General features: G+C 49.9%; 9 protein-coding genes across 19 annotated transcripts in view; 6 read left to right on the top strand and 3 right to left on the bottom strand.

The window, feature by feature from the left end:
- Positions 1-2,753, top strand: part of LOC112873110 (growth-regulating factor 4-like) — a 3,554-nt gene extending 801 nt beyond the window's left edge. The window contains exons 3-5 of the mRNA XM_025936135.1: positions 409-826; positions 1,955-2,379; positions 2,493-2,753. Of these exons, the coding sequence (XP_025791920.1) occupies positions 409-826; positions 1,955-2,379; positions 2,493-2,500 (851 nt within the window). The 3' untranslated portion in view covers positions 2,501-2,753. The remainder of the gene's footprint in view (positions 1-408; positions 827-1,954; positions 2,380-2,492) is intronic.
- An 11,464-nt stretch (positions 2,754-14,217) lies between these two features.
- Positions 14,218-20,383, top strand: LOC112883710 (protein Brevis radix-like 2). The gene is made up of 7 exons (XM_025948984.1): positions 14,218-14,582; positions 15,006-15,134; positions 16,576-16,754; positions 18,665-19,128; positions 19,219-19,363; positions 19,450-19,880; positions 20,011-20,383. Exons 3-7 carry the CDS (start codon positions 16,650-16,652, stop codon positions 20,087-20,089), a joined length of 1,224 nt encoding a protein of 407 aa, XP_025804769.1. The 5' UTR covers positions 14,218-14,582; positions 15,006-15,134; positions 16,576-16,649; the 3' UTR covers positions 20,090-20,383.
- Positions 20,384-20,548: 165 nt separating this feature from the next.
- LOC112883664 (cyclin-dependent kinase F-4) lies at positions 20,549-26,947 on the bottom strand. 4 transcript variants are annotated; one of them, XM_025948979.1, is made up of 18 exons: positions 26,520-26,947; positions 25,196-25,445; positions 24,888-25,050; positions 24,653-24,778; positions 24,463-24,541; positions 24,300-24,368; positions 24,132-24,221; positions 23,913-24,051; positions 23,308-23,410; positions 23,153-23,205; positions 22,992-23,058; positions 22,651-22,759; positions 22,022-22,087; positions 21,867-21,935; positions 21,715-21,775; positions 21,518-21,634; positions 21,310-21,420; positions 20,549-21,216 (listed from the first exon to the last, which is right to left on the bottom strand). In XM_025948979.1, exons 4-18 carry the CDS (start codon positions 24,658-24,660, stop codon positions 20,984-20,986), a joined length of 1,374 nt encoding a protein of 457 aa, XP_025804764.1. In that variant the 5' UTR covers positions 24,661-24,778; positions 24,888-25,050; positions 25,196-25,445; positions 26,520-26,947; the 3' UTR covers positions 20,549-20,983. The 4 variants fall into 4 exon arrangements, with proteins under 4 accessions (XP_025804764.1, XP_025804768.1, XP_025804767.1 ...); XM_025948983.1 differs by having other exon boundaries at positions 25,196-25,435; XM_025948982.1 differs by having other exon boundaries at positions 26,525-26,947.
- A 1,866-nt stretch (positions 26,948-28,813) lies between these two features.
- On the top strand, positions 28,814-32,457 carry LOC112883635 (polyamine transporter PUT1). 3 transcript variants are annotated; one of them, XR_003226903.1, is made up of 3 exons: positions 28,814-29,114; positions 30,644-32,252; positions 32,289-32,457. XR_003226903.1 is itself a non-coding variant. In XM_025948976.1 (2 exons), the coding sequence occupies exons 1-2, from the start codon at positions 29,010-29,012 to the stop codon at positions 32,138-32,140; spliced, it is 1,602 nt and encodes a 533-aa protein (XP_025804761.1). In that variant the 5' UTR covers positions 28,814-29,009; the 3' UTR covers positions 32,141-32,457. The 3 variants fall into 3 exon arrangements, 2 of the variants coding, with proteins under 2 accessions (XP_025804761.1, XP_025804763.1); XM_025948976.1 differs by having other exon boundaries at positions 30,644-32,457; XM_025948978.1 differs by lacking the exon at positions 28,814-29,114 and adding an exon at positions 29,130-30,531 and having other exon boundaries at positions 30,644-32,457.
- A 601-nt stretch (positions 32,458-33,058) lies between these two features.
- Positions 33,059-34,851, top strand: LOC112878726 (ubiquinol oxidase 1c, mitochondrial-like). Its single transcript, XM_025942936.1, has 4 exons — positions 33,059-33,596; positions 33,689-33,817; positions 33,923-34,411; positions 34,550-34,851. Exons 1-4 carry the CDS (start codon positions 33,186-33,188, stop codon positions 34,607-34,609), a joined length of 1,089 nt encoding a protein of 362 aa, XP_025798721.1. The 5' UTR covers positions 33,059-33,185; the 3' UTR covers positions 34,610-34,851.
- Positions 34,852-38,685: 3,834 nt separating this feature from the next.
- Positions 38,686-41,508, bottom strand: LOC112887056 (myb family transcription factor PHL11-like). Its single transcript, XM_025953140.1, has 6 exons — positions 41,124-41,508; positions 40,693-40,769; positions 40,506-40,563; positions 40,323-40,398; positions 39,401-39,470; positions 38,686-39,313 (listed from the first exon to the last, which is right to left on the bottom strand). Exons 1-6 carry the CDS (start codon positions 41,272-41,274, stop codon positions 38,918-38,920), a joined length of 828 nt encoding a protein of 275 aa, XP_025808925.1. The 5' UTR covers positions 41,275-41,508; the 3' UTR covers positions 38,686-38,917.
- Positions 41,509-44,375: 2,867 nt separating this feature from the next.
- LOC112887021 (cell division cycle 20.2, cofactor of APC complex-like) lies at positions 44,376-55,108 on the bottom strand. Of its 6 annotated transcripts, none has more exons than XM_025953103.1 (9): positions 54,918-55,108; positions 54,621-54,830; positions 46,789-47,756; positions 46,406-46,684; positions 46,028-46,297; positions 45,293-45,883; positions 44,968-45,198; positions 44,784-44,857; positions 44,376-44,691 (listed from the first exon to the last, which is right to left on the bottom strand). In XM_025953103.1, the coding sequence occupies exons 3-7, from the start codon at positions 46,924-46,926 to the stop codon at positions 45,055-45,057; spliced, it is 1,422 nt and encodes a 473-aa protein (XP_025808888.1). In that variant the 5' UTR covers positions 46,927-47,756; positions 54,621-54,830; positions 54,918-55,108; the 3' UTR covers positions 44,376-44,691; positions 44,784-44,857; positions 44,968-45,054. The 6 variants fall into 6 exon arrangements, with proteins under 6 accessions (XP_025808888.1, XP_025808881.1, XP_025808907.1 ...); XM_025953096.1 differs by having other exon boundaries at positions 54,621-54,775; XM_025953122.1 differs by having other exon boundaries at positions 44,376-44,684; positions 54,621-54,775.
- On the top strand, positions 50,773-54,614 carry LOC112887011 (transcription factor EAT1-like). The gene is made up of 4 exons (XM_025953086.1): positions 50,773-51,420; positions 52,139-53,075; positions 53,495-53,914; positions 54,018-54,614. The coding sequence occupies exons 2-4, from the start codon at positions 52,167-52,169 to the stop codon at positions 54,111-54,113; spliced, it is 1,425 nt and encodes a 474-aa protein (XP_025808871.1). The 5' UTR covers positions 50,773-51,420; positions 52,139-52,166; the 3' UTR covers positions 54,114-54,614.
- A 1,759-nt stretch (positions 55,109-56,867) lies between the features above and the next one.
- Positions 56,868-63,414, top strand: LOC112886458 (uncharacterized protein At1g51745). Its single transcript, XM_025952364.1, has 4 exons — positions 56,868-57,572; positions 59,218-59,447; positions 59,560-60,237; positions 61,397-63,414. The coding sequence occupies exons 1-4, from the start codon at positions 57,358-57,360 to the stop codon at positions 62,749-62,751; spliced, it is 2,478 nt and encodes an 825-aa protein (XP_025808149.1). The 5' UTR covers positions 56,868-57,357; the 3' UTR covers positions 62,752-63,414.
- Positions 63,415-66,312: the final 2,898 nt, after the last annotated feature.

The following is a 66,312-nucleotide window of genomic DNA, read 5'->3' as shown; positions in this document are numbered from 1 at the left end:
CATGATTTTGTGCTATTTGATTGGATACTGCACCTGATGGTGGATGAAATAGAGGTTCATTTCGTCAGCACCATTGTGGCTGATGAGTACTGATGCTTTAGAAACCAGCTCCGTCTTTTGCCATTTCTCTGTTCTCCTTCTGCATGATCAATAATGGTGAGGTCGCGAGCAAGCAAATCCATTGAATGCAGCGGCAGCTGCTCCACTGCTCGCCATTTCTGTCCATTCCTAATAATGGGAAGCTTTGCCTTGCAGCTGCCTCGGTACTGTCCTGTACCAAATGCCAATCCATTTGGATACTGCAGAAACTCAGATGCGCACATAGAGGCAGATAAAAAGCGAGCGCGTAAATGATGCTTAAATATAACCGATAACAGCGTCTGATTTGCTCGGTTTTGCTGCGTGCAGTTGGGTACGGATCGTACTTCGGCAAGAAGCTGGATCCGGAGCCGGGCCGGTGCCGGCGTACGGACGGCAAGAAGTGGCGATGCTCCAAGGAGGCCGCCCCGGACTCCAAGTACTGCGAGCGTCACATGCACCGCGGCCGCAACCGTTCAAGAAAGCCTGTGGAAACGCAGCTCGTGCCCCCGTCCCAGCCGCCGGCCACCGCGGCCGCCTCCCCCGCGGCGCCCCTGGCCGCCGCCGCCAACGGCAGCAGCTTCCAGAACCAGTCCCTTTACCCGGCCATCGCTGGCAGCACTGGTGGAGTCGGCGGAGCCAGCAACATGTCCAGCCCGTTCTCCTCGCCGTTGGGGTCGTCTCCGCTGCACATGGACAATGCTGCCAGCTACGCAGCTCTTGGTTGTGGAACGGCCAAGGATCTCAGGTGACTTGTTCATTGCTTTCTTTTCTTTCTTCTCCAATGCCATCCTGTTTCTGAACAGTGCTATCCTTTTAACTGATTGGCGTCAGATGGTCACGCAGATAACTGTTTACCTGTGATCATTCAATCACTGGCTTGCATTTCGACTTGCATCACTGGCAATCAAAACCAGTAGTGCGTGCTCAGTACTTTACTGCTGCCACGCGCAATAAGCATGACCTGCCGGGACTTTACTCACTGCAAGAAATTACGTTAGTGTTCAGGCTCTGGTAGTCTGGTTCGTTGCCTGGCGATGCTTTCTGGGTTCAGTTCGAAGACCCTGAAGGCTGAAGCCCAGGGCAGTGTCCATTTCGCTACGAGATATTTGTGCTCAGGTCAGGTGGGAGTGCAGTGCCCAGCCTTCTTGGCTTTGGCACAGACCAAGCCTAGAACACGTACTGCCCATAAAGAGGAAGCTTGCTTGTGTTCAGTGGTCGCAGTGCTAGTGCCTGCTGCTTGCTGATGCTGGCCTCCCCTGACCATTACTACAACTCTTTATTGTTGCAGAATCAAGTCGTTTCTCTTGCAAGTCTTTTAGGGCGCAGCATATAATAAATTTTGTCCTTGTAACTACTGGAAGGGCAGCGTCTCTTTTTGCCCATATAAATGCTTTCTTTCCACCAATACAAATTGTGGGTTCAACTGTACCCATGTTCTATGTATATGATCATCTGCTCTTACTTTTCTGCTACCTGTATACTATTGAGCTGTTGGTAATAAGCTTTATTTCCTGATAGCATTAGTTACTGAAAATAATGCTTATCTTAGTAACAACAAACTTTTCATCAGTAAACAATAGTTTTGTCATGAATTTTACAAACCAGTCATGATAGCTTCTTTGGTACTGTTTGGTCGTCATGCAAGTGTAAATGAAACAGTTAGTTGACAGGCAAATTTAATTTGATTTTAGATGCTGTGGTTGTGTTTCTAATTCCATGTACTGATTTTGATCTGAATCCTTGCATTGGCTATCTGTTCTTTCTAGAAAACTTAATTTGCTTGTTCATTAGAAAAAATCAATAAGCGAAATTCAGGTAGTTTTACTTGTATCCCTACTAATTTGGGGTGCTCACCCTACTTTCTTAAATTCAGGTACAATGCTTATGGAATAAGGTCATTGGCAGACGAGCACAATCAGCTCATTGCAGAAGCCATTGACTCGTCAATGGAGAACCAGTGGCGCCTCCCGCCGTCCCAAAACTCCTCGTTCCCCCTCTCGAGCTACCCCCAGCTCGGGGCGCTGAGCGACCTGGGTCCGAACACGGTCAGCTCGCTCTCGAAGATGGACAGGCAGCCACTCTCCTTCCTAGGCAGCGACTTCGGGGGCGTCGACTCCGGGAAGCAGGAGAACCAGACGCTGCGGCCCTTCTTCGACGAGTGGCCCAAGGCGAGGGACTCCTGGCCGGGCCTCTCCAACGACAACACTAACCTCGCCTCGTTCCCGGCGACCCAGCTGTCGATCTCCATCCCCATGGCGTCCTCGGACTTCTCCGTGGCCAGCTCCCAGTCGCCGAACGGTAAGCTCTCTCGCTCCATAGAAACTAACCGCTGTTCTCATGTCGTTTCCTTGTGAGAGTAATTCAGCTCGATCACTGACTGTTTCGAATAACACCATGCCTGATCTCTGCAGATGATTAATGGTGGTCGTGGGTTGGACTGATCGTACCGGTGTCCCTGAGCCAAGCATTGGATTTGTTGCCTTCAGATTTTCTCCAGACTCCAGGCCCCTTTGTCTCCTCCCCACCACGCAGTAGCTGCAAAAAAACAATCTATGCTTCTGTATAATTCATGGGTCTTTTTCCGTGTCAGATTTGTACCAAACCAAGCGACCGCACACCGTCCGCCGTCGCCTCATGCGGGTGAACATGAGACCGTTTTCCTTAAGCTCAAAGCTTTTGTGTGCCCCACCACTGATGGGATCCATCTCCTCCTGTATCTGAAGGCTTGCTTTGCATAAACCAACCCAACTGCCAATGAGGCAGTGACACCCTCTTGAGCTGTTCCCCGATCTGCATGGACGGAGCCCTTTTTATCATGCGTGCCCCTACCCAACAGCTAGTGGGAACCAACAGGCTCCTTTTTTATGTCAGTATGTGGAGTGGAGCGGGGCTTGCTTGCAGCTGCAGGTAGTAGCCATTCGTCAGGGAGGCCGGATGAATCGGCCAGCTAGCAGCGCACAACGGGGGCGACCTCGTGGCTCCCTTTTCCCGGAACATGATCCGGCAGCAGGATCCGTCGCATTGTCATCCTGGAGCCCGCGACAAGCAATGGTCGTCACCCCGGTTCCCCACACCATCCCGAGATCCACCCCCAACAATCCGGCGCCTTCCATCGCCCCACCCCGCACCCCCGCATGTTACCGGGGCTCCACCACATCGCCGCCCCTCCTCCTCCATGATTACCTTGCGAGCCTCCAGAGTTTCCAAAATCGGGACTTGGGAGGGCGAACAGCCGCGTCTTCTTCCCCCGGCCGACGGCGCGGGGCCAAGCGCCGTGCCGGACGCCGCGCGCGGGCATGGCGAAGCGAGCGGTTCCTTCCCGTGCTCGGCGGCGCGGTCCGGGGGCGGGGTGGATGCCGGAATCCTGGGATGGTGAAGCGCCGCGTGCCGGACCCAGGGACGTGGTGGCTACCGGCTAGCGATCTGCAAAGGCTGCGGTTAGATTTGGTGGCTTCTTGGACGTGCCATGCGGCCACCTCCTGCCTCATGGTCCTCCTCGCCGGGGAGGAACGCGGCTTGTGGGCGCGTGCGTGCTGGTGCATGTGACCGCGGCGAAAGGACGGAACGCCGGGTGGGTGGGGTGGCGACGAGTTGCCCGGCCGTCCGGATAGGCGGTTTCGGATCTTCCGGCAGGAGCAAATAGCCAAAGCCCCAGGGCGTGACCACACACCGTCCCACTTGCAAGCAGTTGCGGTGGTACACCTGTTGGGTCCAGTTGGGTACTTGCAAAGCGAACCGGAGATCCAGCCACGCCATGGATTCCGACGCCGAGCTGCGAACTCCCATTGACTTGTCTCCTTTGTCATCTCCGTGCAACAAGCGCGTCAAAATCCTACGGGGCGGAGGAAACAGAACAAAAGGCTGATGCTGGGAGTAGTACGCTAGTACCAATTCGGTTGCGATCTCGCGGATCCGCACCTTGTACTTGTGCTTCCGCAGCTATCTCGGCTTGTTGCGTGCGACCACAACGACAAAAAGGGGGGGGGGGGGTGTCCGTACTCTGTTTACCTGATTCGTCGTTTCTTGAGAGACAGGAGGGAAGGAGAGGAAGAAGAAAGGAGGGCAATAAATTCTGAAAAGTCGACCATCTTGTGTTGGCCCAGTGGTCCTTTAATGGATCGAGCTCTGTAGTGGGCGTGTTTGGGCCTTGTACAGACAAGGGCGAATCACCTCAGGTGGAAATCTACCGAGCCAGCTAAGCCTCTTTTAGGGACCGAGCCCACCTGCGTGCTCACCACCTTCTTTGGGCTGCGTAGGAAGAGCCTATATCTGTCGCGTGAGACTGCCGCGGGCAGCCCGAGCCGCGGAAAGTCAGACGAGTCCGCCAAAATACTCTCGTTCGGCGGCCAGCGGCCTCTCGTTTCAGTACTGCATGACAGACTAACAGCAGCTTGCAGTGTCCGATTCTAAAAAAGAAAAGTTCATTTGCAGTCTTGCAGGGTCGCTCAGGCCTCAGGGTCAGGGGCATCATCACGTGTTGTACTTCATCGGCTAACGTTTGAAACATTGTCGATGTCCATCGTACCCTTGATTAGGGTGTGTTCGTTTCGCATCAGAGGGGTCTAAAATACAGATGTATAAATTAGAGGTATAAATATTTTAGAGGTCTAATGTTTAGAGGGGTGTTCGTTACAGCCCTCTAAACCCCTGCCTTGACTCACGACGGCACGGGCGGGGGGAGGAGCAGGGCGGCGCGGGGGGAGGAGCAGGGCGGCGCGGGGGAGGAGCAGGGCGGCGCGCGCGGGGGGAGGAGCAGGGCGGCGCGCGGGGGCGGAGCAGGGCCGCGCGGGGGAGGAGCAGGGCGGCGCGCGGGAGGAGCAGGGCCGCGCGCGGGGGAGGAGCAGGGCGGCGCGGGGGAGGAGCAGGGCGACGCGGGGGGAGCAGGGCCGGCGGCGCGCGGCGGGGGAGCAGGGCCGGCGGCGCGCGGCGGGGAGCAGGGCCGCGCGGGGGAGGAGCAGGGCGGCGCGGGGCGGGGAGGACCGGGGGGCGGCGGGGAGGCGGCGCGGGGCGGGGAGGACCGGGGGCAGGCGGCGCGCGGGGTGGTGGTCAGAGACCGCGAATCCCATTAGAGTGCTCGAAGGCTCTAAAGATTGGAGGCCTCTAAACCAACGATACCAGTCCTATTAGATACCCGTTCGTTGCCAGCTATCTAAAATTTAGATGTTTCGCTCCATTAGATAGCCAAACGAACGCACCCTTAGTTGCTTTCCTTTCCCTACGTGATACAGGAGTACAACTCTGCCTCCATGTGCATGTCAAACTTTTTCTGTATTCTTTCGGTGCGACACAGTGTCGCTCCACTGGTACACCTACGTGACGCACATCAGTTCGGTTTCAGGTGTGCCCTGCGCACACGAGGGCTGAGGACGTTTTATAGAGATGTTTGATTGAGATACTAATTTTTAATCCGGATCATATCGGATATATAGATGCTAATTAGACAAACTAACTATAAAATTAATTGTACGAATGGAGACTAATTTATAAGATGAATCTACCCTACAAAGTCTATTTAATTCATTACTAGCACATTTTACTGTAGCATAATATTGTTAAATCATAGACTAATTAGGTCTAATGGATTCATCTCACGAATTAGCCACCATTTATACTATGAATTTTGTAATTTATCTATATTTAATATTTTTAATTGGTGTTCAAATGACGGGACTAAAGTTTGTTCTGATAAATCCAACGGACCCTAAATACCTTACAGATCCCGGAGTGCCTGATTGTATCGGCGCTCCATCATAACCGATCGGTGCGCAAATATTTTTTCCATATCTCGAGTGTTTATGACAGTATATTTCATGTCACCAAAATTTTATATTTCTTGTCACTGAAATTGCATATTACTTGTCACATTGCCTCTCATAAAAATTCAAAGCGAGTTAGGGGGTGTTTGGAACCACTTGGGATAACAGTTATCCAGCTAAAGTTTTGTTAGCTAGAATTAGCCAGCTAACTATTAGCTGGCTAACTGTTAGCCTAGGGGTGTTTGGAACCTCCAGCTAATAGTCTGAGTAACAGTACTCTTTTACATACTACCCCTATGATATCATATTGTATATTATATTATTAAAGTGTATTCTTTGTCCAAAAATACACCAAATAATTAAAATAAATTATAGAAAATAGCAACACACAAATGTCTCAAAGTATGGTACAAAAATTATTTCAAATAATAAAAATAAATAGGTTTACAATGCTCATCCTCGCATGTTGAACAATGCATTAGCAATGCTATCACGAAAATCATTCATATCTTGTTCTTCGTCACCATTTTGTTGAGACGATGAAACCGACGCCATGGGCATATAATTCTCGTCATTGTCACATCTTTCAAAGTCCGCATCTGCTATGGCACTTTCTCTTATGAAGTTATGTAGGGCCATGCAAGCAATTATTATTTTAGTTTGCTTTACCATTGGAAATGACGGTAGGTGCAACAATATCCTCCATTTCATCTTCAACACACCAAATGAGCGCTCGATGACGTTGCGCAAGGATGAATGACAAAAGTAAACAACTCCTTTTTCCCTCTTGGTCTTAGGCCTTGACGAAACTCCGGTAGGTGATATTTTGTTCCTTTGTATGGTGCAAGATATCCTTTACGATTAGGATATCCGGAGTCAACAAGATAAAATTTTTCTATACATTATAGAACATTAGTAATTATTAAATATACTTGTAAATTAAGGATGTAGTAATTATTAAAAATACTTGTAGTATAACTATGTACTAATTATTTAAAATTTACCTTGAGTAGGATGCGGGAACTTGTCACCATATTTTTGGATGGCATCATTGAAGACTCTCATATCATGAAGAGACCCTGGCCAACCGGCAACTACAAAGGTGAATCGCATATCAAAGTCGCAAATAGCTATCACATTTTGACTTGAGTACCCGTGACGGCCTGTATGTTGGAGCACCTTTGACGCCGGCACAACAACATGTATATGTGTTCCATCTATGGCTCCAATGCAGTTATCAAAATGAGGTGAAAACTGAGGAGCTTGAACTCTAGGATGAACCGTTGTAAATCCTGGATCTCGTGGTTTAATGTAATCAGCTGACATCTTATATACACAATGCAGCACTTCTTCAAATTTCCGACTGATAGTTTCTTTGGACCTCTCAAAGCGACAGCTTGTCTAATAGACTGTGGGGCACCAACAATCCACAAAAACATGGCTAACGCATCTATAGAACTCATATGCCATGTAGACTGTAATCCATATGTGGATAGGAGCAAATCATGAAGTCTATAAAATAACTCTCTATTCATCCTAAACATGTTAAAACACTCTTCAGGATCATTAAGTGACCTCATTACCCAATCATATCCAGTGACTTCAGGCTCCCTATGCGGCCTTTTATTCAAGATGGAGGAGTCATAATACATACCAAAAGCACATATGGCAGCACCATATTGTTCCATCATTTCAAGTTGATGTTGTGCAAACTCAAGTGTTTCATCCTCATCATCACTCCCCAAAATATCAATCTACAGCATAGCAACAATAACATAAGCACAAGTTGACGATCATAGAACATAACAAAGGCACAAGTTTTATGACACATAGGCAAATCATAAGAGATGGTTCATTACGCATAAGCAAATAATAAGAGATAGTTCATGACATACAAGCAAATCGTAAGTTCAAGTTTCATGACACAAGCAAATCATCAAATCCAAATTTATGACACATAATCAAGCAACCCTCCCGTCAACCTCTCAATAAAGCCCGTACTCCTGATAGTTTCGCTTCAACCAAAATAGCCTTCCTTCATTTGTTTCAAAAGTGAAGAATATGTCTCGGTTTTTAGCTTTGATAAATAGTTTGGTGGCCATGTAATGCTCAATGCTTCCTTCCGGTGCACCACAATCAACAACCAACTTCATCGCCTTTTTGATTGACTCCACCCTTACTTCTCCCTACATCACCTTTTTAGTGAAAGCACTGTTAGACTGCATGGTGCCCCATATTCCCTTCATAACCTTCACCATAGGGGTCTTTCCATTCTTCAAATGTCTCGTTGCACCGGTGTTGCTACTGTTGGGTCGCTTCCTGCGGCAGCCTTGATCTCCTTCCACAGGCTCTTCATCCATAGGTTCTTCCTCATCTGTGTCTTGATCTCCATCCTTCTGCTCTCCAGGAATACAAGACGAAGATCCATCAATAGCAGTGTGCTCAAACATCTGTTCAAGGTGTTCCAGATTTTCAGGCGGACCAAGCTTTAGCTTCTTCCACTCAGAATGTCCCTGAAACAAAAGAAAGACATTCAGACAGGCAGCAAAAAAAATAGAACTGTTATATTGCAAAAAATTCAGTATAGACAGTACCTTTGTGTGTTTCTTCCACCACTCTTCATCAGCTACAACAGTCCCATTTGCACGTCCAAGACCTTTTTGCTTGTTACACCACAACCAGAAATTGTATAGACCCTTAAGTTGACCCCACCTATTCTTCAACTGAATTCTATTATGCCTCAAGCCTGTGCTAAGATAGAACTTTTCTGCTATGATCTTGAAGCCTCTACCTGTCATATGTCCATTAACCCTATTACCTTCCCTTATTTGCTCAACACAAAGTTCACAAAATGTAGTATTATTCTGTGCATCAGTCCAATTGGCTTTGTCACGGTGCTCATCCCCCATAGTACTCTAGTTCATGAATTCAAGTCACATATAACACAAATTACGAAAATTAACACAAGCAATGGAACATAAAAACATAACAGTGGATAAAAGGTTTCACCTGAGTACCAAATGGATCAATAGTGTCCTCTTGACTGTCATCAACATTTGGTGGAGAATAAGTGCCTGTCGTTGGAGAAAACCCCATGGAATCCATATTCCCTTCATAACCATCATAAGGCAAGTTGCCCAACGGAGGAGACATGCCACCACGACCACATCCACGGGCACTAGAGGAAGCAATTGCACGCCCACCACCAGCACTTGAACGTCCACCACTAGGTCCACCGCCACGTACAACGCCACGACCAACTCGACCACCCGAGCGTGCAACACCACGAGCACCAGAAGCTACAGCACCACGGGCACCAGAAGCTGCAGCACCACCACCACCAACGGACGATCCAACACCAGCAGCTCGTGGAATACGGAACTGCATGGACCCAACGCCACGATGACCTACACTAGTCGATCCAGTTACATGGACGCCGGTACGACGACCCGCATGACCATAGGCTCCATCAGAGCGAGACTGCAGAAGCTCTTGATAGGATGTCAAATTGGGGAACTCCTCAGCATCAGAGTTGAGGTCCAGTCCATCCTGAAAAAGGTTCTTGTTGATGGAATTGGAGGATGGAGTAACGGGAGTCGCGGTGTCATCGTCGTCAACACCAAAGAAATCCATTGCGGCCCGCGACCAGCGGCGCGGCGGCGGTGGCGGCGGCCTGCGACCTCCGCGCGGCGCAGGAGAGCGTCGGAGGAAGGAGGTGGAGGAGAGTGGTTAACCGGAGCGGAGCAGGAGCTCTCACCTAGAGAAGAAGGCGGAGGAGACCGACGGCACGACGTTGACGGCGTCGGGGAGGTCGCGCAGCCGACGGGAGGAGCTGGGAGGCCGGGGTCGCCGCGCCGCGCCGCCAGCAGGAGGAGTCGATCCGCGACGAGAGAGAGAGGATTGGAGGCAGGTGCGCGTGTGTAAAGGATAAGCGGTAGGAGCGTCTTTTACCAAGTTTTAGCCGCTTTTAGCTAGGTGGAGCTGGCTAACAGGATTATTGTTATTCAGGGGTGTAGCTAAGAGTTAGCTGGGCTGTTTGGAAGCTAAGGGATAATTTTAGCTGGATAACTGGATAATTGTTATCCTTAGTGGTTCCAAACATGCCCTTAGTACTAGAAAACTCTCTCCACATTTTGACTTCTGGCGCATTTTTTTATTTGACTTCATCTCTAAACTCCATTTTCTGTTAGCCGAGTCTGATAAGCCGGTGACAGCACGGACTGGCCACCTTTTTTTTCTGTCATGTAACACATGCAAGCTAGCTGCCGGGCTGTTGCACCCAGACCTCCTCTGACCGAATGCGTTCGCGACAGGCCGCGGTCCACGCACTGCGCTCAGCGTGCAGTGATAGGATAGCTAGAGTTGAGTAGACGTCGCCGTCCTTTGCAGCACGCGTGCGTGGCCGATCACCGGCTCGGACCGAGAGAAAGCGGTCTGCCGCCTGCTGGTCAGCATTCGCAGCAATGCCGATGCGGTGCGGAGTGGAAGTGGATTTCAGCGAAAGCGAGAGGACGAGCGCAGGTGCCTACTACTACTACTATCACACTGCTTTCCGCTTTCTCAGTGGCCAGCAGAGGGGCAGGGGCGATCAGCCATGAGAGCCATGGCCTTGGCATGGTTGTCGTGCTCGTGCATGCGTGTCGAAACCCTCGAAATGGCGCAGCCCGATGCGACGGCCGAGTCAAGCGCCGAGAGGACGGAGCGAACCGTCTAATCGCCCAAAGAGACGCGCCACAATCGCGTGACCTCTCGCCGCTTTTGCTCTCCATTTGGTCGTGCTCTGTGTACGCTGCGCTCCATCACCTCCCCATGATTCCCTGTTCATCCGGCAATCAATTGCCGGCCTGCCCCCTGCAGTGTTTACTGTGAGGCCACAGCACGCAGCACGTTTTCTTTAGGAGGCATGGTACAAGGAAGCAGCCGGAAATTAAAATGTTAAAGAGGATGCGGGTCTTTTATTAGGCTCCGGTGTCCGGTGGGCCGAGTTGGGCCAGGCATTCTCCCGCCGCACAGAGCGCGCTGTCCCGGCCCCGTTCGGCCAGGCAAGGCGGAGCCCGCCACACGGCGACGCCAGGGAAGGAACAGCAACGGCACAGTGACGCAGCGTCCCGTTGCCATCGCGCGCGCGCCGCCCGGCAACGCGGCGACCGCAACACCCCGCAACAGCGCGCGGGGCACTGGCTCCGATCGAGTGGCCTTTTCCCAAAGGCTGCTCGCACGCAGGCAGCCTCGCCGCATCCGCCCGCCACTGTGCCGCCTTTAGTTCGCGCCCGGCGGCCCGTCTTTTGCTCGCCCCGGCCAGCCCGGCCACGGCCGGCCGGCCGCTCTCTTTCCCTGCCCGCCCACTTTCGTGAAACATCTGCTCCTCCGCGCCGTCCTGCTTTTAATCCTCCCACCCCACCTCGCCGCGAAACCTCGATCTGTCCGCAGCGGCGCGGCGGCAGAGGGGGAAGCGGAGCCGGCCGCGCCGTCAGGTCGTTTTCGCCAGGCCCGGCGCCTCTGCGCGCGCGGCGGCGGGTTCGGCTAGCGCTGGAACGTCCAGGCACCGGGGGCCGCGGCGAGATGGGCTACTGTGCTGGTTACTACTAGTGGCGTGGCACAGTGCTCGGTGGCGTTAGGATCTGACCTGCCCGATCCAAACCAAGCCTTCGGGGCCGGCCGGCAGCAACAGACGGCTCGCGATCGTACGTCTCCACGCATCAAAAGAAGTACTGCTGCTAGCCGGTTCTGGTTGGTTCAGCCGAGCTGAACATTCCCTTCTTCAATTGGACCGGCTACATCACGATCCATGCTAGTACTAACCAAGGGCGATCAGAAGGCGTGTCGAGCGGATCTGAACTGCGTTCTTCGAGCCGGTCGTCGTCCTCGTTCTAGGATCGAGTAGCTGCCCGTGGAGGAAACCCAAGGCACAAAAGGATGCACGATCCGTACAGAAGCGACGCGCTCGATGTGCCCCCCTTTGACCGCGCGCCTTGCCTCCGTGTGGGGATGCGTGTGCACGGAAGGGAGCACACACACACACACACACACAGACACGGTTGTAAACAAACAGCATCACGTACCTGCCGTTGCCCCCCTCCCCTGCAGCAAAGTTCGCGCCCGGAGAAAGAAGGCGCCCGCCATCTTGCAGCTCCGAGCTCTCCGCCTCTCCCAGCCGGCTTCGCAGTGGGAATCTCCTTTGCGAGAGATGCGATGCGCCTTGGGATCAGGAAACCGACGCAGCACTGTCGGATCGAGTTGTTGTTGGCCTCCCAGAACAGTGCCAATCTCTGCTGCCGCTACCTCTCTACTAGTAGATGTTTTGAATAGATTCTTGCCTGATTGCCTCCCTGCCGTAGCCGTTTGCATCAGCAATGCACCAGGTCCCTTTTGCTTCTTTTGATCCGCAGAATAACCTAGCGACGACAGCGCGGGGTTGTCGCCTAATGATTGCCTTTTACACCGGTGATTACCGCCGTGCCGGCAAAACATGTGGAGATGGAACGGGAAAGGCATCATGGGCTCATGCCCAAGACGGGGCTGCAACAATGCCGTGTCGCGTGCAGCAGGCACACACACCGACAAGGCTTGCACCAGCAATGCTACTAATCCTTTTGTCCATACAGCCAGCTTGCTGCAGCTGCCCAAGCTAGCCATGTCAATGCCATCCCTAACTCTGCATGGGATTTCTTTTTTTTTAAAAAAAAGGTCAATGTCCGTGTTGGCAAACTCTAGTGTGTTGATCTCATGGTGTCGCAGCACGGAGTAGCGGATAATCTAGAACTCTCAACCACAACGCCGCCCTGTTCTGTTCTGTTCAGGTGATCATGCGACTTGTGTCCATGCTGTGTCTGTCCCCATGGCCATTCGCGGATGCAGCGCCAGCAGCCGGCAGGGGCTAGTGACGACGCCCGTCCCTCGATGCCATGGCAGCCTCTGCCTTTTTCTTCTCGGTGTTCTCAAGAAACTATCATGCAGCCACCGCAAACTCGACCGCTTTTTTTTTTTTTTTTTGCTCTTTAGCTTTAGCGCGCTCGGGGCTAACGTCGCCAACGCTTCTTTCCGCAAAGCCTCTCGAGGGACTATGCAGATCGGACTCAATCGAGTGCGCCATGCCGTATTGCCAAAGGCAGCCGGTTTATTCCCCATCCGAACCTTCAGTGAGAAGGGAACGCTTCGTCGTCGTCCATGACATTTCTAGACCTTGACGTCTTGCAGCAATACAGTTAGAATTAATTTCAAGTTGCCTATTTATTCAAAAAAAAGTTCCAAGTTGCTTATTTATTTAAAAAAAGTTTCGAATTGCTTAAAAAAAGATTTAATTTCAGCCATTCAAACACGCTGAAGTCAAAAGGATTTAATTTCGAGATTTAATTCTGGTTCATCATGCTTGCAGTTTAGCTTTGTACAAATGGTGTGCCCCAACTGCACTGAGCATGAAGCAACTGCAGCAGTATGCACCGATCGAGCATATAGCTTGCTTGTATTTGCACTTTCATTTTGGAGCTCGAGATTCTAGAGCCCAGTTTCCGTTTATGGCAACTGTACTGCTTGTCACATCATCAACTATTCCCCTTTGACGCCAGGGCCACTGTGCCTTGAAACCAACTGACGGGTGACTGACGGCCGATGCTTCCACGCGAACTGTTGGTTCCTCATCATCTGGTGGCCAGTGAGTGGAGCGGCGGCTGCGGAGCAGACAGTGGCCATCGATGCGCTAACGAGTCGCCACCAAACGGAAGACGACCTGACCAGTCGTAAGCGCACGCTGAATCGACCGGTGAGATCACCCCTTCGTACGCTGAAAGGTAGCGGCGCATCATGCCGCCGCGGACGGCGGCGCGATCGGGGACGGGCACGGAAACAGGAGGCGACGCCCGGCGTGCTTTGCCATCTCCGGCCCGGGCACCCCACACGGCGCGCCCCCCATGATGGAACGCCGAGAACGCCACCGCGCGCGCCCTCATGATGCTCGTCCAGAATGATGCGCCCCTACGGCGCCTAGCGTCGTGGCACGCCGGGCCACCGCGGCCACGAGCCCGCCCGGCACGTCGACGGCAGCGGCGGCCGGAGAGCCCGCGGCGGCACGGCGCATCATCTCCGCCCTACCAGGCTACGACGCACCGCTGCGTGCCTGCGTCTGCGTGCAGCGGAGCCGCTCGCAGTGGCGCAGCCTGCAGCTGGTCCCGGGAGGGGTCCGTCCGGTGGAGCCGGCGGGCGCCACGCAAGCATCGAGGCCTCCAGTGCAGTGATCCAGCACCCGGCGGTCCCCCCGGCGGGCGATACGGACGGCCCCGATCGCGTGGGGCCCGCCGCCCCGGGAGGCCCCGCCGTGTATAAATACGCGGGGGGCAGGGCTCGGCCCGCGCGTGCTCTCGCTCGATTTCGGGGACGCGGATCAGACGGCGGGGAGCGAATCCGGGGGCCCGTCCGCCACGGCGGCACCTGCCTCCCCCCTCCACCTCCTCCACCACCACCACGCTCTGCTCCCCTGCGGAGTTCGGTCTCGGAGGAAAAAAACAAGGGGAAGAAATCTCCTCCTCGTGCTCTTCCCGTTTGGCGTCGCGCGCCGCTACCATCCAAAGGCGGCAGCGCGTTTGCTTGCCCCGCCTCTCCTCGTCGTCGCCCCCGGCCGGGGGATCTTGCTGCTGCTCCGCCGCCTACAGGGATCCGCCACCACCTGCTGCTCCGGACATTTCGCCCGTGAGGAGACGGCGGAGGCCAGGGAGGGAGAAGACTCAGAGTCACTGTCACAGAAGCAGCAAGGTAATGGAGACTCACTCTCCTTATTTCCACAACAAGATCTTGTTCTATCAGACCTCGCATTCGGGCTTCGTTTCCGCTTCCCGCTTTTCTTTCTCGTCGATGCATTTCTTTAAAAAAAAAACTCGGCAGTGGCTTATCCCTGCGTTGGCTATTGGCTGTGACATGATGTGGATCATCAAGATCCCCGACCCTTTCTCGGGTCCATCCGGGGGGTCCGTGGCAATCACCATTGTTTCCCGCTGTTGCCTTTTGCTCTGGCGCGGACACCCTTGCCCCGGCAATGAGTGCTCGCTCGCCCGCTCCTTTACCGCGGACCCGATTGCTTCTTAATTCGCGCACCAGGCCGTCGCGGAACGATCCACGACACCAGTTGCGGCCGCCCCCTTGCTCACACAGCCGTTCCCTTCCCCTTCCTCTTCGCAGGTGTTCTTCGGCTCGTCTCGGCGTCAGAGGCTGCAGTGAGCAGGCGCCACGCCACCACTGTTTCTGCGGCGCGGGGAGCATTGGATTGCTGTGGCTGGCGAACTCGAGCCGATGGTCGCTCGCTGACCAGTAAGTTAACTGTGCCTCGCTTTGGCATCATCCGCTGCCATTATTGATTGCTCACTGTGCCTAGCTTCTGCCTTCCCGGCAAAAGTGCTTAGCGGTTGCTAATCTCCGAGTGGCATGTTCCTTGGTGGACATTTGGCTGATACCGAGAGCATGCGTTTGCCAATTCTCCATGTAGTGGGCACCGCTCGTCCGCTCCCACTCACTGAAAAAAACAAATGCCGTGGCCCCTGGGCCTGCCTGAAAGTGCCTATTTATCCGGGCAGTATGCACATCCTCGTTGCTTCTGCTCTTCTTAAGCACCTTCTTCTCAATGGAAACAAAGGGCTTTCAGAGCACGGGGACCCCACGTACCCGTGGTATAGGCTTAGTTGGCTGGCTCCAAGTGCTTGTCAACCTGCTAGGTGCCGCTGCCGCCGGCCACTGTTGGCCATTGCTGCTGTTCATGGTTTCCTGTCCTCCTCCAGCATCTCTTTCTTGTTTCTTCAGTCCGTCCTGCGCTTACCTCAAGGTTTCAGATCGAGTGGCACGCACCGGAGATCCACCAGAACCTTCAGGCCATGAGTGGAGCCAGCATTTTGAACGTGGAAGGTCAGGAAGGACACTCTCTACTCGTGGTCTAGCTCAAGAGCCTACCCGGCGCAGCGGCCAGCTTTGCTGCAAAACTGTCACCGCATGCCTGTGTGCCACGCTTCAATCAATCCGTCTATCCTTCTGCTTTGCCGTAGCCTCTACTCGGCATTGAGCTCCTTTTTTTTTGACGGTTACTCGGCATGGCATTGACTTCGTTTCCAGTCACCTTGCTGGCTTGCTGCATAGTATAGTGCCCCTGCTCACTAGCTCCAGCTAGGGCGAGCTCGGTGGGACAAGCTAACAGGCATGCGTCGCATACTTGCATTGCATTGCATGTCGTAGGCGTAGCTAGCCAGAGACAGTGGCCGGCCCGGCCTGCGACATGCATGGAGCTCTGAACTCTACGGCCCGGGGACGGTCGGGTCGGGGGCTCGGGGCCCCCCCTTGCGCACGCGTGGGCTCTAGCGGCACTGTTGCCGGCCGGCCGTGCAGCTGCTCTTGATGGCGAGTGGTTGAACGCCGGTGGCCGTGGCTTGGCTCCGTCGGAACGGAACGGACGGCGTCACTGGCTTGGAATTGATAGCCTGCCGCCTCCCCGGCCTGCACTCTGCCTAGTACTCCACAAGCAGGCAAGCCCACAAGGCCTCCTGCTAATGGATGCATGTGCCCTTGTTTATGTGCTTCCTGCGTTCTGGAAGCAGTCCGTGTTATCCGATCTGGAAATGTTCGATTGCAGTTCTTGCACGCTCTGGTCTCTGCCTCACTGCGTCATTGAAGTTTCTGTTAGATTTGGTCCTGAGTTCTGAAGATTTGATTGAAGTATCGCTTGCTTGCTTGCTTTGCTGACGAGTTTGCTTTCGCGTACGTACAGCCGCACTGTTCCATTCCGCCGTCAGCTGAGCGCGAGGATCCATCGGCCATCGGCAGGCGGCGAAGGGCTTCAAGATGCTGGCGTGCATCGCGTGCTCGACCAAGGACGGCGGGGATCAGGACGGCCCCCGCGCCGCCACGCCCCACGGCAGGGACGCCGGCAAGTCCCTCACCTCCCAGGTAACCCACCCCACTCCAACCCAACCCACCGCGCTGCACGCTCCCCCATACGTGGATCATGGACATGACGCCGCCGGATACGGCTGCTGGCGGCTGGCCGAGCCGCCGAGGGAGCAGACGAAGAATGGACAGGTAGATTTGGTTGCGCCGCATGGCTTTCCCTCCCGGCCGGCCGTCCAGCCGCCAGTTACCGTCGATCCGTCGTGGATTGAATGCGCTGCCTGCGCAGCTCGTCGCCGTCGGCTCGTCGTCTCTCCCCATAATTTTTCGCACGGCCTGCGTGCGCAGCAGCTGCTGCTTGCTCGCTTGTCCGGCTCGGTTGTCTCCACGCTGTTGACGCGCCAACAGAGGGCCTGAGACAGACGAGCAGCACAGCGGCAGCTTTTCTCCCTGTCACAAAATAATTGGCACGCTGGTACGCGTAGCATTTTTTTCTTGACTTAAAAAATTCCATCTTTTTCTCTCTTCCGTTTCAGCAGCAGTGCAGTACAGTGTTGGTACCTGGTACGGGTACGGCGCGCTTGTAGCGTAGCGGTTTCTTCTTTCTTTCGTGATGGAAAAGAAGTGCAGGGGTGAACCGAGTGACGTTGGTGAAATCACGTTTTCGAAACGTCCGTCCGTTGGTAAAGCTGGTCAAGGCCCGGCGGAATGTGACCGAGTGGGTACATGAGGAGATGTGGCGAAGGCTGCTTTTCTCCGTGCATCGCATGGATCCCCACACCGCCCTCACCCCCAGGCTTTGGAGTTCGGACTCTGTGCGCAGTGTGATGTTCTGATTTGATCTCGGCCACTTTTGTTCCCCCCCATGCCCCTACCTTTTCTTTTCTTTTTTCACTCGCTAGATCCTGACTTTGCTCCCGTTCATCTGTCCTCCTTTTTTTTTACTCCAAAGGTAAAACAATCCTGGTTGCTAGTACTACCCCTAGGTGGTATTCTATTCAGCCATTCTCTTTTCTGATATGCGAAGATGCGATCTTCGGAAGGTGGAGACCGGAAAGACATTCTTTGGTTGATTTAACCTGACCTTTACTCGCTCCTTCCCTCCAGAAGGAATGTTTTGCTCTGTTCCCTCGCGAGCAAAACGAAAAAGAAAAGGAAAGGGCGTTTCTGGCCACGCAAAGGATAAAATGGCACGTTGGGTGTGGTCCAGTCCATGGGCCCTAGGCCCAGGCCGGGCCTGATGTTAGCTGCACTGCACCCTCCTCCTCTCTGCTCGCATCCATGGCACCTCCGGCACCAGGCCTCTTGCATCACTGGGACTCGAGTGTTCCTTCCTTCTTTGTCTTCCCCGCGTGCTTTTGCCTTTGCTGTGCTTTAAGGCAAGGTACGAACGTGTCCGCACACGGCGCACATCAACACATGCACTTGCGGACCGGTCGTCCCCTCTGGGCGTTATTATGGGCAGCACCCAGCTACTTTGCTGGTGCTTTGTTCCTTGCTTCGGACACAAGATGTTCCGGGTTAGGAGTGTGCTTTTGTGCTCTCTCCCCTCTCTCTCTCTGGAGTGATCCGCTAGTAGTAACCTAAAACCTCAAGTGCCTTGATCGTGCCTTGCTAAGCCTAGGTCCTAATCAGGGCGGCGTCTGTCGTTAACCATCCGTTGTTATCATTGGCACATTACTTAAAGACTGAATTCTCGCTTACGCTTGCCTGTCTGTCGAAGCGTCGAGGCGTGATGGTGCTTTCATTCTGGCGTACCGTCCAAAGGAATCGTCTTTGTTAAAAGATTTGTCACTGGATGCTAAGCGCTGAGGCTGCTCGATCCATTGCGTCGTACGGAGCAATAAGCTAATCATCTAACGGAGCGTTAAATTGATTCACACAAAAAATGTATTATGTGCCGTGTGATAATTCTGCGCGGCAGTGGTCATCTGACCAAGGAACTAAGCTTTCCGCGGATGTGCTTTCAGCTCAAGGACATGGTGCTCAAGTTCTCCGGCTCCGGCAGGCAGTACAAGGCCGCGGGGAGCCCCTCGTTCCGGGGCAACCGCTTCCACCGCAGCAGCCGCCTCGCCGCGTACCCGGGCGTCATCGACGACTCGGGCTTCGCGTCGGACTCGGGCTTCGCGTCGGACTCGGGCTACAGTTACATGAGGACGACGGCGGCGGCCGCCGCGAGAGCCGCGCCGCCGCCGCCACCGTGGGAGGCGGCCAAGGTCGTCCGCGGCTTCCCGCAGCACGCCAGGAGCCCTAGCGCGAGCTGGATACCGAGCATCGGGGAGGAGGATGAGGACGACGACGAGGAGGAGGCGGTCGTGCTGGAGGAGGACCGCGTGCCGCGGGAGTGGACGGCGCAGGTGGAGCCCGGCGTGCAGATCACCTTCGTCTCCATCCCCGGCGGCGCCGGCAACGACCTCAAGCGCATCCGCTTCAGGTGCGCTCGTCGCGCGCGCTGAATTCTGTGGCGATCAAGTGCGTGATCAACTAACCGAGTACTGATGTGTGTGTGTGGGTGGGTGCGCAGCCGCGAGATATTCAACAAGTGGGAGGCGCAGCGGTGGTGGGGGGAGAACTACGACCGCGTGGTGGAGCTCTACAACGTGCAGACGTTCAGCCGGCAGCAGGGCGTCTCCACGCCGACGTCCTCCGTCGACGACGCGACCACGCAGGTCCGTGCGGATTCCGCACGCCGCACGTCTTTTGTTTTCGTCACCGACGAGATCACCGTCTGAAACTCTGGCGTCTGTACGTGCAGAGAGATTCGTCGTTCTACTCCCGCGCCGGCTCGACGAGGGAGAGCCCGGTGGTGATCCTGCCGCCGACGGCGGCCGGCCGGGAGCAGCCGGTCGCCCGCGCCACGCCGTGCAGGGCGATGGCGGCGGCGGCGGCGTCGACGGGCCGAGCCCCGTGCAACCCGTCGTCCACGGCCGTGCCGGACCCTTCCGACCACGTGTGGGCGCACCACTTCAACCTGCTCAACTCCGCCCCGCCCCCCGCGCCGGCACCGCCGCACTTCGACCCGTCGCGCGCCACCACGTCGTCCCTGGACGAGGCGGCGTCCGTGTCCGTGAGCAACGCAAGCGACCTGGAGGCCGCGGAGTGGGTGGAACAGGACGAGCCCGGCGTGTGCATCACCATCCGCGAGTTCGCCGACGGCACCCGCGAGCTCCGCCGCGTCCGGTTCAGGCAAGTCAATTGCGCACTAGCTGCTCGATCTGCCGATGCAAAAAAAAAAAAAAACGTGAAACGTCGTAGGCACCACTGCTTGAATGCTTATGCTAACTGAATTCCTGTTCCTGTGCTGTTGTTGCTGCAGCCGGGAGAGGTTCGGCGAGGAGAGGGCCAAGGTGTGGTGGGAGCAGAACAGGGACCGAATACACGCGCAGTACCTGTGACGCGCGAACGTTAGAGTAGGGTTCCGTGATACTGCTGCGGCTAGTGTCTGTTAGCTTTAGTTTTTTACAGGGTAAACAGAGAGGTGAAAGAGGTTGTGTTGGGTGGAGCTTGTGTAAAACATGTTTACTGCTGCTGATCAGAGTTTGTGTGCTGATGACCAATGTAATTTTTTTTAGTTTGATGTACGTACTGATATGGTATTGTGTTGATCTCCTCAGATTATCTGTGCTCACATTTTCCGAGTGCGGGCACAAACCATCCAAAAGAGATCCTGTAATCTGTTCCAGCTTTCAGTCCTTGCAACATACATTTCTCCATGTTGCAGTTACAGCACAAACATCATGTAGCAATGACAAAGGAGGCGATATACAGACGCTCAGAGATTCCCGGGTTTTTGGCAGGTCATGCTGAGTAGTATTTGCCATCATAAAAGCACGGCAGATTGATACTATACTGCGTGCTCACCAAAAACTTGTGCACTGTACATCCAAACCAAATGTTCTCTCCCTTGTGGGGCTCATGGGTTTACAGACTGTTAATGTGCATATAAACAAACAGTTTGTGACAGGATTGGCGCGAGAAACATAGCATGAACAAACCAAATCAAATTAGTAGCACAATCATGCTTATTAAACAAGGGGGCAAGCTTGAGGCAGGCAAAAAGCAGATCAACGGCCCGGAAGAGGGTAGCATCAGCAGACTCCAGCACTCTACAACGGAATTTGCAACCCAATCTACCATGCATGTCGCCTGAATGCAGCGAAATTAGGGAGATGGCACATTCGAGGAACCATCAGCCTGCTGTGCTATCCTCTTCGGCACACTGGTTTTGCGCAGTATACTCTACACCCCTCCTGCAGCTGACCAAATTTTCGATCACTCTATGAACTCATTTAGCTGACCAATTTTCGTGTCAGCCTCTTTGCTGGAGGGATATCATCAGACTTCCCAAGGAAGTCTGACTTGGCATGTCCAGCTTTCAACATCGGGACAGCAGGCTTCACAGTGCTCCGCGTTCTGGATGTCACAGACATATGGGATAGTTTCTCTGTGATTGATGAGACCTTTTGCATTGCTCCGCGGCCAGTTTCAGGCAAACTGCGCGAATGCCTTAGTACAGGGTTCCCTGCAATTTCAAGAGAAGAAAGGATATTTCCACTAATCAAAACCCAATGCCATGCAAGGAATTGGGCAACACAACTCTTTATAGGAGACTTGCCTGGGCTATTCCGAGCCGGTACCCGATTTGTAGTTAGTTTATTGCTGTTATCAGTTGATCTTGTACTCTTCTGTGGCGCCTGACGATCCATGTGAAGTTTTCTTTGTACACCTGTAGGGTTGGAAACAAAATAGACAATCAAAATAAACTCTGCAACGCTGTAATGATGGCATAATCTGCCCGAATAAAAAAAGATAAGGAATATTACCAGTCTTAGATAAACTATTTAATTTTGTGGGTGCACTGCTATGAGATTTCATCGTAGATAGAGTTCCAGTTGAGAATCTTCGAGCAACATTGTTCTCTGAAACTCCTTTTGTTCCAACTAAAACAAATGAACCAAGCACAGATAAAACAAGAGTATCCTAAATGAATTAGCTGCAGAGTAATAGTTTGTTAACTAACCACATGGAGGTGTTTTAGGGAGAACTTTCAGCCGGACAGGAGGTGGAACGTATGTACAACCCTAAAAGTTTGCAACCAGAAAAGTGATTATAATGCTGGGGAGACGAGAACAGCAGCTTGTCAATAACGATGGCGTGGAAGAAAAATAGTACCTGAAAGAAGGTGTGCTGGAGCACTTCTGTGGCCTTTGGTCTCTTGCAAGGATCCCATGAGCATAGTGACTGCAAGACGTGGAAAATAAAATAAAATAATCAAATAAAGCAAGGTTTGAATGGTAGACCATCAAAGATAATATAAGTGAACTCACTGATATGAGGTCAATTGCCTCGCTACTAGCGGATTTCATCACCTCCGACAGTTGATTGCCTTTGATCTGCATGGATAGAAAACACACGCTCAACCTTAAGATTAAACACCAAGCTGTCATTCAATATGTAGTCACCAATGAGGGGGCATAGATAGCGCAATGCATCCTTTGGGGATAACTAGCAATCATGAAAGAGAAAAACATGTACAGCATATCACTTCTAGTATTGGATGGGCATGTTGGTAACAGTAGAATGGCAACAGAATAAAATGGACTAGGAATCAAGAAAAACTTAGCACAAGATAACATATTCTATCAGTTTAGGCTGATTCAAATGATATGTATAAAGTATATTTGTAGCGATAAACAAGTTCCCAAAAGAAAGTATCACCATGAGAATAAGCGTTGTTTTGGACAGTGACACAATCTCTAAAAAAATAATCTTGTCAATAACTTAGTGTAAAATCATTTTTGAACCTAACAAAATTAAATTTTTGGAAAATGTATTCTTTTGGAAATCCTACTTTTACTATTAGATTCATGTACACCTGCTGCTACATCATTCTAGGTTCACACATGTATTTGACTTGAGGCAGTACCAAAGAGGAAAGAATCTAGTGAATATTGACCTGTGGGAACTGATACTTCATGGCTTCTGCAAGAGACAATCCTTGGGGCCAAGATTGCTCATCTGGACTACCGATAACATTGCATATCTTGTGAATCTCATCTGCTTCACTGAATAGTGAAATAAGGTGTAAAACAACCATGAAGAAAAAAGACAATAAAACAGACATTTTTAAATTATTTTAAATGAAATGAGGGGTCACCAAAACCAAGAACAGATAGACAGACAACCTTTAGAGGGCATTCAGTCATTGAGGTGCTAACAACTGGAACGCAGCAAACAAAACGAGCAAACAGATTTGAAACTGACAAGTTTAGCAGCATACATAGTCAATCATATTACCTGGTGCCAGGGAAAAGAGGATGGAGTGTCAACAGCTCAGCCATTATGGCACCCATTGCCCACATATCTATGAGTTGGCAAAGTGAAGAAATGTCAAATTATGAATTGAGTTGGTTCCATGGATAGCCTATCACTAAGCAAACAGTAAGTATTTCTCATACCAACTGCAGAATCGTAAGCAGATGACTGGAGCAAGACTTCCGGCGCTCGATACCTAAGAGATTCAAACAAATGGATCAACAAAACAAGACAGGACTGTTTTCTTTTTATTGATGTGTGCTTGTGTTTCTAGTTTGAAGAGTGCAAAGGTTCTAACCAACGAGTTGAGACATATTCTGTGTAGGGTGGCACTGATGAGACTTCCCTTGCAAGACCAAAGTCTGCTAGCTTTATGACATCTTTGCTAACCAACAAATTCTCTGCACAATCAAGTTATTGGTTTATCAGTACAGTATGATGCATGCATAAGTAAGACCAGGCTGCAGATTTAGATGCAATTGAGCAACAGACTCCCTCAGTACATGAAGGAATCGTTTATGTGTTATGATCTTAACTTCAGCCATAAACAACATTTTTGTATGAGGTGATATTGAACATTGAAAATGATATGGGCAGATTTTTTCTTCAAAAATAATTTTATGAATATATTGCGACCCATGCCTTCGTTCTACTCTTTTTTATTGTCCATGCAACGTGTGTATGTTACGATATGGGGAGTATCTCGACTGACAGAGGATGTGCACATGGAATATGGGAGTTTACTAGACCATTCCACAAATTGCAATATTATTTAGACTAGTATAGTCAAAGTAGTGTTTTGGTAACCGTTTGATGTCAAAAAAAAAATGTCACCAAAGGGAGAAGCTTCTGATAGGCTATAGAAACATCTCAACTGAATAACGACAACACACGAGAACGAACCAGGTTTGAGGTCACGATGAAAGTAGCCCCTCTGATGCATGTAAGCAAGAGCCTGAAAAATCTGAAAGCACCAGTTGCGGACTTCAGACTCTGGGAAAGGTCTGATCCTATCTTTCATAAGTTGGTAGAGATTACACTCCTGAAAAACAAGGATTCAGATTAAAGAAGAGCACAATAATGGGGCAGTTGAATATTTGCTATACATAACATCTTAATTACCATGTATTCCATTATGAAGTATAATATATCATTTTCCCTGATAACCTCCTTGAGCTTCACAATGTTAGGATGATTCATGCGCCGCAAGGACTTTTAAAAAAGGAAATATCAGTTGAAAGAACATAGCATGAAAGGGGCGACAGAAAGTACATCACTGGTCTAAAATACCTTGACTTCACGCAGACTCATACATTCCTCAAAAGAATAATACTTTTTCTTCATTTTCTTAACAGCAACCTACATTAGCGTCAATAAATTCACGAATTATTGTTACTTCATTCAGAGTTCATGGTTAAAATGTTTCGAAAAGGTTAAATGTTCAGATACATACAACTTCGCCATTCTGTTTATTTATAGCACGCCATACACTCCCGAAAGTCCCGTCACCGACTTCCTTAATCAACTTGAATCTGAAGAAGACATGTTATAAGGCAAAAACAACATAAACCAGAGAATCTGTCGAACTAAGACATGTTGCAAGACAAAAGCAACCTAAAATAGCCAGTCAATACAACGGTTACCTATCCATTGTTACAGTATCCCAGCTGCCTTTGCAAGTTTTTCCCTTCAGAATAACCAAATCCAGAGAGATATGAACAGCCAACACAGGCAAGTGTTTGCCCAGTTGTAGCTGAGCAATCTCTTATCTGCAATCAGCAAATAAGATGCACGATTCAGTAAAACTGGCAGTTTTAGCGCAGAGGAAAAAGAAATGAAATCAGTAAGGTTGATATGGTCTGAAAGATAAACAAATACCTCAGGGTGTGGGATTCTGTTTCACTACAAGCCCACTGCAACCATAATATGAAGTTGCAAATGTAGCAAGGATTGAGCCCTGACTTCAAATGGTACACAAAAGACAAAACAAACTAACTAGGGCAGCAACAGGTGTCCGCTGAATGCAGCAAAGATATTAACCCTGCAAATAGAGAAGAGGAAATGAAATTTAGAATAAGTCAAGCAAGTCGCTAGAAAAGAATTTCTTCACATGCCAATGTATGGAGCGAGGCCAAATTACACAATATAAAACACAAAAGAAACAATGAGTAAGGTGGTGGAGTTACATGTAGATGTCTAGCATAGACTGAAATATAACTTCAGGAAAAGATCGCATCAGCCTGCTTGTTGTTGAGCATAGAGGAGCATATAGCCACTATGTGTAGTTCACCAGAGAGGAGAGGTGGGTGTTCCCAGGAGCCCAATCAAGAGTTTCTTTCGAAAAGAACTGCTTGCATTGAAGGAGATATGCCCGGCAGACCACTTTTTCCATGTCTCGGATCAACTTCAAGCTCCCAAATTCACCGCTGGTGCAATCTAGTCAAGTCAGCAGTTTAAATCAGAAAAGTTTACAGTATCTAAAGGCACTATTCTTGCACATATGACAGACAAGAAATATGCAAACGGGAATAAAAGGACTGATATCTAGATTTCCAGTATGTACCACTAACAACCAGTTCAAACAGCGTATACACACATCGAACTTGACAATCACAAGTACCAGTGCACGTCAAAATGTTGCACACTGAATCCACCTTATAATGCCCAAAAATATCAGACACACACAAAAAAAAAGGAACTGTTGGAATTTTATAATAAAAGGCTACGTTTTCTCCTTGTGAAAAATAATGAAGTTATCACGCATCAATCTTGGTAGCAAGTCTATCGCTGACATGGCGACATTCATATGCACATACTGAAGAATGGCCGTGGGAAAACCAAGATAATTGCATTTGCAGGTAAATTCAAGATGAACTAAAGTAATATCAATGTAGAACATGAGAAAAATCTAAATTGGCACATCAGCGTAGCTATACCAAGGCTGCTGTTCTATCAGTTGAAATAACAATTCAGCGTGTCAATCAATGATGATATACTCCGAAAAAGAACATAGAAAGTGATTCTATCAGGCAATTAGCGTCAAGAACAATCCATCAAGCAAAGACAGACAAGCACATTCAACCATCCCGAAACAGGGAAGTGAGAGCATTAGGCTGGAACATGGGGGCAAACAACCTGCATTGACCCTTAATCGCGATTTAAACCTTCTTCGAACCAAAAGCAACATTTTATCGTCCTTGCGGTGATTAAGGGAAAAAAGGAGACTTTTACCATCTTGATGAAGCTAGAAAAGGGGACCTTTCCCGACAAAATACAAATCGACCCAATGAAACAGATCCAAAACACCGTACCACAAATCACAGCATCACGCAAGAGCCTGTCGCCGGCGCGCCGCCCAGATCCGGCGCCTGGTGCACAGATCCGGGGCCAAATCCCGCCGAGCAAGCAAAGCAACGCGGCGCGACGAAGCAAACGCGGAGGCAGGGCGCGCGCAGACAAAAAAGCGCGAGGGGGAGGTGCGTAGGGGCGGACCAGGAATCGATTCCATACCTTACCCTGCGGGCGAGGACAGAGCATAGGGTGGTGGTGTTCGCGCCCCCACGTGGTTGCCGCGTGCCCCGCCTGCCTGCCTCCCTGCTCGCGCAGGCAGCCCGCGCGGCCCGGGGGGAAGGAAGGAAGCTCGCCGCGCCGGCGGCGGCGCCCTGGGGTGTGTGGGACGGGGAGGAAAGATGGGGATGCCGCGGGCCTTCCGGTTTCTACCCGCGTCGCGCCCCGTTACTTTTTATAACCATGGCAGGCCACCGCCAGCACCCCCGCCCGCCAGCCTCCTCTCCTCTCCTCGCGTCGCGTCGCCTCTCGCGCTCCGCCCCCGCCTGTCCGTCTGCCGCTCTCGGCGTCCCACCTCTTTTTCGCCCGCCTTTTAACCGCTCTCAGCTCGTTTTCGGGGACGCGAAAGCGCTCGCCTTTCACCCTCTTCTCCTTTTTTTTTCTTTTTCCTACGGAGACGCCTGCGATTAGCAAGCTGTCGTCAGGGCGATTGCTGGGGGGAAAGGATCAAAGGAGTTGGCATCGATGGCAGCCGGCTAGCTGGCTTGCGATCGCGGCGTAATCCATTGTTAATGACGATTTGGAGCGGGATGATGGGCCACTTATGGCTGGGGTGAACTTTTCCGGCGCGATCGCGACGCCTCTGTCGTTAGCTAGCGATGATGCCCTACCAACTGCGACGATGCGTTCGAAGCAAAACTGTATCCCCTCCGTTGTTAGTTTCAGTTTCAACCGGAGATCAGACGGGCACGTTTGGATAATCATTCCAGTTCATTCCAAAAGCCTCTCGGCACGGAATGATCACGGGCCCTGCTACTTTCTTACCGGTATCTCCACTTGGATCATTCCACGGGGTCCAGCGTCGGATGGTGATGGAGCTCGATGGTCCTGGCCGACCAACCTAGCTACTACTACCTGCCGCCGTTAGGTTTGGCGCTCGCACCTGCTACTGCTAGCCACAGCGCGGAGGGGCCGCCGCTCACGAGCCACCACGCCGTGCCGGCGTCTCCACATTCCGTGCCATCGATAGCACGGCCGGTCCCCGCCGCTGCGTGTAATGGCGGTGGATTGGTCCCGACGCAAGCGAGCAAAGCAAGATGACACAGATCTCTGCCTGCTCCCGGTTGGTGGCCCGTCGCCGTTGCGAGCTCGGCGACGCTGATCCACCCTGGTATATAAGCTGCTCTGTTCCAACGGACAAGTCGGTCCGATTAATTAGCGGAATGTTCAATTATAAACTTGTTTTCTGCTATTATTGGGGAGTCGGTAATCTATTCTCTTCAGATTTTGTATCCTAGCTGGGGAAATCGGGTACAATGATTTCTGCGGTGTTCGATCATGTGAGCACCAGAATTGGTGAGGAGACAAATTATTCAGAATTATGAGTAATGGGTAGCAGCCCAAGCCTGAATCTGAAAATGACAAAATCTTGAACAACTGGAACTGAATCCCAGCTCCCCAATCCCAAAGGAATCGGCCATGCACCCCAAGCCTGAAAAACTGGTGCTACCCAGCTGCCCTGCACTGCACTGCAACCCATCATAGTTCAAGCTTCGTACAGCCTGCATGTCCTCCCAGGTCCCAGCGTGGCATTGGAGATCCTTTGCTTCTCGTCGTCGTCGTCCTCCCTCTGATGCGATGCGACCGAGCGATGCTTTCGGATTGGACGGGGACGGCGCGGATCAGTCCATAGATCCCACTGCCTGCTCACGTGCTAGATCTGGCTACAGTGCCAGGACCCCCCACCCATGCAGGGAGGCAGGGAGCACAGGCAGATGAATGAGGCCTCGCCGTCCGCCCATCCGCACATGGCAAGATGCTCCTGCAAGCTCCAGTCTCGCGCCGCATGTCGTGCTGTGCGCCGTGGGCCGATTGTGGTCAGCAGCCCAGCGCTCAACACGAAGCTGACCTCCCCTGCTCGGAACGAAACCAAACCAACAGACATTTTGTGTGTGCAGGAGCAGGTGCAGCGCAGCACCCCAGACCGGATTTTTCTGCTGAGGCAAATCAAGCGGTAGCGGGGGGAAATGTTTAGAAATGGCACTGGCCATGTGCGTCGCATGGCCGGTTGCTCCCCGAGAAAAGGCGAAGCCTTTTTCCCTAGCAAAGCCATTTTTTTCTTCTTTTTGCCCATTTTTCTATCCATTCCTGTCCCTGCAGACATAATGCGCCATCGTTGCTTTCTCGCCGACGCGTGCTGAAGCTGAACTTTTTGTTTTTTCTCATGTCGAGCAATGCGATGAACCGCACACCTTTTGCGTGTTTGGGGAGAAAATATATCCTTGGTTTGGTGAGGTCCAATCGTGCAAGCCTGTGCTTTCGGCGGCTCCTTGACGCTGGGATCGCAAGGAAAGTAACCTCTCGAAGTCTTGCCTCGCTCCTTCGCTCTGCTCCGCCCCCAATCTCTCTGCCTGCTCAGTACTTATACCTCACGTCCACACCGCACGGCCTCGCTCGCGAGAGGGAGGAGCAGCATCCCAGGGATATCAGGACATGGGCGACGCGCGGTCGGAGGTGCCGCTGGCCGTGCTCCAGGACCGCCCGGGTTCGCCGGCGCCGCCGCCTGCGGACCCTGGCTCCGACATCGGTCAGCAAGAGGTGAGCTGAGCTCCCTCGCCCTCCGGTCTCCACCCTTTCCTATCTTGGTGTTTCTTGCTGTCCTTGTGTTCGCCGCCGCTGATCATCGGGTAAGCTTCTCCGGTAATGCTTGCCGGCAGCCTGGCGCACGTGTAGCTCTTTGCTTCGACTTGGGAGTCCCCGTTCGCCAGCCTGCCTCGCCGCCGGACATTCACATATCCGTTGACCTCTGACTTTATCGTCTCGTCTACCGATTCTTGACTCCTCAGTCCGTCGTCCTGACGCCTCAATGGCCTCATCATCATCAATGATTTGCCATTTTTTAAAGCCCATTGGCCTTCGATTGGGCCCGTAAAGTCAGGCAGCCAAGGCCCATAATATGGTCCAGTTGAGTTAACACGGCCCTACCCCGGCGGGACCAAACATTTTCTTTTTGAATGGGTCGGCATTACTGCCCGGCGGGACCAAACATGGTGGGCTTTTCCGGCAGTGGAGTGGGCGCCCGTTCCGATCTGGCCGCCGTGATTTCCTTACAGGTGCCATCAGCCGCCAATTTTATACATCTTTCGGAAGGTGGGAATGTCATCCACCTTCCAATATTTAAGATCCGTGTCCTTCCTTTGGCCGCCGTCGCTCGTGCCTATCTCCTTTCTCCGTCCCTTCTTCTTCCTCCGGCCTTCGTCGCGCATGCGCCGGCGAGATAGAGGAGGGGGAGCGGCCGGCGGCGAGGTTAGGGTTTTGAGGTTGCCGGGGCACGGAAGCTCCAATGATCGCCGGCTTTAGAAGAGAAGGTCGGGGGAGGAATCGACAGGCGGTGGGTCATGTGTGGGCGGACGGCGGAGCGCCGCCGGCGGGGGTGGTGGTTGCCGGCGGCCGGACCAGGTTCCGGGCGGGGCCGTGGTGTCGGAGAGGTTAGGGAGGGCGGGGATGCGCCGGCAGCGGGTGGACGGAGGGTGTCGTCTCCGCCGAAGACGGACAGGGCGGCGGCGGTGGCGGGCGAACAGTGGAAGGGAGGAGAAGAAGGAAGGAGGGAGGGCGGGCCTCGCTGGTGTCGGGGACAACGCCGGCGAGGCGGCGCGCGGGGTGGAAGAAGATGGCGTCGTGGGCCTAATGGGCTGGAAGATGGATAGCTTCCGGAAGCCATATAGGACCCCCGTCACCGGCCGCAACCCTCAAGTCTGAACACCGCCGCTACTTCGCCCAACGAATTCGTTTCAGGCGAGCAGTCGAAGCAGAGTCCTGGTCACGGGATGCTTGTATGCAGCCTCCCTCTTGGTTACGACTTCGAGTAGTCTGAGAGACACAGGACACATCTCCAATGGCAATGTTTCAATGAGCACGAGAGCAGACATTGGCCCCAACAGCTGCTGTTTCTGGTGGTGGCGGTGAATCGCTGCCTCCGTTTCCAATCTGTTTTCATGTGTCGTGATCATTCGTGGTATGATTTGGTTCGAAATCTGAATATTCTGTCTCCATGTTTGTTGAACTCGAATCCTATTGCAAATCATGCGAGCAATCATCTGACCGATCAATCTGTGTCCAATGTGCAGAAGCTCGCCCCGAACACCGGATCGGCAGCAAGTAGTGCTCCGATGGGCGAATGCAGCACGGAGTACAGGGTCCTCCCCAGCAGCAATGCCGATGCCAACGGCGTGGCGGCGTCGGCGCCGGCGCCGGCGTCGCTCCGCAAGGTCTCCATCGTCCCGCTGGTCTTCCTTATCTTCTACGAGGTCTCCGGCGGGCCGTTCGGCATCGAGGACAGCGTGGGCGCGGCGGGGCCGCTCCTCGCCATCGCCGGCTTCCTGGTCCTCCCGGTCATCTGGAGCATCCCGGAGGCGCTGATCACGGCGGAGCTGGGCACCATGTTCCCGGAGAACGGCGGGTACGTCGTGTGGGTCGCCTCGGCGCTCGGACCCTACTGGGGGTTCCAGCAGGGGTGGATGAAGTGGCTGAGCGGCGTCATCGACAACGCGCTGTACCCCGTCCTCTTCCTCGACTACCTCAAGTCCGCCGTGCCTGCGCTGGGCGGTGGCCCGCCGAGGGCGTTTGCGGTCCTGGGACTCACGGCGGTGCTGACGCTGCTCAACTACCGCGGGCTCACCGTCGTCGGCTGGGTAGCCATCTGCCTGGGCGTGTTTTCCGTCCTGCCGTTCTTCGTCATGGGCCTCATCTCGCTCCCCAAGCTCCGGCCGGCGAGGTGGCTGGTGGTGGACCTCCACAACGTGGACTGGAACCTGTACCTCAACACGCTGTTCTGGAACCTCAACTACTGGGACTCGATCAGCACGCTGTCCGGCGAAGTGGACAACCCCGGCAAGACGCTGCCCAAGGCGCTGTTCTACGCGGTCATCTTCGTGGTAGTGAGCTACCTGTACCCGCTCCTCGCCGGCACCGGCGCGGTGCCGCTGGACCGGTCGCAGTGGAGCGACGGCTACTTCGCGGACCTTGCCAAGCTCCTCGGCGGCGCGTGGCTGATGTGGTGGGTGCAGGCGGCGGCGGCGATGTCGAACATGGGCATGTTCGTGGCCGAGATGAGCAGCGACTCGTACCAGCTGCTGGGCATGGCGGAGCGGGGCATGCTGCCGGCCTTCTTCGCGCGGCGGTCGCGGCACGGGACGCCGCTGGTGGGCATCCTCTTCTCGGCGTCGGGCGTGCTGCTGCTCTCCTCCATGAGCTTCCAGGAGATCGTGGCCGCCGAGAACTTCCTCTACTGCTTCGGCATGCTGCTGGAGTTCATCGCCTTCGTGCTGCTGCGCGTGCGGCGGCCCGACGCGCCCCGGCCGTACCGCATCCCGCTCGGCACCGCCGGGTGCGTAGCGATGCTGGTGCCGCCCACGGCGCTGATCGTGGTGGTGCTCGCGCTGTCGACGCTCAAGGTGGCGCTCGTGAGCCTCGGCGCCGTGGCCGTCGGCCTCGTGCTGCAGCCGCTGCTGAGGCTCGTGGAGAAGAAGGGGTGGCTCAGGTTCGCCGTGAACTCGGACCTCCCTGACATCGGCGTGGGGCACGCGCACGCACCCGCCGCGGCAGACGAGACGCTGGCGCCGTAGCCCCGTGGGTGGGCTGTGTCAAACCAGCTTAGATTTGGGCTTCGCTTCACAGCGCGCGGTGGGCTCAGATCTCAAACGATAGCCCACGGAGGCCCGCGTCCCCTGATTTTGCCACTATTGCTGGCCGTGGAGGACTTTTGAGTCGTAACACGCTGGAGGCTTGTTGACATTGGTCGTGTAGGATGACACAGTAGCGTGTTCTGGCAGTTTTTGAAAAGCATTGTGTTCTGTATCCATTTCAGTTCATGAGCTAGTTGAGGGAACTTCGGTGGCAAGTGGCATCAAACGGATTTCGATCTGAATGTTTTTGCAGTGTATCTAGTCTCTGCTGCGCATTCCTACTACAGTCTTCAAAATTTCGGTCAAAAAAACAACAAACCATCCAAGACAACACAAAGTACACAACCAAAGCCTACCTCAAGGAACCAACCAAACCAGCACGTTAAGCTTGCACGTGCTTGAAGATCAGCAACCTCAAATGGTGCCCGATTTGTGCCTGGAAACACGCCTAACTGTCTGTTTGGAGAATATAAAGTTAAGTGCTAAATTTTAGCACGTATTAGCACTCATATATATATGCTAAAGTTTTTGAATCTTGATTAAAATTTAATCCATCTTATTAGCACTTCCGTTTAGATATATTAGTACTAAAATATAGCACTTTCACACGCGTCAGAACTTGGATGCCTAAATCTTTGGAGCCACAGCCGCCTCCGGACCTCGTTTTCTGTATCAGGTTAGCAGCCATCATGATTTGACATCCATGTCTCCACTCTGCTTGTTGCTGCCTCCTGAACAGTGACTTCAGTTTATTCTCGAGAAGCAGCCTCCGACTAGCATGACAGGTGGGCCCAGCCTGGAGTTGCCCTTGCACCCACCGGCCGTCCGTCGCGTGAAGAAGCGAAAACAAATTGGGGACGCCTGCCGCAACCGCGATCGACCACGTATCGCTCAGTCACAGCGCCCGACCACAGGAGCAGCGAGGCCAGCGCATTCCAGTCCAGAGAGATCCTCCGTTCGCCCACCGCACCGCTCGCCGGCGAAGATGAGCTCCCGCGCCGCCGGATCCGTCCTCCTGCACCACCTGGGCCCGCGCGTCTTCGGCCCGGTTTCCTCCCCGGCGGCCGCGGCGCCGAGGCCCTTGCTCGCCCTGGCCGGCGGAGGGGAACGGGGAGCCGCCGCAGTGTGGGTGCGGCTTCTGTCCACCGCCGCCGCCGAGGCGAAGGAGGAGGCGGCAGCGTCCAAGGGGAGCGCTGGCAGCACCGTGGCCGCCAAGGCGGAGGCGGCCGCGTCCAAGGGGAACGCTGGCAGCACCGCGGCTGCCAAGGCGGAGGCGGCGGAGGCCGTGAAGGAGGGGGATGGGAAGAAGAGCCCCGTGGTCAACAGCTACTGGGGCATCGAGCCGTCCAAGCTGGTGAACAAGGACGGCGTCGAGTGGAGGTGGTCTTGCTTCAGGGTAAGTCGTAGCTCACCGTTTCCTGCTTAGAGAGCCCGCACCGTCTGCTGATCATGATCTCAATTGGCGTGTCCCGTGTGCTAATTCTGCAGCCATGGGAGACGTACAAGCCGGACACCTCGATCGATCTCACCAGGCACCACGAGCCCAAGGTGCTGCTCGACAAGCTCGCCTACTGGACCGTCAAATCGTTGCGCGCGCCCACTGACATCTTCTTCCAGGTCTCTCCGGAGTTCTTTTCTCTCGCATCGCATCTCCCATCTTCTTGGAGCAGAGCACCCTGCACCCATGTCGACCCCCGATAAAACAGGACTAATTGTGTGCAGAGGAGGTACGGCTGCCGCGCGATGATGCTGGAGACGGTGGCGGCGGTGCCGGGGATGGTGGGCGGCATGCTGCTTCACCTGCGCTCGCTCCGCCGCTTCGAGCACAGCGGGGGCTGGATCCGGACGCTGCTGGAGGAGGCCGAGAACGAGCGCATGCACCTCATGACCTTCATGGAGGTGGCCAAGCCCAGGTGGTACGAGCGCGCGCTCGTCCTCGCCGTGCAGGGCGTCTTCTTCAACGCCTACTTCCTCGGTTACCTCATCTCCCCCAAGTTCGCGCACCGCGTCGTCGGCTACCTCGAGGAGGAGGCCATCCACTCCTACACCGAGTACCTCAAGGACATCGAGGACGGCAAGATCGAGAACGTCCCCGCGCCGGCCATCGCCATCGACTACTGGCAGCTCCCAGCCGATGCCACACTCAAGGATGTCGTCATCATGGTGCGGGCCGACGAGGCACACCACCGCGACGTCAACCATTTTGCCTCGGTATGTCCATTGGAGGATTACCTCGGTCAGATCTTATATGGTTCACACGAATTGTGATGCCTGAATATGGTCAAATCTTGTATGGTTCAAGCGGCATACGGATTGGGATTTCTGAATTCCTTTGCTTCTGATGTGCAGGACGTCCATTACCAGGGGATGGAGCTCAAGGAGACACCTGCGCCGATTGAATATCATTGAAGAAACCGGTTTTGTGACAGTTCTTCATTTTTACATTTTACTAGATGTAGGTAGTTCCACTGCACACACACACACGCACACACTCTCTCTCTGTATGTATGAACTCCTATATTTCCGTTAGTTAATGGAAATGGGGCAGGGCCTCGCGTCGCTAAAAGGTAGTTCCACTTTTAAAAAATTAGAAGTAGGTTGCTAGTAACACTTGACAAATAAATGGAGTCTCCCTGGTTGTTCTTAGATCTTGGACCTTGATACGTGCTTGACTATTCAGCTTACTGAATCTTCTCCTGAAATATACCATCACCTTGAAGCCTGGTGTAAGCTGCCCTTCCTCTCGTCATTTCCAGCATCTTCACATGCACCAGCAAAAGGCTAACATGATAATAGTACAAGTGTAGAACCCAATTTAACATAAATAATGCACGGCAAAATGGTCAGGTGGAGAGCATCCTGACTGAGCCATATAATTAGGACATTGTGCAAAACCAAATGAAAGTTTAATTAGCTCTTTCAACGCAAGAAGTACTTCGGTGATGAAAGAACTAATAATGTCCCTCGTTCTAACCATAGATGAATCCTGCAGATTGACAAGTGTATAGTTCTTGTTACTCCTCTTGCGGGTCAGCATGCATATTTGTCAGAAAAAAAAAACAGAACAATGTGTTTAGTTTTACCAACCTTCAAAATGTAAACACAGTTAAGCTGCTGGATAATTTCAAAGGAATAGCTAAAGTCTCAGTGCAGGATGGTACTTCGGTTCTTTTTTGTCAAGATACTTGGAATGATCAAGTACCCAAATAGGCTTACCCTGAGCTCTATTCCTTTGCCAAGAGCATCAATATCACATTCAAGGAAGCTACTCTCCTGCCTTCATTCTCCCAAAACTTCCACGTACTCTTATCAATTCAGGCCTATCAACAGAATCAGGATTTCATCAACTCTGATAAATGGGTGGCAACATCATGAGGAAACTGATCAATGGAGCTACATCTGGGGCAACACTCTCTTCTCAACCTCAAAAGTCTACAAGGCTCTAATCGGACACAGAAGGACCCACCCTATTTTTGGATGGCTATGGAGAGCCAAATGTCAAATAAAACTTAAGGTTTTCTTCTGGTTACTACTTAAAGATAGAGTTTACAAGAGATCTGCTCAGAAGGAAAAGAATGATACTAGATTCGTCCACTTATGATCTCTGCATTTATAGAGACTTGAAACTGCTGCTCATTTATTTGGGGTCCCTTTCTTCATGGAAATTATTATTCTCATGACTTGGAGCATTTGGACAACTAGGAACGATTGGATCTTCAATGAAACTGACCCCTCGGTGGCCTCTTGTCGAAGAAAGTTTATCTCTGAGTTCAGGCTTGCTCTGCTTAAAGATAAACCTCGTGTGGCGGCCATGGAGTCTTGGATTTCTTCTCTTTAATCTGTTTTCTTATTTTCTTCTGGTCTCCTTAGGGAGCACCTTTCTGTACTGTCTTGCCGGACCTGTTTGGCTTTTCTTTTTAGCATACATAATCAGTAGGGACTTGCCCCTCCTGTTCTCCTAAAAAGAAAAGGTGATAGAGGCATTCAAGCCTGTAGCGTTTGGAGGGAAATTGACAGGGCATCGATGAAACTATCGATTCCAACATGGCATCCAAATTCTTTTCAACAAATTCAGCATCCGGCAGTTTCTTTTCTCGCTTTCCTTCGAGGCTCTGCTCCCCTGAATCCTGAATCTCCAATAAGGATGAACTTGTGATGAACTTTGATCGACCTGCGCGTCAGATGATCTGCACCCGAGGACAAGAAGACACAGGTCGCCGATATACACATCGCAATAATTCGAACGAGGTACTGCACTTGACTCGCCGTCCGTTAGTTGCGTTCGATCTTCGATGATGAACGAGCTGCTTAGCTGCAGACTACACGCGCCACACGACACGACGGCTTGATCGCGGCCGTCGCCATGAATCCATGATGTTCCTGACGCTGGCCTCCGCCCCGGGCGGCCGCACCCGTGCAACGGGTTCTCTCCAGAGAGGATACGTCGATGCGGGAGCCAGCCGGGATGCGGCGGACCAACTGCCAGAAGTGGCGCGGAGCGTATGGCCTGCCTGATATCCTCGCCGGGACGTTCGTCTCTGGCGCCGCCTTTCTGGGCCGCGACCAGCGGCGCAGCAATGGCCGCCGGACAGCCGAAGCCCTTTCTACGCAACACGTTCGGCACGGGAGGATCGCCATGGACGGCGCGTCGCTGCCGCTCGCGAGTTTGACCGAACGCCACGAGCACAAGTCGCGAGGCCGTGGACGAGGACGCGCCCGGCACGGCGGCACCGGCCGCCAAAGTCCAAACCGTCGTGTCTGAGGGCCTCCGGGGCGCTCAGAGAAGGGCTCTCCAGGACGGCGCCATCGAAGCGGGTACGGTGCGGAAGCTCCATGCCTCCGACACCCCGGCGAGGCGCCGCGAGAAGCGCGCGCGGCTACGACCAGGGTGGACGGTAAATCAAATACCGTCCACCTGGGTCGTTGCCGTACGTTGGATCCGATCTCTACAGTCCTGATTTAGAGGGTGTTTGTTTCCCACATAAATTATATAATCTAGCTTACAATCTATAATATGAAACAAACATACTATAGATTACAGCTAGATTATTATAATCCAATAAGCTACTCTTCTCTAGCTTGGATAGATTATATAATCTTGGGGGGAAACAAAGGGCCTTACCAATTCACAGGCCCCGCCTCCGCCTGGAATCGGAAGAGCGCCGTCCAGGAGACCAGGACCTGCGCGGCCGGGAATAGATCGTCTGCAGTCAGGTTCCGTGACGCTCCTCTGCAGTCAGCCGCATCGCACCATCCGCTGCGATCGAGCGGTGATGAGCTCCCACGCGCTTCCCCCTGTCCACGTGATGGGCCACGGCCCAACAGAAGGGCCTGTATGACTGGAAAGAGCTGCGGCTGCTTACTTTTTTAGCGCGAATGCTAGCTTTTTGGCGCGAGGACGAGCTGGGTGAGGCGGCGATCATCTGGTGCCCGTGCTCCTTCACCATCTATTTTTTCTTTTGCGAACGTCCCTTAGCACTCACATCTAGCGAGCAACAGGTCCAGTAATCTGCACTCGCATCTCTTCCCCCGTGTACTTAGATTGCAATGGTGTTCTCATTTAATTGCCTTCCACCTCCCTCATCACTTCCTCTATACTCTTATCAGATAATGGCCTGGTGTTCTAATTTGATTGCCTCCTACCTCCCTTATTAGATTGTGTTGGAATTGATTGAAGGAAACATCAAGTTGCCTCAAACAAAGCGAGATCTGCCTCAAACAAAACAGGAGCCCAGCTGCAAAAGGAAGAAGGCAGCGTAGCTGCGAAGGGGAAGGAGCTCCGTGGTGGTGTGGGCCGTGATGGGCCACTTGACCTGCTGCTATGTGCGGCCTGTGAGATGAGGTCAACGAGATTGTCGCGTGGGAGCTCATCACCGCTCGATCGCAGCGGACGGTGCGATGCGGCTGACTGTAGAGGAGCGTCACGGAGCCTGACTGCAGACGATCTGATTCCCGCGGCCGCGCCTGTAGCTGCCGGCCTGCCGCACGCGCGCCGCCCATCGGCGTTCACCGCACCGGCCGGCCGCCCTCCCTCCGAGCCGCCGCTTCCCTTTTCCTGAACATGGATACGCCGCCGCACGTCCGCCCGCCCGCACGCAAGACCCTTCGCTCGCATCAAAGTAGCTCCCCTGCGGCCCTGCCCCTCGCTTCAAGTTGCCACCACTGAGCTCGGCAGCAAGATGGAGCATCCGCAAGATCGTCGGAGTCTCGCGAGTTCATCGTCAGATCGCTCAACCTGTCGAAGACCCAAGTGGTGCCCAAGAACTGCATGGTTGGTTTTCCCGTTTCTGCTGTTTTTGATCTGAGCCTTGTTTTTACAACTTTTCCCGCCCAGTGACCACTTTCAGTTCAGGGATCTAATGCTCTTTAGAAACTAGTGACCACTTTCAGGTGTAGAACTGTAGATTGGCCTTGTGCAGTTGTGCTTGCCATAAATCTTTTACCTGCTCTCACAAAATGACGACAAAGAAACTAGAGAATTACCCTGCTTGGAAACGCTGCATGACCCTTGCAGCTCTTTCGATTCTAGATACATATGAATTACACAGATCTCGTATAAGATTAGCTCAATTGCTATGCTTATTCGGAGCCTCTTGCCACAAATTTTACATCAGACCAACGCTGTAAACAAGCATCCTCAGGATTGCCGAAAGAATTTCTCACAACACAAGGGGAACTCTTAGATTAAACTATGGCTGTCGTCCTTCTACAGATTTTTCATCTCATGTGCTGATTCATCTTCAAATCCGCCGTAGACCGGTGGTCGTAGCCTCCTCTGATGTTCAGATCCAGCAGCAGCAGTCCTTCATCTGGAGTGCACTTGACATCCTCGCCGTCATGAACTCCATGGTACAGCTGAAAGCCTAGATTGCTCGCTCTGAGGTTGTCCTCGGTCATGGCTTTCGCCAGTTCGCCATTGTTCTGCTCACACGCTTGTGACACGTTGTCCATGAAACCTGAGAGCGCGAGGTTGAAGTCTGTCAGCTGCGACCTGGTTGCCTCCAGGTTCGCAGCTCCTGTTGCGTCGTAGGACAGGTTGTTCTGGGCTTTCTCTAGTATTGTTTGCAGGTATTTGCCTTGGGCCTCGATTCGCATTTGCAGCTTCTTCTGCACCTGCATGTGCAAAACAAAGTAAGAGGCCAGAATTTCGTGTCTGTGACTGCAAAAGTCGTAGTAGGGATGATTGTTTGTTAGTCTCACCTCAAGCTGCTCATGGAGTTTCCTTTGGACTTCAATTTGGTACTTCAGCGCATCCGCAAGTGGCGTTTCTCTGATCCATGTTCAGAAATGGTAAGCCAAACAGAAATAAGACAATGAAAACTGAGATAAAAAAAAAGCTCATAACGGAAACTATTTGGAAAATCGTAACTAGTAATTCAGATTTCAGAGAATGACAGTACGGAATGCAGCTTACTTGGGCAAACTTTAATTATTTGTTTCAAGTAAATGATTAGTCCGGCCCCTGAGTTAGATATTGCTACTTGTATCAGTTTAGTGACAAAGATAAAAAAACGATTCTGAATCCTGATCCGGCATATAATTTGTATAAATTGAGTGACAAAGTCCTCATCCACAATTTTTAGGTTATTTTTTAAAACAATTAACTAGTGTGATGACACCATAAAATTCAGTTATGCAACTTATTAATCAACACCTGAATTGTAGGATTTGATAGACCCCTATAACTTGTCACATCAACGCCCCTTTCCTGTGACTTCATCTGCCCAATCATTGACCGTCCAGTACTATTTGAGTAAGGACGTTGTGTTCAAAAATTAAGGATGATATTTATCTTCTATCATAGCAGACCAAGTATATTTAAACCACTAATATAGTACGATCTATATCCTTTGTTTTCGAGGAAGATAGTACGATCAATAGGCATCTTGTTCCAGGCCCTGCCAGCAACAAATGCTGCCAATTTGTTCTATCCTACTTCATGATCATCATGGCGTTTTGGCAGCGACAGTTTAGTTTGTTGTCCTTGAATTATTGCTGTTCGAGGGAGACGATAGATGCATGTTCTTCAGACATTATGGCGGTGGCAAAAAGCAGGCATGCATGGCACTGATGTGAAAGGAAGCATGCAGGATAGGATGGTGACTGCTCGTCTGCTACTTACCCCGTATTGTTACCGGCCGTAGATGGAATGCTAGGAGGTACTGGAGCGGAGAAATTGATGCCCTGTGCTGCGAATGCTGTGAAAAGAGAAAGAAAAAATGGTAAGATTTCGAGAACAAAGCTTCATCCTTTCTTTTTCATTTTACCAGTTCAGTTTCAGTAGTGGTATTTGCAAGGTGCATACCCCCTCTGCTGGCTTCCAAGCCTGTATCTTTCTTGCTCTGCTTTCCAAGCCTGTATTTCTGCGACAAGAGGGATCGTCGTGAACAAGCACAAATCAGCACCGGACAGAGCGATATAAAGTGGACGACTGGCAGCAGTTACAATTGTTACACATGAAATTGCATAGAAGGGATCGGAGTAGCTGGTACCTGGAGATGACTCTTGAGGTGGTACAAGGTGAGCCCTTTCATTCCCATCAGCCTCAGCACCGACTTGGGCGTCGCTTCTGTCGTCGTCGCACAGCGCAATCAAATGGAAAACGATGTCAGAACCTCCGAAACAGAAGTTGCAATGTGATCACGACTAGGAGCCCTGATCAGCGAATCTGTTAATCAGAAGGGCACCATGCATGACTATCATGCAGTTAGATCAAGTGTTCTTGGCATCTTTGTGCACGCCCGTACTAAGCCAAACAGCCAGCGCGCAGAGCAGATGAATTCGGAGCTGGAGCATGCATGCTGCTGTTTAGCACCACTGTTCCATCTAGCTGATGGGAGGTAAAGCTGTGTTTGTTTGTACTTTGTAGTTTGTACTAGTGCAGGAAGGAAGCAGCAAATGGAGAGGGCATGCGGGTACTCACTGTCGGGCCCGCCGAGCTTGGTGACGGCCTCGACGAAGCGCTCGTGAAGGTCGGGCGTCCACCGCAGCCGCGGCTTGGGGTCCCGCGACAGCACCACGCCGCCCATCGCCGCCGCGCCGCCGTACCCCGCCCTCTCCATCCCCTCGAACATGCTGACCGCGCGGCCTGTCTCTCGGTCTCGGTCTGATCCTCGCTCCCCGCGCCCGCGGCCGGCTTGTCGATTGCGGAGCAGCTGGCTCGCCGCGGCGCGGCAGCGATCCGTACGCCTGCGCTGCAACTAGCTAGCTCGCAGCTCGCGAACACGCGCGTCCGCCCCGGCCGGCTGCTGCTTGCAGCTACCTAGAGGCAGCGGCCGCACGGCGCGGTGTGAATCTGGTGCCGGGGGGGGGGGGGGTGTGGCGGTGGAGCCGGAGTCCGGGGAGGTAGCGTAGGATTGCGGCGAAGCCCGAGGCGGATTCCCGACGGGAATGTGCGAGGAGTGGCGCGTTCGAAGGCTGGGCGGAGAGACAGGGACAGAGAGAGGAATATGTAGATAGGGAGAGAAAGCGAGGAGAGCGCATCGGCATCGCCTCTCCCCATCATCATCGCCATGTACGTACTCGCTAGTCATGTGTGAGCGGAATCTCGGGGAGCCTTGTGCCAGGGGGCAAGCCCGGCCGGCGGCCGGGACAGAGCTAACAAACGCCAACGACGCCCAACCGGGACGCGCCGCGTGGACGCCGCCGCCCCGCGGGGTCGTCGGCACCGCGCCGCCGCGGCCGTCCGATCGGGCGACCGGCGCTCGCGCCGTCCGATTCGTGATCTCTTTCTGTTGGGCTTCAGAGCTCAGAGATCGGAAGGGAGGGGCGCGCGCGGGACAGGACAGGTCAAGGCCTCAAGGGGCATGTGCGGCGGCGCGCCACGTGGAGGCCGGCCCCCGACAGGCGCGGGGCTGGCATGTTTGCGTGCCGCGCTATGTCTTCCGGTCGCAGGCCATAGAAGCTGTCTGATCGCTGCTAGATTTGCCCCTCGAGGACGACACTGTGCACTGTACAGTACGTGCCTAGGCGCCATCCGCCGCCTGTCATGTCCATCCCCGGCGGCAGCCGGAGCCCGGCCGGCCGGGAGCCTGGGATCAAGAGCGACGCCACTGCATATACCGGCACCAAACGACGAGGTGATCACCGATCAGCACTACAGCTCGCGAGAGCGACCAGCCCAATGCGCGTGTGGATATGCCGGTGGAATTTTGTGATGGGTGATCGACAGCGAGCTGCGAACAGCCTTTCCGGCCTTTGCCGAGGGGAATATTCCGGCCCGGCGGAGAGCGAAAGGGCGGGCGGGGTGGTGTCTCGTGGGCCCCCGCCCACCGGTGGGAGGAATATTCGCGGGCGCCAACTTGGCGGTGACCGCCGCCCCACCCCCGCCTCCGTCCGCCGGGCGCCCAAATCGCCTCCCGCTTTTTCGTCGTGTTGCTCTCTCGATCGATCGCTCGCTTGGCCGCGGAGCCGGAGCGCACGTCGAGGGAGAGCGTCACCGCGTCAGCGTGAGCATCGGCTAGCGTCGCGAGGACCCAGGAGCTAGCTCGGTGCCGACGGTTACACGCCGTGCCGTGCTCGATCTCATTTCTCATGCTACCGAGAATTATGACGGCTAATGGCATGCATGCACGTCACATGGTTAGTACTTATCTGTGGCACTACATAACGTGACCTGCGAAGCTGAATTGTGCCTCTGCCTCGTTAAAAAAAAGAAGTGTGTCTCTCCCTAAAATAAGTGATCTTCGGACTGTGGACATCAGTACATGACCGGGCAATGGAATCCGAGGCGTGAAATTTTAAACAGCGGCTCGGTGACAATGTCGCCAATTAGGTGCGGGTATAGCAGTAAAGCATCGAAGATAGAGATGAAGGCAGTAAAGAAATAGTAGGGCCTACGTAGAAGATGCCGTCCCCCATGTTTAGGGCTGTAGGGTCAGCTTGAGGATGAAAGATTCTTCTTTGGGGCCCGGAGGCGCGCATAGATTTTGGTTGAGGGGCTAGCTATCCTACGATTCGTTCGTCTTTGTTCGCATTCCCTCTCTTACCCTACCCTAAAGCAAACGCCTTTCAGCCGCATCGCGTACTTAGGTTTCAGTTTTGGGGATGGAATCGCATGCTTAAAGGGAGGCCGTCGAACAATTTGGATCCATTCCTAGCGTGCCAATAACATGGCTTTTTGTTCATAGCTCAGACCCATCCCAGTTCGTGAGTTTTGGAGGCATCTACGGACCCTTGTATCCGCGACGACTACCTGATGGGGGAAGGAATGAAGCCACCGAACGAACCGGGCTCTTCCCGGCCGGGCACGACGCGCGCGCGCATGTCTCGCGGCGCGACACATGACAGCGCGGGCGCGAGCCGGGACGGTCGTCTCGCCGCTCTGCCGTGCCGGCCGCTCCGCTCCACATGCGGAGGATCACATGCCGCTGGCCGTGTCCTGGCGGAGGGGATCCGAGAGCGCGGGCAGGCGCAGGCCTCGGCCGGGCCGCGCGGGGTTGTTGGGTGGTGGCGCGGCAGCGAGCCAGGGGGATGAGCTGTGCGGCCGTGGGAGCGGGGGGGAGGGAACACGCGGAATCTCTCGTGCTCTCCACTATTCTTCTACTCCCCGTAGCGCTTACCGCGCCACCGCTCGCGCGTCGGTTCTCCGGCCTCCCCGTGCGCCTGGCGCGGAAGTGGCGAACCGGCGAGCCTGGCAGGCAGAGGCAGCTCGCCGGACCGCGCGACGCGACAAGGGAGTGGTAGAATCTTGAGTCCACGGGCCACATGGAAGCACTGTTCCTTCTACGGGCCCCCACAGTACTAGAAAGGAGTATTCTTTAGTTTTTTGTCCTTTATGGTGGATTCGATATTGACATGCCTCCAGCCAGCAAATCTTGAAACTCTTTCCTATACTTCCCAGTTTCTGAACACAGCAAATGGCGCAGCTTGAGCCTTGAGGTGAATGGTGGGGGCAGCAAGGCGGGCGCCGGGCGGTCCACATTTTTTTTTTTGAAAGAAAAGGTGAAGTCCACATGTGCCAGTAGTTCTTTGGTTTTCTAAGAAAGACTTTTTGAGCATTGAAATTTATTTCAAAATCTGCAAAATATTTTTTTGTTCCCAACCACTCTCTCCCTGCTGCCACTGGTCAGGCATTTGCAAGGTTTCATCACAGCCTTGCTTTTACAGCCAATCTTTTGTCATTCAAACCACTCTGCCAGTTGCCTCTGTCTGAACTGCAGAGGAGACTCGTCTCTGAACACGGAGTGCTTATGGAACATGAAAAGAATGGTCGTGTCTTGATTTACAATTGCTGCCACATCAAACATATTCTCTTGATGTTGGCATGTTGCATCCAAAAGGGCGAAAACATTCTACATTGGACAGCACTAGTGAAAGGCATGCAAATGCCAGGAGAAGTAACCAAATTGATTCTCTGAGGCTCTGGCGCTCTGCATTTCGAGGATCTGGCGCCCCACGCCCGTGATGTTGCAGATAGGATAGCATCTACTTCTTGATGAAGACATCAATGAAGCCAATCCTGTGTCATTAATTTCTGACCCTCCTGAAAGCTTCCAAAGAAAAGAGCAAGACAAGGTACTAGATCAGTTTCCACTACAAGACCACCAAGAATTTGTGTTTGTACTGAGCAATTGAGCAATACCGAAAAATAATGCATTAGGAGATTGCAATGCTTCCCCATCACGCGGCCTGCTTAGCCAATTAGGTAGATCTCAACTGCCATCACATTGCACAGGAGTAAGCAAAAATAAAACCCGAGAGCTTCAAAAATTAAAAATAGATGATCAACATGATCAACTAGGAAGAAATGGGTTTCTGAAAAATACCAATACCAATGAGACGCGATCTATGTAAACTAGGACACTGGGACAGCAGGACCATATCCAACAGAAGAGAAATTCTTCATGACTCTCCTAACGGATATGGTTGAAGCTGTTGAACATCCCAGTGTGGGAAGCCTTTGCTGCAGGCTTGGGCGCTTCAGGGGCTCCAAAAACGTTCCAGAACCGGAGGGTCTCATCTGCAGCAGCTGATGCTACCGTGCAACCATCAGGACTCTGCAGTTTAGCCACAAAAGAACATCAGCAATTTTTCTCACCAGCATATGAAGTGGTGTGATAGTATCTGTAAAAAGTGGTGTGAAGAATTCACCTGAGCCATGAAAAGGACACGAGAGGTATGGCCAGTGAGTTCAGCCATCTTCACCATTGATGGATACTTCCACAAAGTCAGTTGGTTCTGTGTGAATCCGTGTGAACTCAGCAGCTCTCTCTCATTCTTGTTCCAGAGAAGAGCACACACCTGTGATCCGGTGTCAACGGAGTTCAGGCACGCACCAGTGTGCGTGTTCCAGAACTTGATGCACCGATCGCTACCACCGCCACCAGTGGCCAGCAAGTTGCTCTGGAATGGGCACCAGGCGAGTGCCTTAACAGCGGCCGTGTGGTCCTCGAGCCTGTGCAGCCACTGGTTGCGGCCAGCAGATGGCATGGAGGATGCCATGGACACATCCCAAATGTGCAGAAGGTTGTCGTTGCCCCCGCTGGCCAACTGCTGCCCTGATCCAGACCACTTGAGGCCGCACACCTCCTGGCTGTGCCCCTCGTACGTCTGCACGACGTGGTTCCTGATCCTCACGTCATTGTTCACGATCTTGCCGTCCATGCTGCCGGTCGTCAGGATGCTGTTGTTCCATGCCAGCGAGCCGACTCTTGCCTCATGAACCCCTCTAAGAGTTCTCAACTGCATAGAAAGAACGATCTGATTCAGCAACAAACAACGTGTATAACAGTATCAACCACAACAATTTTGGATGAAGGACAAACAACAGAGAACATGTATCACAAGTTCACCGTAACATTTTTGGATGAAGGACAATGTGCGTACCAGTCGGTTGGAGCTGGTGTCCCAGAGCTGAACGTCAGACGAGTTGAGCCCGACAGCAATGTGCCGACCATCGGGAGCCCAGCTAACGCTAGTAATAGGACCGCTGTCCTCGTCGACGGTCACAAGCTCAGATGTGGATCCGCTCGATGCGTCCCACAGGTACACCGTGTCGCCCAAAGCAATGGACAGCACGTTGTTGCTCCCCCAGTCAAGCAGGTTGAGGTAGTAGTCATCAACGAGCTCCGGCGCGTCCAGAGTCCGCTCAGCAGACTGCACAATTCGATCCAAGCCGCATCAGCCATCACCATTCCAGTGCCACTACACCCGTCGCACCAATCCAGAGACTAGAAGAGGAATCTGAAGAGCGTGTGTACATACCTGGGGAATGTGGCGCCGCTGCTTGGCCGGCTTGGCCTGCAGGTTGGAGGAAGCCGCCTCGGCGAAGGAGACGTTCTCGGGCTCCGGCGGCTTGTTCCTGAAGGCGAGGATCCGCGTCCGGTTGTTGAGCAGCTTCTCCGCGAGCAGCCTCCGGTACGCCTCCTTGGACGGGGAGGCCACGACGCCCGCCGCGTTCTCCTTGTCCTTCCTGGGCTCCGTGAGCAGGTAGTGCGCCATGTCCATGTCCATCGCCGACCTGTCCGGGATGAACCTATCGCCCTGCAGCGCACACACAGGAGAGCCAAACTCGGTCAGGCAAATCGTCGAACACCCTACGCACGCGCACTAAACGTTCAGAATCTGCGAGGCCAGGGAGAGCTCACGTAGCACTTGGCCGACGGGTTGCGCGACCCCGTGCTCAGCGACGGCATGTAGGGGCGGGAGCCCGCCTCCTGGAGCGGCGGCCGCGGGGCGGCGGCGCGGCTCTTCTCGGAGGAGATCGAGTGGGAACCTGCGTCCATGGTTAGCAGCAACAAACGAACAAGACAAGCACGACAGGGAACAGTAATAGCAACAGCAGAATCAACGAGATAAACACGAACTGTAAACTAGCAGGTTAGAATCGATCACAGATAAATACGCTTAGAAGATTGATTAATTAAACAAGCGAATTAACAGCGAAAAAAATGCGGAGAACTTCGAGAGCTTTGATGAGCGAGGAGAAAGATCGCAGAGTCTCGTCTCCCCAGGCGCTCGAGATCGGCGTGGGGAGGCGAGGAGAGAGAGAGAGAGAAAGAGAAGCTCCTTGAGCTGTGGGGTTTAGGGATCGGCCGCTGAGGATTATTTGTAGGAGGAGGTCAGAGACGGGGAGGGAAGGGGAACGCCGCCGCACCGCAACGGCTAGTACGCCGAGGGGAGGGGAGACGTCGCTGAATATAGCCGTTGCTGGTTAGGGCTTGCTGACCTGGCTCCAATAGGCGGGGCGGCGGCTATTCTGTTGCTGCCTGTTCACGCTTGATCCGTCGACGCATTGCAAGGGCACCCACCCAAGAATGGCCTTCAGGCTTCAGTTTCTTCAGGGTAGATCAATCCTCAGCGGCTTCCTGGGTTGTCTCCAGAATTCCCATAAAGAACCATCCATTTCTCCTGGAATGACAAGCGCCATCTTCACCTGATGAACAAAATCGGGCACCGCGGGTTCGGTGACGAGACGTGGACGAAGGGGCCCTTCACTGGCGCCGTCGTTGATGTCGGAGCCGAGACGAAATTCCTCGACACGCCACCTCTCTCTGGCCACCAGCTGCCGGAGGCGAACAAAATTGATGGAATATGAAAACAAATTGAATTCCATCTGGTAGCATGAAAGAAGAAGAAGAAGTGAAAGGTCAGCAGGCCAACACAAACACAGTTTTCGTAATGGGCCAACAAAATAAACAGAAAATGGCCCATCAAACGCCCCCAAAGCGTGCATTTGGAGGCCGAGTCGGGGATGGAACTGAGTAGGAGGGGAAACTAGAATTCAGTCGAGGTCGTGTGCAACATAACCCCCACCTATATATATTTTGCACCGCAGCACCCGTAAGTCCCGAACAGAAGAGAAGAGGAGGAGGAGGAGGAGGAGGAAGGGAAGATCAAGAGATGGCGATGTTGCACTCGGCGTTGGGGAGGGTTTCCCGCCGCCTATCGGGACCCTTTGCCGCAGCCCCTTCTTCCTGAACCAGCGGCCTAGCTGATGAGGACCTTCATGTCTCCTGCCGCTTCTGGTGCTACGGCGTGCACTCGCGGCATCCCTAATGATTTCCAGGTGAGGCCGTGTATTCAATCCAGGGCTGACTTCGTTGTTGACCCGCGCGTAAAAATCGCACCCTGCTCCTCTCTTAAGTCTTAAGTTGATTGCGTAATCTAGGCACCTAAAAGTCCTTGAATGATCCAGGCAAGAGGCATGCCCTATTTTTTTTATTTGACCAGAGGGGAAAACTCGTCACAATTTTCATCATCACTATGAACATGCACATTACAATTTGCCCAATCAGGATTCACCTCTCTGCCAATTCATTGTATAAACTCTTTCTTCAGACCTGGCATTGAAGCAAGTTGCCTTCGTTGCTGGCCACACTGAGTGATAGCAAAAGCATCATGCACTGTTAGAGTGTTAGTATCCTCCAGCATTATGAGATGCGCCCCCCCCCCCCCCCACCACTCAGTTACCTTCTGTTCCTTCAGGGTAAGTCATTTATCAATGGAGAATTGTCTTGTCCCCTATCTTAATAACGGCGTGCCTGTCTGAATGTGTTTACCCATTTCATATGCATTGCATCTGAATTGTTATTAATAGAGTAACATGTTATCATAAAATTGCAACTCATTTCTATAGGCTTCCGGCTGTTTTTACCCTGAGAGCTCGGGGATTATTGGGTGGGTCAAAAGGGTTGTGGTGCATTGGGTCAGAGTGCGTGTTTATGTTTCAAATTTGCCACTGCCACCTGTTAAGCTTTGATTAATACACTAAAAAGCACAGCTCAGCGGTGTGCAGAAAACCTGTCGATTGCATTGAATTTATTCTTTGATGATCCGTTACCGATGTTCTCTATTGTAGTTAATGTTTTAAATAGCAGGCTATAGTTTCCGCTAAACCTAGTTATAGCTGCTAGGAAGGGCTGCCGCTATGTCATTTAACCTGCTAAATACTGGCTATAGCCTGCTAAATGTTGTAACGGCAGCTCTACCGCTAAACGTCTTAGCCGGCGATTTAAAATTATGATTGTAGTTCTTTCCATCCAATATTTTCAATTCTGTATGAAGACAAGTTGCCTCTTTATGTGCTTATGGTGGAATCATTGTGGTTACAAGTTGTTTTGTGCAGTTCTTTTTAACATTGAGGCCTGAACCTTTACTTCTATCCACTGGATCATAATACTGTTGCCCATGGAAAATTCCATCTAGGCTCTGGGGATTCAACCTGTCTCTATCACTGAAACTAGGTTTTGATATTAGTATCTTCGCTGTTCACAACTTCTGATAAGTGCCAGTACATAGCCATTCTAGAAAACCAATCTGCTAGGTAATATTTTCTTCTGTAGACAAGGAACAGGTTGCTGTATCTGAAAATTGAGTACTCCGTTTCAAAATGTAGGTCGTTTTAGCAAATTTAGATGCATAATTTTTACTATATTATGCATCTAGATTTGCTAAAACGACCTACATTTTAAAACGGAGGTAGTATTTTAGTGAGTCTAATGGTTACAGTTTTCACTTGCTCAAGATACAAAACACAACAGCTCCTGCTGCAATCAGACAGCCACCCAATCCTCCCAGAAAGGTTGCACTCTTGCCGAGAAATGTGTCCTTGTATAACGTGTCAGTTGATACGTGAAGTGACAATCCTTGTGTGTGTACCCTATTCTCTTGAGCTTGTTGGAGATACATTGGTGATATTCGGAAAAAACAAAATTGCAATATTGTTCATGTACAATTTCAAGCACTAGATTGGAAAACGTGTGGCTGATATCAAATTCCGTGCAAGGATTTGGTCATTTTTATTCATAGAAATTCTGCCAGATGGGGAAATGTGATGCCAAATAATCCTGTCACAGGACCTCGCGCACAAAATTCAGGTTGTTTGAAATAATAAGTTCTGTTTAAAACTTGGCTTGGCCCTTGAAATCTCATAAATTCAAAGTACCCAACCATCCATCCTTCCAGTTATCTCACCTGATCCAAACGGAAAACACTGTCCGAAAGGGGATCGATCTCTTTAAGACTTGATACTGCCAACGAGAGACGACTAGTTCAGCCATATATTGCAATCACCTCCTGAGTCGGCACAAGATGTTAATAGCTATTTCATGTTTCACTAAGTTCAACTTCTGTTTCACATTTCACTAAGTTCAACTTCCAGCTTGGTTTACAGAAGATTCTTGCCTCCTATTCTTCAGTCAATTTGTCATTGTAATACAGTTCTGCAAAAGGATCAGAAATGTTAGTTAATAAAACACTGTAGTTACATATTCATTACCAAACATTTTGACATCTCGAAAAAAATTGTGATGTCCAGAATCAGTATTCTAGCTGTCTAATCCTCGTTCGCCTTTGTTAGAACAGGCTGTTTAGCATGGATAGCACCCATGAGCAATTCAAAGATGACTGTAATATCCATTACCAAAGGTACAAAGCTAAGCGCAGATACAAGCATGGGAGATGAGCCCTATTACTCTATTTCTCCTGCTTTCTGAAAGGTGCCCCCTCCCTCTTGAAGATGGATTTGAGAGAGGTTGCAGGCTGTTTCTTTTCACAGTCGACACATTCTGTACCCGGCAATAAAGAAGCGTGTTTTGTTCCTGAAATATATCTTCAGAGTTGTGGTTCAGACAGTCTCTACCTAGCTCATACTGCATATTATAGAGAAATACTAAGAACTGCAGGAATGTGAACCGTTAAAAACTACTGGGTCAAATTGTTGCGCAAAGACATTCAAGCGTGACATGATACTATGATTAGGATCTATGCACTGATGCAAGGTTATGACTACCATTGCATCTGTCTGGTGTTTTAGGTAGTTGGACTAGTCCTTTTAGTTTCTATAAGCACACTGCAGCACAATGTTCATAAAATACGGAAGAATGGAGAAGGCATGACTTGCATTTCCCAACTTCCTATGGCATGAATAACAGCAAAGATGCCCAAGTTCAAAGAGTGTGAGTGTTCCGTCTTTCTCTCGTGACCTTTCTCAAGGATAATGATCTGATAACTCTTCACTTTGACCTCTTCTTAGAACATTCAAGATAAACTTTCAGGAAATGATTGGTGTTGATATTGACATATTCTGTTATTTGTTCATCAATTTTACGTGACAACCAAATTATCGTGCTGGTGCCTCCACATGCCAATTACATTTTGCCTTTTACCATGGCCTTGTATATGTATACGTTTGGCAGCACACTCTTAAGTGCTTCGCAAAGATGGTTTTCAGGACTCTCAGCAATTTTCCCTCCATCTGATCTCTCAAAATAATCTTGGTATTATTCCCTTCTATTTACTTTCAGTTCTTAGTGCTACTGGCATGATGCAAATGCCAGATCGAATCTGTCTGCTTCTTTATACTAACTTGAAGAAACAATGTGTGAGTCCAAGAATGAAAATGTTTTGCTTAATTATGAGTACTGTCTTCGAGCTTTAAAAACACCACCTTTTCAACTATTGCAAGAAGGTAAAGGGCACTTTGGTCATTGTCTATACTTATACTAGTCTGTGTTCTGCTGATTAATGTTGAGCTTGGTAGTTGAAGCACAAATTAGCAAGATTCATATTTTTAGGAGGAAGTAAGGAGCACATAAAGACGCAAGGGAGTTTGTTGGGTCTCAAGGAAGCAAAAAGGCTTCCTGTCCCATCCAATGTGCTAATAAAACTTCTCCACACGGAAATGAGACAGAAACAGATTGCCTAGCTTAAATCTTACGTATTCTCTTCCTCTCAAACAATCAAACCGACTAGGACACCTGCAATCTTCTCTGCCTAATCAACTCTATCGCTGTTTCATACAGGTTGAGTCATCTTTTCCCTCAATATATGTGCACCAACTAATAGTTTTTGTCAAATTCAGATTCAAACTGGTTCACTTCTAGCATGCTACTGCTATTTTTGTTAATTGGTTTCATCTCCTGCTTTGCTTCTTCCTAAATGTTTTGCTACACTAGATACTTACATGTAGTCCCTAAATGATTGTGTTCTTTTTAGATCTTGAGTGAAGGTAACCGGGGCCAAAATGATTGCTGGTGGAGGCTATTTTGATGGTTCCCATGATCATATTCTCATGGAAGGATCAATGATCCACGATTCTTCCCAATGTTCCATCTATGACAATACAAATGAAGAACAGCAGAGCTTCAGACTCGCCCCCTTTTCCATAGAAGATCACTCCAATCCAGCCAATCTTACCTCTGAGCCTGCAATGGTGATTGACCATATTCAAAACCAGCTTGGGATCGACATGGAGCAGGACAATAGTGGCCACATGATACAAGAAGTGCCTACAGTAGAAACTGCAAATTTGGTTCCTTCTATCTATGGTGTCCACGATCATATCCTCAGCAGCCAGATAGGAGAAGGTCCGCACAACATAACTGTGGAACAGCAGCTCCTGGACTATGATGCTGCATCATATCGAAGTGGCACTTATGCAACTGCACATGATCTTCTAAATTCTCTACAGACCCAAAGGAGCAGTTTGACTCATGAATTTCCTTCAACAGAACATATCTTTGGTGATCCAGCACAGAACATGGTCAATCATTTGAATATGAACAATGACCTTCCAGGAATAGCAATTCATGAAAGTGGAATGATGTTTAGCGATTCAACTCTACCATTAGGTTATCACGCTACTCAATCTCATATGTTGAAGGATCTCTATCATTCACTGCCACAGAACTATGGGTTATTTACCAGTGATGATGAGAGAGATGGAATGATCGCGGTGCCAGGGGTCTCAGGAAATATTTTCCAGGAGATAGATGAGAGTCAGTTCGATAGTCCAATACTGAGGAGTAGAAGACAGAAAGGTGGGTTTGGCAAGGGCAAGGGAAAAGCTAACTTTGCAACTGAAAGAGAAAGGAGGGAGCAGCTAAATGTGAAGTATGGGGCTTTAAGATCACTATTCCCAAACCCTACTAAGGTTTGCCTAACTTACCTTTCCGCACACAAATTTCATAATTGTTTCTCACATTATAGAAAACTCATTTTGCACATATGGATTATCTAGAATATTCTCTTCGTGCGCACACCTATATAGGTTTCTCAAGAAAAATGGTACTGGTTCTTCGAGTATGTGGAGGAAGGTAGATCATGGAATTTATGTTGGGTAATTATTTCAAGTTTTTAGTGGACAGACTTGCGTAAATTAATCTTTAGTTTCAACATCAAACAAAATAGAATGTAATTCTATAGTTTGTGTGAGATATGACAATTTCTGTTGCAGAAACTTAAGATGAACCATGACCAGCACAACAAAATATTGTTTTTATTACCTAACTTTACATTCATTGTATTACTAGTGAATGAGATGCTATAAATTGCTGCAAAACTATTCTTCAGAATGATAGGGCTTCTATAGTTGGAGATGCCATTGAATACATCAATGAGCTTAACAGAACATTGAAAGAACTGAAGATCCTAGTGGAAAAGAAGAGGAACAGCACTGACAGGAGGAAGAGGCTGAAGTTGGATGATGAGGCAGCTGATGATGGGGAAAGCTCTTCAATGCAGCCAGTGAGCGATGAGCAAAACAATCCGATGAATGGGGCTATAAGGAGCTCCTGGATTCAAAGGAGATCCAAGGAGTGCGATGTTGATGTCCGCATAGTTGACGATGAAATAAACATCAAGTTCACAGAGAAGAAGAGGGCCAACTCTTTGCTTAGTGCTGCAAAGGTTCTAGAGGAGTTCTGTCTTGATCTCATCCATGTCGTTGGGGGAATTATAGGAGATCATCATATATTTATGTTCAATACAAAGGTAAACAACAAATTTCTTTATTGAAAGTTGGCCCCTGATCCTTCTCCCTGTGCCTATAGCAATAAATGTTAATTATAATACTTCATATCTTCATACTGTGCAGATACCTAAGGGCTCCTCAGTGTATGCATGCGCAGTGGCTAAGAAGCTCCTTGAAGCTGTGGAGATGAAAAACCAGGCTCTTAAAATCTTCAACTAGCCATATCTTTCGTGATTTTTACTTAGACTATGTTCCATGCTGGTCTATTCTTTAGCGTCGATTAATAAGGTACTGACTTATTAGTGAAGGGCCGCAGGAATTGTTAAGACTATGTCTTTAATGTCTGCTATGAAACTTTCTTGACAACTAGTTCATGCTTTAACTTCTTGCCGTATTTTCTGTACACTTTCAACACCTTTTTTTGGTTGAAAAGGTAGACTTTCAACACTCATGCTAGAGTATGTGGTGCTTCTTATTCAGCATTGCCACACGTCACACGATACTTTATTCTTTTGAATCTTTTTTTCTGGACACACAAAGAAGATCGATTCCACTACCCAACTTACATATGTCAGGCTCAGGTCTAGTGAACATGTTTATTTGCCAGGTACGCTACATCTCAATTCTATAAACATTCACTATAAATCTAAGATCCATGTATTTTGTCTTGGAGTTATGACACAACTGTGGTAGAAATAAATTGTTTGGGCGTGCTGAGATCCTTACCTCATAATGCACGGAACTACTGTGTGGGTTTCTCCTTCAGTCGCCCAATCCATCACGCTCCCGATGCAGACGATGTCTCGAGGAGATCGTTCGTGCGTGGCGGGCCGGTGCTGCCTCAGGGCACACAGGCTCGCGGGCGGCGGCGAGCGGCGCTGCTGCGAGGTGCATGCACCAGGCGAGATGTCAATCGACTACCGAGCAAATCAATTGCTTGCCAAAAAACGATTTAAGATTAATAACAGGTCAAGATCCAAGCAAAGTGCGGACAAAGCAAAACGATTATCCTTGGGCATGCACCTGTTAGCAAATCAATTGCACGGGCAGTGGGGACTCCGGCATCAATTTGCAATTTCCTAGGACTTCAATTTGATGGGGGCAATGGCGCGCGCGTCAGCGCTGCAAGGGCGGCGGTGCGAGCAGGCATGCGGAAGGGAAGAGGAGGGGGTCACTCTGCAGCGCGGAGGCAGGTGGAAGGGAACAAACGAGAGGCTTTTTTTTGACCGACAAGCGGGTTCAATAGTTAACGGTGTGGATGGAATGTTGAACCTTCATGGCTGATCCTCCAACCAAGCAAACATGGATTGGTTCAACTAGATATAAGAACAGAATCATTCCATCCTTAAAATCAGGGATCGAACTATTTCATTCCATCTCACTCCGCTGCTTATGTCGCAGAGCTACAACCGTTCCGTGACGATTGCCGAGGGAGTGATCAAATCTATGGCAAGTTTCAAAGGAAAAGAAGAAATGAAAAATATCTTTTCTTAATTAAGCACTTCTCAAAATCAAATGTAAAATTCTTTCAACTTTCAAATTGGCAGTCTTTATAGAATGAATATGTTCCTCACATCTTTTTACAAATACCTAAAAATCGTATTGTTCTTGTTAGTTTTTTTCCATCCTATTAGCAATGTGGACTCACCACCAATGTCGTTGGTCTTTTTGCAAATTAATTATCTTAAACGAAAGATACACAAACCAACATCTTACATGTGCGAAGTGCATTGATGCGAGGGAGGCAAAGTCCATGATTGTTATTTGCTAAATACATGACTATTGTAGGAGGATAGAACCAAAATCATGCATAGACTTTTTTCTAAAAAAAATACTTAACCATTGGGCCAATTTATGGATAGGACATTAAGAGTTATCGACTTCATACATGGATTCTTGGTTTCGAGTCCTAAATAATAATTGATATTTATGTTTTCCACAATGTGCCTATTTGACTTCATCAATCTCAAATTTATTTGCCACCCCTATCTCTTTTGAATGTGCTCGTAGAGATAGAATGTGTATAGGAGTGAATGTTCTTACGTGTATATGAATACGTGTGTTTATAATATATTTTAAAAAATAAAAATATGAAAAGAAAAACAAATATCTAATTCGGAACAAAATTTTGTAAAATAATACTATATACTAGTATTTTTTTAAATTTCTTTTTATGAAATTTGTATATCTTCCTAACGTGTGTTTGAAGCATCATTTTCCACTTTCATATACCTCTATATGGTTAATATTCACAATCAATGTCAAAATTCATTAGCTACTCTGATTCACACCACTTTGTCTTTAGAATTATTTAACCCACTAGAACTTTTCATGATCATGCTTAATCGGGCTTGTTAATAGAGGAGGCGAAAGCGGATACATGACTAACAATGATGGTCCTCTCATATCTTCCTACGAATACATCTAAGCTGGCATTGTTGGTTGACTCCTATAAGTTCTACAATAAGACCTAAAACACTGGTCCTGATGCTAGATTATTGGCTACAGTAAAATTAAAACTTTGTTAGCGGATAAATCTGCTGATACCTACGTGCATTCAATATCGGTACACACTTTGTACACAACCAAGAAATCTAAAGTCACCATTAGCAACATGGCCGTCCTATACTCCTATCCCTATATATTCATACGAGTACTGACTACTGAGTACCTCATGATCCATCCATTAATACATGGTTACGTACAATTGTATCCTACTTCGTACGCGTGTTGCAGCAGTCCAGCTGGAAAACGGGAAAAGACCAGCCGTGACGCTCCTCTCACGCCGTCACCCCCACGTGGGCTGTCTGCCCCTGTCGAGCGCCGCGGTCGTTACGGGTACGGCCGAGCCCGCCCGCCCCGGCTCGGCCCACATTTTTCCTTCCGGCCACGGGCTCGCGCCGGCCCGTCGGTTACCTTTCCATTTCCCTCCGCGCCGGTCCGCCCCACTGGCATTTCCTCGCCCCCCCTCTGTTTCTCTCTCACACGCGGACCGGACCACCCGAAACCAGGAGCCAAACTGTCCCGAAAGAAAAGAAAACCTTTTTATTTCACGCCTTTTTTTCCCCTCACAAAAGAGAGGGAAATAATATTCCGGGGGCCGCCCGCGCCGGAACCGACCGCTTCGCCGGCAGCGAGCCGGAGACCCCGCGGAGGCCCCTACCCCCCGCGCCGGCGGGGGCGGAGGGAGGAGGAGGAGCAGTACAAGGAGGAAGGGGGCTCTGGGAGCCCCGGAGGAGAAGAAGCTTCTACAAGCTCCCGGAGGCGGGGGCGAGCGCGCGCCGCGGCCAGCGTGATCTCGGCGGCAAAAGTCGCGCGGTGGCGCCGCCGGGGAGGGTGCGCCTCTGGATGCCGGCACCCTCCGTGAGTTGAATGGTTGCCAGATCTCGAGGTGGAGGGGAGCTTCTCGAAGCGGGGTGAGGCGGGCGGGCCGGCCGGCGGTTAGGGTTTGGTGGGAGGCGGCATGGTGGGGAGCTCGGTGGAGGTAGGAGCGGACGGGGATGGGGGCTGCTGCGGCGTCGGGGACACCTCGCCGGGGACCATCGTGTGGGTGCGGCGGAGGAACGGCTCGTGGTGGCCCGGCAGGATCCTGGGCCCCGAGGAGCTCCCGCCGTCGCAGATCATGTCCCCGAGGTCCGGAACGCCGGTCAAGCTCCTCGGCCGGGAGGACGCAAGCGTGTAAGCTTCCAGTCCCTTGTTTGCCTTTAGATTTTTTTTTTGCCCCTGACATCTGTGCTACATTTACATTTTAGACTTCCTGTTATTTCTGATCCATTAGAGATGCTGAGTTATTTCCTTTAACGAACTTGGGGTGCCAGAGAGAATGGGGGTGCACCAGGACATATGATCTTCCTTGCTTGTAGTCAACCTCATCACTAGTTTATTTCTTATGTACCTTATTGTCATACGCTTTGGAAAATTTAGAGCTGCTGTTCATAGAATATATAGCGACTCTACTTCCTTTCTATCCTTGAATCTGTTAATTGTTCTTTTTTTTTCTTTCTTGGAAAACTTTCCCCGGTGGTTTCATGGTATCCTTTGGTTGGATATGTAGTGGAAACAGTTTGATTTATGAAAGTTTTAGAAGTGGAAAACAATAGAAAATTCATGATATGCAGTGGAAACAATAGGATACGTCTAGAATATGGAATTGTGGTTGCTTTGTATCACATGCTTTCTGAAGATCTGAAATTCCTGGGTGTATGTATTCTAGGGCTGCTATAACATCTTGATTGCAGTACGTTGTTTGTGCAGATGTTATGTAGCACAAAGAGTTGTTTCCTCGTGGAACTGAAACGGCTTGTAGATAAGATTACAATGTTTATAGTACTTGCTCTTGTGCTATATTCTAAGCTGCTAAATTTGTTGGTAGATATGGTGTAGAATGATGCTTTTCCATGTAGGTTCCGTATCTTGTTTTGTGAGACAGGGTAGATGAAAAAAAATATAGTAGATTGCTTTTGATATCCTGATTGGATGAGTATTCAAGGAAGAGTAAAAGACACTTACACACACTAGTTTGAGGAAGACACCGTTCATGATTTTGCTCCTGTGTGGATTCTTTCATCTGATTTCTTTTGGAATATATGACAGATATAGTCCCGATAAATGCATTTAAAAAAGATAAAATTGTTGAATTATTATCCTGTGAGGTGTTTAGGTGTTAGTGATTCAAGAGGTCATTATGTATCCTTGATTGTACCTATTTTTTTCTTTTCTTCGTTTATTATAAAGATCACATTATTACCTCTAATGTTATACTGCCAAAATTTCCTTTCTGGCGGATCTGTTTTCTACAATGCTTGTCAGCTATGTTAAGCATATCTTTTAAGACTTCTTCCAATTGTTTTGCTAGTCTGAAAAAATTTCCTTTCTGGCGGATCTGTTTTCTACAATGCTTGTCAGCTATGTTAAGCATATCTTTTAAGACTTCTTCCAATTGTTTTGCTAGTCTGAAATAGTAGATGTGCATGTATTAAACTTCCATTTCCAGTTCCATTTCATTCAAAACCATATCAATAACAAAACATTAACCCCAAGCAAGTTGGGGTAGACTAGAGATGAAAACCAACAAGTTCACGCAAATAATAGAAGATGGTAATAATATGAAATAGAAATATAGTACCAGGAATTATAATATTCGATTCTAGGTGATGATTCTGGCATGTGGAACGCTAACCAGAGATGATTCCTTGGATACTTTCCATTCCTTCAAGTCCCTTTTTACTGCTGCTAACTACCTGGCATAATCATAATTTCTGAAAATTGAAGTTCCCCACATATTATTCCTTTTGTATTTACTTGTTATCCTTTTGCTTCTTAGGGATTGGTATAACCTTGAGAAATCAAAGCGTGTTAAAGCATTCAGGTGTGGGGAGTTTGATGCCTGTATTGAGAAGGCAGAGGCTACTCAAGGGACTCTTGTGAAGAAAAGAGAAAAGTATGCACGGAGAGAGGATGCTATTCTTCATGCTCTTGAATTGGAGAGGAAGCAGCTTGCATCGAAGTATCAGACTCAAGGTTTCAGGCCTGGACCACCTGGTAACATTTCTGGTAAGTTCTCTAAGATGACAGTACAGTATTTTTGTTTAGTTTGTTATTTATACATTATGCTTGACCTTCAAGTGTGCTGCATCTAAAACTCTGCTATCTTCATGGAATGCAGCTTGCACTAAGCACCGCAAAGACCTTGGAAGTACTCGCTACAAGAGCAAAAAGAGCAAGAAACGTAAAGATGCATCTGTTCCTCCTGAAGTAAAGAAAGAAGCAGGTCAATGTTTTCTACATGCTGGTTCAAAGAGAAACATTTCAGAATGCCTTGCACAAGGAAATGTTGTAAGTAACCACATGGGTGATTTCTCCCATTTGAGATATTCTCAGGGAGGTGCAACTTTAGAGAGCAAGGAGAGAAGTACAATTGTGAAGAAGAATAGGTCGGACGGAAGTGATTTTGAAGACTCTCTTGTTTCAAAATCTGATAGACGCCGACCATTTGCTCAAGTTTTGCAGAGCAGTGAAAAATCACCTCATCATTTACAGCAAGATGATCACGGGGCTTTGTTAATTGGGGAGAATAATAATCCATCACTTGCCTCCTCCCGGTCCAGAAGAAGTAAATATACATATATGGGTAGTGATTCTGGTGAAACTCAAAGTCATAGTGATTTACCTTCTGTACAAATGGCTTCTACAGGAGTTGATTTTGAGAATGAAAGCTATCTTCAGCCTGGTTATTTTTCTGAGGAGCATACTTCTTCTGACTTTGTTGAAAAACAAATAACTGAGTCTTCAGAGAGGGAATGTTCAGAGAGTGAGACTGAAGATGATGCTGAACTTTTGCAAAGTATGTCTATATACCTCACTTTTCTTCTTTCCAATGCTTTCTATGAAGTTTGAATGTGAATTCATGTTACACTGTAAAAAAATGCTGGGTTTATAGCATAGCACAACATACCAAAACATTAGTATTAGCATCACATACTGCTTTAGTGATGCAAATATCGATCATAAGGTCTGCAAATTACACGTTGCAGTTGGGAGTCATTTTAAACATATCTCCCTTCTTAAACATGGCAAGGCAGGTGTTTGGCTCACATGGCTTCTGTAACTTGTGATGGTAGACATTTCATTCCCTCGCATAAAACACGTTCTAAGCTTTCACTTCACGCAAACATGCCTCAGATTACATTCTTGAATTACCTATATATAGCATGATTGACCATTTGACCCTCATATATACCCCTTTTGACTACTTGATTATTTGTAAGTATATACATGCGCAGGGTTAAAGGCGACGAAGAACTTAATTTCTATAATTATTTTCTACATGTAGTCGTGATCATTTGTTCAAACCATGGGGAAGGCTGTGTTGGATGATGTTGATAAATAGTTGATTCGGTTTTATGAGGTAAATATGTTAAAAAAATCGAGAACAATTGTAGGTATGAGCGATATGATGCCCTTGGCCTGACGGTTAAAATATTATCGGGATAAAGTGGAGGAATCAATTGCAAGGGGTCATACTTTCTATAGTATTATTAGACTTGAAAGATGCAATAATTAGTCATTAAGTATATTCTGGATCATTAGCATTTTCTTAAAGTAATCCATCACTTAAAAATTGGCATTTCTGAAACTTGTAGGTTAGAGGTCAAACAGTAGGTACATTGTATTGCTCCTTACTATTTCCGCAATCTTGGCTTGCATGCTCTTTTTCCTTCTGGTCTTATGTCACAATCAGAATATAGCTGAGTTAATATTACTTCGACAAAAATCATGCAAAACAAGGGATTGGGGCAACCCTGGAGGATTCAATAACAAAAAAATTGCCAGAAAACCATCATTATTTAATGTTACCTTTGTTCTACCTTCTGTTTTGCCATAGGCCTTTAGTACTGAAATTCATATTACATTACTAGTACAAGTTCTTGCATCCTGGTTTTCTGAAGAGATCTCAACCTTTTCCTTGTTTGATGACTTTTGATATGGCAATCTTTTGGCAGCTGCAAATGTGATTCTACCTATAGAGTCACGTGCTCCTGATCCTTACTCGATTCCAGCTTCTGACAAGTTCAGGCATGTTGATTATGATGACAATGAGACCACTTATTCTACTTACATGCCCCAGTTGAATGAATCAGAGGAAGAAGATGGTTCTTCTGAGCTAGGCGTCTCCCAGTGGCATATGAAAGGTAAACGTAACAGCCGTAATGCAGCGAAGAGATTGGTGGATATGACAGATGGAAATACCTGGTTAAATAAATACAATAGTTCATTAAAAGGGCCTTTGCATAAGACAAATGGTGGAAATCCCAGAAAAGAAAGTATGCAAACCTCTGGTGAGCAGTTTCATGGGCAAAGTTTTTATCAAGTTAAAGAGGAGCCCAATTATGATTCTGAGGAAACTGATTTATTCGAGGACACAAGCCATTCAGAGGCTAACCTGTACCATGGTAAAAAATATCATTCATCCTTGAGAACCACAAGAGATCTTAACAGGAGCTATAGTTACTTTAATGACTACGAGAATGGCTCTACAAATCTTTCTTCCCTAAACAAGGATGCTGATCAAGTATATCGAGTTGATCGGAATGCATATTGGGATGGACCTACATTTTACCAAAGAAAGTTCACTTCGCGTTTTGGTGGCATGGGACCAATGTTGTTTGATGTTGACCTGAAAGTTCAGGCCAGCTACCAAGGAGAGCATGTCCCTCTTGTCTCCTTAATGAGCAGACTGAATGGCAAAGCAATTGTTGGACACCCTATTCAAATTGAAATACTTGAAGATGGTTCCACAGATCATCTGGTATTCTGCAGTGATAGTAGTATCCAAGAGAGCACAGCTGCTCCACCTGCTTGGCCAACAGGCAGGAGGACTGCCATGCAAAGAGTTCCCCGTTCAAATCCATCAGGAGCATTGTTGGATGGTGATAATGATGTTGGCCTTGCTTATTCTGACTGGGAGATGAAACCAACCTTAAGAAAGTACTCATCTTCTTCAAATCACCAGGTTAAGGCGAGTAAGAAAAGCAGTTCAAATGCTAGGAGGTCGTCAGCTAAGTCCCATAAGAAATCTTCCAAAAAAACAAACCTCTCAAGCCAGAAAGTTAGAGCCTTGTCTTCCATTTCCACTGGGAAAAAACATCATGGAGAAGGTAGCCAAGCAAAGGCACATTGGCGCAATGACATATTTGGTGGTTTAATCAGATCAGGGCCAGGGGGAGCAGTTCCTCTAGTGACATGTGTCCCAACAAAGGTTGTGTTCACTAGGATATTGGAAGCAGTTGGCAGGCCACCTCTATCTGTTGCTCACCGTGTTAGAATGGCTAGTCCCTCAGTGCGGGATCCACCATAGGCTTCAAGTGTGATACTACAGACGGTTGGTGTTGCCAGCCCTAGACCTGCAAGTTTCATGTACATTCCTATTAATTGAAGAGGCGGACCATTCAATCATCTGGTAACACCTGTGAAGAGTCAGATTGATATGGTTGCTTCATGGTAACTTGGAACAGCTGATCTCTTATCAATAACGCTTGTGTATTTCTGACTGGAGACTGAAATCATGAATGCTTCACAGCAGTTGAGAAGCTGAGGCATCGATTCCATGAAAGGAAGGGGCATTCTCTTGTGTAACTAGCATCTGGTGATCATGTCTTTTGGTTTCGTCACAGCTGTCTCCTGTAAAGTCTAACTTCAGCATTTTAGATGTCAATTTAGGTAAAACATTTGCATCATCATATATATAGTCTATAGGCCATAGGTTTCCTGATGTCGTGTATAATGCCTCAATTATATCCTGATCTGTCTGTTATTTGTTGTTGAGAAGTAGTTGATTCAACTGTATGTTTAGAAGCATGTATGTAGTTCGATGTAATATATCAGGCAAGTATTCAAAAATCCAAATGATGTAACAATCTAGTCGTCGATGTGAAATTTCCTCCATAGTCAACAAAAAACTATTCCACATTTTCACTATCATGTTGATATAAACTACGAAGCAACTACCTGTTTTGAGCTATAGCCTTTCCCTGATTTGTATCTTATCTTGATGGAAAAGCTGATAAAGTGAAATACTATTTAAGTTTCTATCACAATACATGGTGGTTGCATTCTGTTTGACAGATTTTAAGTTGTGTTTTTTGGAGCGGGGTTTCAAAATTTATCGTATGGAAAACCGTTGTGAACTTGTGATTGCCTTGACCTGCATCTACGGCACTGTAGGCAGGATGACTTGCTCCTGCATTGCGCTCGATCAAAACATTGTGCAAAAATAGGCTGTTATACAATGTAGATGAACAGGTAGTCACGGCTCAAAAGAAGGATCATTTTGCTGCAATTTGATTCGCGAGATGAACGTTTTCTGGAAGTTGTCGCTGGGACAAATTACTTTCCTGAGTTCGATTCGTGTTTGAATTAATTTGTTCAATGTTTTCAGACGACTAAAAGCTCAGGTTGCTGTTTACACTGCCCAGTGGCCCCCTCATGGCAGACGCCCTCTCCTAAATTGCTAGCTACGATTACACTTTCTTCGCCAGTTGGCGCCTTTCCCCCATGCTGTCTTCTTGTCTTGCGTCTGCTTCACCGGTGCGACAGATTGTAGCTGCAGTTTGTGCAAATTTAGGGATGGTTGAGCAAGGCAGGCAAGTGCATGGATTTGTTTCAGAAGCTGGGCCACAGATTTGATACGACGTTGGCATCTGTCATCGCTGACATGTATTATTCAACATAATGAAGAACTTGCAGGAGCACTACCTATTCCTGTTTCTTTTGAGGGCCTACCTATTCCTGTTTGAGAATCTAGATTCCAACACGGCTGTTTATTTTGTTCTAGAATTAATTTGAAATCAATAGCCAAGCACACCTTTCATGCTTTTATGCCAAGTGATATTGGTTTGAAAGAAAAACATCTGAATTTGTGCAGGCTAATACAGCATATGAAAAATCCGTGCACGAGCTTAAACTCTCGCCACGCGACAACGAGGAGCCGGAGCTGCGAAGGATGAGTCGATCCATGTGGACTCACAGCAGTGGCTGGCGAGAAGTAAACCAGGCATCAAGCTGACTTGAGCTGTAAGTTGGAGCTGACAGGCTGAAGCGGGGGCAAAGCCGGTGGGTTGGTTGCATTGGCCGCGCATACAAAGTGTCTCCCTCCTTCGTGGCATGGAGTACACATCAACCCTCTTCACACACACTCTCTCTCCCTTCTCTCTCTCGGGAGTCCAAGTGAGATTCATCGCATCTAAATATTGCTTGATACTTTTCATGATGGTTTATCCATAGATTTTGGTGATTTTCCTGATGCGTTGTTGCAATATTTTTTTCGAATGATGGAGATTTAGGGGAGTTAAGCAGTGCATCTGCAGATCCGTGATGTGATCCTTGTTACCTCCTCCAACTCGTGTTCGTGTAATCGGTTTTCTGAATTCTCGTTTTGCTGACGAATCGAACGTAGTGGGTACATCGGTGGATCCGTGATGTGATCCCGTTCTCCTCCTCCAACTCGTATAATGGTTTGTTAAATCCTTGTTTTGCTGACGAATCAAACATGGTAGGTACTTCTGTTTGGGGCTGATAATCATTTCTGGTGTGCTGATAATGTGATGAGGCTCATCAATATCTTCTTCGAACTTTTTAGCAAGATCGTGCGCTCTATTCGGCCTTTCGTCATCCAGTCTTTTGTTACATTACTTTTGTACTTGCTCAATAATGTGATTTCTGTTCGCCACCTGTGTCGAAGGCATTAATACGTTTTATTCCGTCTCTTATTTCGTGCTTCTTTTTTCTATAAGAAGAGGATTTCTATCGAGAAATCAGTGTCTCAAATCTTAACACCGACTTTAAGAAGCAGTACCAAAGAAATGTGATACCACTTTTTCTATGGATCCTATATCCACGGTACACCGAAAAGATCTTCACACACCAATATGGAAGACCAACTTTATACAAGGAAACTCAACTCATTATTCACTGTAACAGACTCTTGTACTTTATATAGCTACCCTATCATAACACGACTACATTACATGGCTATCATAACACCTCCTGCTTAAAACATCTTATGCCATGGTATGACAAGAGGGGAGGGGAATACCTATATTTATAGATGCTCATAGGTGTTATGATATTGTCATGCAGTAACTTCCACACTCTTCTTTATAAAATATCTAACTTTAGAATTTTTCTCATAGTTATAGTACATTCTTGTCTCGGTACGAGCATGGCAACCCCTCTCTCTTGCTATTTTTAAATTCTTCTAGAAACTTGGAAATGGATTTGGGGCTTAATAAACACTTGGATTTGGATCATTTATGTCAAGAGGTTGTGTTCTTATTTTTGTCAGTTTAACATTTGGAGCGGGGTTTTAAAATTTATCGTCTGGGAAACCGTTGTGAACTTGCGATTGCCTTGACCTGCATATATGGCACTGTAGGCGGGATGCCTTGCGCTGAAGTACGCTGCTTTGTGCCAGGCTGACGGGGGGATTATACAATGCAGATGAACGGCATTCACGGCTCAAAAGAATGATCATTTTGACACAATTTGATTCACGAGATGGAACGTTTTCTGGAAATCGTAACTGTGTCACACGGCAGATCAGAAGCATCCGTACACAAGCAAAGAGCACTGCCAGCATGAGTTACGCAGCCAAACAAACATACCAAACTGAAACTCAAAAAAAAAAAACTGGAACGGCGTGGGAAAGCAGCGGGCAGCAGCAACCGGAATGCTTCGAAATCGCATCTCCAACCTCTGGCAGAAATTCTCCAGAAAAGAGAGAGATTGATAAACTGGCTGGGCAACTCCCAACATGGAAATCATCATTACTACTAACTCCAGCTGGCCGAACCCAAGTAGGGGATACGCTGGCTTTCGACATCTGCAAATTCACGACAAAATTCGTCGAGGATCTCTTTGG

The sequence above is a fragment of the Panicum hallii genome, chromosome 1 (genome assembly GCF_002211085.1).
Source record: "Panicum hallii strain FIL2 chromosome 1, PHallii_v3.1, whole genome shotgun sequence".
Taxonomy (NCBI): domain Eukaryota; kingdom Viridiplantae; phylum Streptophyta; class Magnoliopsida; order Poales; family Poaceae; genus Panicum; species Panicum hallii.
This window is presented reverse-complemented; position numbering and strand designations above follow the sequence as displayed.

Excerpts from the sequence above, each read along its gene's own strand:
- LOC112886458 (XM_025952364.1), top strand. The coding sequence starts at position 57,358 with ATGGTGGGGAGCTCGGTGGAGGTAGGAGCGGACGGGGATGGGGGCTGC. Across the intron at positions 57,573-59,217 it reads GGCCGGGAGGACGCAAGCGT|GGATTGGTATAACCTTGAGA; the intron begins GTAAGCTTCCAG and ends TTTGCTTCTTAG. Across the intron at positions 60,238-61,396 it reads TGATGCTGAACTTTTGCAAA|CTGCAAATGTGATTCTACCT; the intron begins GTATGTCTATAT and ends ATCTTTTGGCAG.
- LOC112883635 (XM_025948976.1), top strand. The coding sequence starts at position 29,010 with ATGGGCGACGCGCGGTCGGAGGTGCCGCTGGCCGTGCTCCAGGACCGC. Across the intron at positions 29,115-30,643 it reads CCGACATCGGTCAGCAAGAG|AAGCTCGCCCCGAACACCGG; the intron begins GTGAGCTGAGCT and ends TCCAATGTGCAG.
- LOC112887011 (XM_025953086.1), top strand. The coding sequence starts at position 52,167 with ATGATTGCTGGTGGAGGCTATTTTGATGGTTCCCATGATCATATTCTC. Across the intron at positions 53,076-53,494 it reads TATTCCCAAACCCTACTAAG|AATGATAGGGCTTCTATAGT; the intron begins GTTTGCCTAACT and ends ACTATTCTTCAG. Across the intron at positions 53,915-54,017 it reads TATTTATGTTCAATACAAAG|ATACCTAAGGGCTCCTCAGT; the intron begins GTAAACAACAAA and ends CATACTGTGCAG.
- LOC112887056 (XM_025953140.1), bottom strand. The coding sequence starts at position 41,274 with ATGTTCGAGGGGATGGAGAGGGCGGGGTACGGCGGCGCGGCGGCGATG. Across the intron at positions 39,471-40,322 it reads ACGGCCGGTAACAATACGGG|AGAAACGCCACTTGCGGATG; the intron begins GTAAGTAGCAGA and ends AACATGGATCAG. Across the intron at positions 39,314-39,400 it reads AACTCCATGAGCAGCTTGAG|GTGCAGAAGAAGCTGCAAAT; the intron begins GTGAGACTAACA and ends TTGCACATGCAG.
- LOC112878726 (XM_025942936.1), top strand. The coding sequence starts at position 33,186 with ATGAGCTCCCGCGCCGCCGGATCCGTCCTCCTGCACCACCTGGGCCCG. Across the intron at positions 33,597-33,688 it reads GGAGGTGGTCTTGCTTCAGG|CCATGGGAGACGTACAAGCC; the intron begins GTAAGTCGTAGC and ends CTAATTCTGCAG. Across the intron at positions 34,412-34,549 it reads ACGTCAACCATTTTGCCTCG|GACGTCCATTACCAGGGGAT; the intron begins GTATGTCCATTG and ends TCTGATGTGCAG.
- LOC112883664 (XM_025948979.1), bottom strand. Across the intron at positions 22,088-22,650 it reads TGAAGTATCAGTTCCCACAG|ATCAAAGGCAATCAACTGTC; the intron begins GTCAATATTCAC and ends CTATCCATGCAG. Across the intron at positions 21,217-21,309 it reads ACCGGCTCGGAATAGCCCAG|GGAACCCTGTACTAAGGCAT; the intron begins GCAAGTCTCCTA and ends TTGAAATTGCAG.
- LOC112883710 (XM_025948984.1), top strand. The coding sequence starts at position 16,650 with ATGCTGGCGTGCATCGCGTGCTCGACCAAGGACGGCGGGGATCAGGAC. Across the intron at positions 16,755-18,664 it reads GCAAGTCCCTCACCTCCCAG|CTCAAGGACATGGTGCTCAA; the intron begins GTAACCCACCCC and ends ATGTGCTTTCAG. Across the intron at positions 19,881-20,010 it reads CTCCGCCGCGTCCGGTTCAG|CCGGGAGAGGTTCGGCGAGG; the intron begins GCAAGTCAATTG and ends TTGTTGCTGCAG.
- LOC112887021 (XM_025953103.1), bottom strand. The coding sequence starts at position 46,926 with ATGGACGCAGGTTCCCACTCGATCTCCTCCGAGAAGAGCCGCGCCGCC. Across the intron at positions 46,685-46,788 it reads ACCCGTCGGCCAAGTGCTAC|GGCGATAGGTTCATCCCGGA; the intron begins GTGAGCTCTCCC and ends TGTGCGCTGCAG. Across the intron at positions 45,199-45,292 it reads GTGTCCTTTTCATGGCTCAG|AGTCCTGATGGTTGCACGGT; the intron begins GTGAATTCTTCA and ends GCTAAACTGCAG.